Source organism: Prosopis cineraria, unplaced genomic scaffold (assembly GCF_029017545.1).
Source record: "Prosopis cineraria cultivar Desert tree isolate PC_DT_omini unplaced genomic scaffold, ASM2901754v1 PC16, whole genome shotgun sequence".
Classification (NCBI taxonomy): Eukaryota; Viridiplantae; Streptophyta; class Magnoliopsida; order Fabales; family Fabaceae; genus Prosopis; species Prosopis cineraria.
The window spans coordinates 546,922-618,381 of NW_026555347.1; the positions used below are offsets into that span (position 1 = coordinate 546,922).

The following is a 71,460-nucleotide window of genomic DNA, read 5'->3' on the forward strand; positions in this document are numbered from 1 at the left end:
GTATACTGAGACTTTATTCCATTTTTGGATCTGTTTGAGACTCCTTAGCTACTTTCCTTCTTGGCCGAGTAACTTCTCTCCTAAACTTCTCTGATTGAACAGTTGGAAGACCTCCGATGCATCCCTAAATAGGGCTGTTAGGTCGTACCTATGAAATGCAAACTCATTGCGAGACTCTTCAACCGTTCGACTTGGTCTCGTGCTTCTCTTGATAGCAGCATCCGGAGCAAACAAAGCAAAGGAATCCGAATTCACTCCACTACCTTCTAGCTGCTTTCCAGACTCGGAAAAGTAAGCAATCCAATGAGTTGCTTACTTCATTTTACGATAATCCAAGTGGAGCTCTGGTATTGGTAGAACTACTTCTTCATTAATTCCCACATTGGGCGTGGGACTTAGAAGTTATAAGACTTGAGTGGGAAGCCAGTGCCTCGGACGTGGCCCTTCCTTCAATCAAAGAAGAAGCAAAAGAAAGGGAACCCTTAGCGATCGGGAGATAGTGGCTGTATCGCCCGAACGAGAAAGAAGAGGGAAATCCACGTTTTTGTTTGTTAAATCCATGGTTTTGCAACATGGGAGTCTTAAGCATATTAAAACGACAAAACAGCCCCAATCCCTTTTGCTTTAGATGCAAGTCTTATAACCGGACGGAACTGCTTAAGCGAAGCAAACATTGACTTTTTCTCTCGGAAGGGAAGTCCTAGAGTTTAAGCGGATATGGTATACTGGACCGGAGGTACGACTAGCTATTGTTAAGCACGAGGGTTAAACCATACATGATGGATTCTTTCCAGTGCCAGGCGAGGAAGCGAAGCAGCATCATCACCTCCCCTGCCCGGGAGGCTCCCATCACTAGCTCCATATAGGCCCCATGGAATCATCCGATCTAGAGCGAGCCTCAAAGCAAGATCTTTCTCCTCCCTTTGGGATGCTTCTCACGGCCCTCGAACTATCAGGACGGACTGGCGAACTCGATCTTGAAATGTATCTGCTAAGGCGTTCTTGGTGATCTCGACTAGATAGAAGTAGGAGAGGGGATCGCTACAGTTCTATCTCTATCTCCCGGGCAACCAACTGTGTGTCATCACGTGCGTGCCACGTGGAGGCGGATTCCGGACCTATTATGAGGGAGTTCTTCCTCAGAGGCTGCAGGAGGGGCGGTCAGAGCCCTACGATTGTCATCAACAAGGGATTGGATTTTCCTTTCCCTCCATCGTTAGAAGACATCTTTGTTGGTGAGACAAGAGAGGTATTGTAAGAAAGTTTGTTGGTGGCCATAGATGAATATAAAGACTTCATACCTGAACGCACTCGAGTCCTTCAACGATCGACTTGAAAGTCAAGGACAAGTGGCAAGTTTTGCTTTGAATCCGGATGTCCGTGATCAATAGCAGTTCATTGCCATAATGTTCAGGTTGTTTAGGTCTCTGCTTCATTTCATGTGCGGGTGAGATTATTGTCTCTGTCTTTTTTTCCTTCCTAGTGGATTGTAATCGATAGACCGAGCCCGCTCTTCCTGGGTGTGAATTTCTGCCTTTAGTAAGGACACCGACCTTGTTATCCTTATCCTGATCGGGCATTCCAGGGTCTTCTGTGCATTTCGTCTAGTATCAGACGATTCTATTTATTTATTCTACGAAAAGAATATCCGGAAAGAAAGCAAGTGGTGCATCTATTCTCCTAAATGGAGTCTAAGTCCCCGTTAAGCCATTCAACGAGGTAATCCCGGCATTAGATTGAGGCAAGGGCGGCTATCCCTTTCTGTCTTTCCTGGTTCAGTATGAAAAGATTCAATCTTACTGGCAGGATTGTTCCCAGGTCATTGCTCTGAGACTAGCATCACATTGAGTGCACCAACCGGAAGGATCGAAAGGCAAAGGTGAAAGCCCAAATCCACGCTCTGGTTCCGCCCCTCTGTGAAAGGGCACCTATTGCGGTCACCCACGTCGAAAGCAAGGAGGAATTCAAAAAGCAGGCGAAAGCTAGGAGTCAGGGGCAAGCAAGGGTCAGCCCAACCGAAGGAAATTCAATTACAAATGAAGAAAGATACATTCCAACTGCTCCTAAGGTAAGGGCACGTGTCTACTGAGAAAGCCGCTCCCGGAGCTCAGAAGGTTTCATTTCTTCCGGCCGAAGTAAAATGAATGAAGTAGGAAAGTGGTCTCAGAGTCATCTGAGATAGGAGTATAATGCTTTATCCGTTTCATTCACTATTGAATAGGTGAGCGAAAGACCGTAATCCAACTAAAAGAAGGTGGGCACTTGCACCGAGTAAGAAGGATAAGTCAATCCCACAATTTGCTCACTTGCTGGCGCTCAAGCCCTTGCTTGTTCCGGTAGCTTCGAAAAGCATTTTATTTGCTTTGCTGACCAAAACAAGGGCTTGTTCCGGTACGAAAGCATAAAATCCCTTGTCAGCTTGGTTCTTCAGTCAGATCGGTGGGAATCTGGTACGAGCAAGCGTTGAGTAAAAGCTCTTAAGAAAGGAAGAGTCGGGTCTTGGGTTGGGTTTCAAGTCTTTCAAGTATACAATCTAAATGGATGAACCCTGTCCTATTATATTAATAAAAGGGAGTCACAGAAGGTCTGGTACGGACCTCCAACCGAAGATAGTTCCCGCCCCAGGAATAACTCATTTTTGGAGATCGCCTTTTTTTTGCTTTTGCTTTTTTCTCCGCTCCGGGTAATAAAAAAGTGCAGATCCGGGGACTCTCTCCGAAGGCCAACTTCTTTCGTTAGACAATCAGTTATGTACGATTCAACGGCCATTCATGGAGCCGAGGTAAGCGCTGAAATCTCTTTCTGCCTTCTTTCTTGTTCCCCCCGTAACCCAAGGGGTCAATTCGAGCCAAGCCCGGACCCCGCCGTCTTCTTTGATTTCTTCCAGAGGTCAGGACTCTTCCAAGTGCTTTTCTTCGTTGTTCTTTCTTTCTGCTATCTCCTATAGGCCGTCTCATTGGTGCATCTCCTGTGTAAGACTGCTCTTCTAGTAGCTGCATACTTCGTGCATGAAATCAATGGCTTTGACTTTTGGCACATAATAGGTTGTATTTCCTTCCCCTAATGGCTCTATCTCTGAGGGCAATAGCACTGGCCAGAGTAGCAAGCTATCTTAGAAAATCTTCTTTCAGAGAATCGATTCTTCCTCCTCTCTCCTATCTAATAGGGGAATTGAGTCCTTCATCTCGTCGGTCTAACTTCGTTACCCTACCCCGGTCAACAGCCTAGTTTCCTAGACCTCTGTCTATCCCGATATTGATATTGAGTAAACCCCGCTAACTTAACTCCGACGACAGGCAACCGCGGCTATCCCGATTGGGATGAGAAAGGGGGACTTGAAGGACAATGGGCGAAAGCCCGATCCAGCAATATCAATATCGCGTGAATAAGAGTGAAGGTCTATGGACTCTCTCTTTCCGAGGTCACTCTCACTAGAAGTAGGAGCAGTAGGACATCTTAGTGAACAACCGATTCTGTGAAACAATCAGTTGTTAACCGAGTAGGAACCTACTCTCTTCCCTCCAAATAGCGTAATAGAAGGGGTCTGTTTAATATGATATGCTCTGTACCATATTCTCTTTCTTTGCGAATATGTTAATCTGGGAAGCCAACCAAAGCCGAGGCCATTCAACCGTTATCCTATGGACCGAGCTTCCTGTAGTTAAATAAAGAGAGATAAGGCATGCTCCCTCAGAAGACTATGCTATTGAGCCTAAAAGAAAGAATAGGGCGGGAGCGAAAAAGCAAATAGAAAAGTCTTTTAACAGAAGGGAAAAAACCTGTCCTGTGACTGAGCTCCGAAGTCTTTCATTCATCCCTTCCCAGAGTCAGGGTTTTACCTACCTGATCTGGCTATCCGGTCCCAGTATGAAAAGATTCCCGATTTCCTCTATGGCGAGATTGATCCTTTCTGCTGGAGCTCGTTTAAAGGCGTGTTCGGGTTGTTAGGATATAAATTGATCACCCTTGCCTTGCCCGACTTCAATCGACGTTGAGCAAAGGCTGGGGTTGTACCAGGTTTAAATAGGTACAGTATTTGGAACAATCAAAATCGCGGCCTCTAAAAGGCGAATTTCTCGAGTAAGGTGTTCTGTTCTCTTAGAGACCTAATGGTGATCGGTATCGACCCCTTGTGTGAAGGAGGTCGTCCTACTCGCGAAAAGGTTACAACGGTCTGGCAGCACCACAAATTGTCCCACGCGCCAAATCAAAAGAGGAAGAACCACCCTTGCTTGCATCTCTGTCAGTTCCACAAGTTGGTTTGACCGAGTGAGCTCCTTTGGCCAATAAGTAGTAGACCTTCCCCTCGCTTCCAGCTCGAGAGACCTCTATCTAATAAGGGAGTCTTAGGGTTGGTTTTCAACCCCTTGGTGATCCTTTTTGTCTTGTTTCCGCTCCTCTAGTAAGGTAATGGAATCGAATTAGGTTAGCTCTTTCTAGCGATCGGCTAAGATCGAATGGAACTGTCTTGGATTGAGACGGAAAAACATATATATAGACCGTGTTCCGTGATTGAATTGTAGCTTGTCCCTATATTCATGCTTGGGCTGATGCTTTACTTAACTCGACCCAAGCGATGCCTTTCGACTCCCATGCCTTTCTTAGTTGGACCAACCCAACCGGCGATTTCAAAAAAAAGTGTTCTTGTTAGAAAGAAGCGGATAAGTTCTTAACTACACAAATCCATGGATTTTCCTAGAATTTGGATATTTGATTCGAGTGGGAGTGATACATCCTCCAGCTCTCATAATACTCACCAGTTTGATAATCAATCTACGACTACAATTCACGACTATTCTTATAATAGTCAATTGTCAAGTTCAAGTACTTTTGGTTTTGGAAGTGATTCTATTTCTCTTGGTTTAAATACTAACTATGGTTCTGCTCCCCCGGATAGGCTTGAAAAACCTTGCTTCTTTTAAGAAACTGCTTGCTTTCAAGCGGATTGCGTAAGGTTTGTAAAGGTTTTTTTTGGTTACCCTGCCAGGGTCAGCTTTCAGGAGAAGTGTGCTAACGTTGAAGTATAAGAGGGTGCGTTAGCACAAGAAAGGTGCTGACGCATTGAATACCTGCTGGATTGTACGTTAGTGCTTACACTTTCTTGAACTGAACTGGCTAAAAAGACTCTTGGCTTTATCACAAGGCCCACAAGCTTGATCACTAACTTGCTAGCTTTCCTAAAATCCCTACTAGCCTAACCTAGGACTGCAGTAAAGGTGGAAAGGGCACTCATATCAACCACTGGACTGGGGACTCATACTTTTGACTGGAAATGCATAGGCTATGTGCGAACATTGTCTATTATAAGTATAGAGCTTGTACTGGAAAGGAAACCTATACCTATAATTTAATAGTAAACTAACTCGCCTGGCACGAGATAGGAACTACCAAGGAAGAAAGAAAGAAAGCTTTACAGGGGATAAAGTAGCAGGGAGAGAGGGATGTAACAGAAGTCCTAAGAGATGGACTTAGAGAGCGAAGGACAGCAACTCCAACTACCGGAAACAGCCGTTACATTAGCTCGAACATTCGAGTTAGAGATGAAAAGGACCGCCCTTCAGCTATCAGAGTATCGCCCTCCATTAAATACAATTTTGTGGGTCAGTGACCCCGTCCCCTATTAGAGAGGAAGAGTTCCGTTGTGTCCAGTCATCGTCTATTCAACTCAAAGAACTTTACTTTCACTTCTAGTTTGATTAGCATAAAGTGCCAGCTAGGCCAGCCATTAGTTCCACTGCTTTCCCAAGAAGGATAGGAGATGGATCATACTCTTCAGCGGAAAAGAATGCGATCAAAGGACCCTATGAATACTACTAGCCGTAGCTGTGGTTGTGGCAGGCAGGGAAAGAGCTGTCCTTCTTTAAAGGAATTTAGTCAGGGGGATATAACCTCTATTCCATGAATAAATAAAGCAAACTAAAAGTCTGGCTGTGCGAGAGGCCAATATGACTATCTACTATATCAGTTCTTCGCCTTGGAACATCACAGGGACGGATTGAACAGCAGCTGTTAGGGAAGCTAAGGATCTCCATGATTGGTTCATCAGAAGCCATCAAGCACGAAAGCAGCAAGTCAGACTGAGTGCAATTAGTCCCGTCCTTCCTTCAGGGAAGTATAACATTCGATTTTTTTCTCACCTCGGGAGAGTGCAATATTCTAAGAAAAGAAAGGTTCACGTATGGCTATCTCCTTCTCAGATGAGAGTGACAACTAAGGCCCTTAAGTAAGGAGTAAGGAATTTCTTCCAACACGGGACGCGCTCCACCTTACGTTTTTGTCAAAGCAGCTTTACACTGGATAGGAAAAGCCCTTTCCTAGGAAATCCTTGTCCTGGCTTTGGGAGCTAAGTCGAAGACGAGCTGACGAGCATAATTAGGGTTGGAGTCTCGTGGAGTACCTTTCGGGACATTGGTTAACTTTCACCGAAGGCAATGAGTCAATCCGATCGATCTAGCCCGATGCAGGGAAAAACTTCCGCCCTATCAGAGCGAGGGAAGGTACCTCTACCGTTGAAGAGTCAAACTAAGCTTGCTTTCTTGCCTTGATCGGCGCACCGAAGCCCAAAACGATTTTGATCATTCATCAACGATCTCTGTCTATCGCCGAAAGGTGGATGACGATACCCATCGCTTCGACTGAGCATTTTGTGTCCTTGAAGCATCGTTGATTGGGGGAACCTGTCCCCCATCCTCTTTGAAAGCATGGCATGAGCGACGACGGCGACTTCATCGGCTCTAGGCAACCCTATCGCTATCAGGCCTTCGCTCCTACAGCCTTGACCGCCCCTATCAGATAAAGGCATCGCTCAGTCCGATACTGAGTAGTATACGCCGATAGACCTTTTTGGTGGGGCTAAGTTCCGGAAAGACGTCCTTTTTTTACACAAGCTAATTAAAGTGCCACAGCAACTTCTCTAAGACTAGCAGCATTTGTCCACTTCTCTGACTCTGAAGACGTCGAAGCGGTTGGCTCCCCCATTTGATTCATTACATTGCCTTCTGTAAGAGCTATTGATCATTTCTGCTAGTATTCTGTTTACAGGCAAGAAACTTTCAACAGGCATGGTACGAACCAGGCTCTAAGAAGGAAATCGGCATTAGCCAATCCCAGGAAAGGTAGAAAACTAGGGCTTGGGGTCGAAGATAAAGGCATCAAATTCAAAGGCATAGCCCTAAGGGTAAGGTATTTATTGTCCTTCCTCCAAGCCATTCAATGGCATCGCTTTTTCCTTCAACGGCAAGAACGCACCAGAGGAGAAGCCCACTACCGATAGAAAGGATATGCCTGGCCTTTGGTTTAGGTCTTCTCACTCCAACAACCTGTAAATGTCAAGTTTATAAGACAGGTAGTCATACCTGAACCCTTGTGCCAAACGAAGAAAGCAGAAAGAACAACGTGGGCAGTCTAACGATTGACAAATGGAAGAGGATTTAGTTCCCTCCTATCATCTAGGAAGTGGGGCCAATCGTGCAGACGCTTTGTCACGGAGGCTCATTCACAGCGTAAAGGGACTAGAAGGATCACAAAACAAGTCTCCATTCCTACTATATTAAGTATAGCATGCCTGAAGCTCCAATGTTTAGGGAACAGGTCTTTAGCTAGGTAAACCGTCAGAGTTTTGATTTGAGCGAAGGAATCCTGGGGGATAGAGCAAAGATTGAATGGGCAGACAGACCAAAACTTCTGACCCGGCTAAGGCAAATGGTTATGACACGACAAAAAAGGCTAAAACAGAGCAACAAATGGCCTAGAGAAGCGACCTTAATCCACTTGCTCGGCTCTTTTCGGGTATAACGCTTACGGAAAGCCTGGACCAAGGATTGCCCCTCTATAGAGGAAGTAGCATAACAGAGATGACTTAGACAAGGAAGACAACTCTTAATCACTCGTCCTCCTCTTGACTACAAAGCAGCTGTCAGCTCGCTTCCTTAGAATCTTTAGGACTCCCGGGTATCTAATGCTGGCCAAGTATCTGCTGATCATTTCCTTACCCTTAGCGAGTAAGGCTGTCTATTTCAGACTCCCCTTCTGACTCTGACGACGACGAGGTTCAGATGGGACTGGATGAGATAAGGATTGAAGAGCCTGTAAGGTTCTCTTTCCATTGTATGAACTTTGAACTTCCTGTGCCTCGTCCCAGAATACGTTCCTATCCTGGTCTTCCACTATAGGGAATTCGTAGACGTCTACAAATGTGGGCCCGAATGTCTATGCGACAGCAAAACTCGACGCGGGGCTGCTTTCTCTCGTCTTTCGAGGACTCAGGAAAGAATTCCTTTAAAGCGACTGGAACTCGCCCTTTTTTCACATACTCCTCGAGAACATTGAGGTATTTTTCCATTGCCGTCTTTCAGTGACCTTTTCCGGGGTTCGCCAATAACACCGTCGGCTTCCTTCTTATGATTCCTTCTCTCCTCCAAGCTGCTCTTAAGGTAGTAGTCTTGGAAGCAAAGGTAATATGGATATCTATGATTATAGTATCTTACCACGGGATAGAACCGGTGGGGTCCTTCCTGGTCCTTATCGAACCAGCTATTTCATTCCTGGACTGGAGAGATGGAAGAAGGATAGCTCTCTGAAAGCCCGCTGATAGCAAAAGAAATGCAAAGAAAGCAGAAGATGCGGCTTAGCCAGCTCGCTCTAGTCCCCTACGTACTGATATTTTAGGTCAAACCAGCAGTACATTACTGCTATCTGAATTAGAACCCCGTCGTTATATTCTATCGGTTAAGATATGAATGAGACTACCTTTTCGGGGTAAAGATAAAAAGATCAATTCTATTGGGTGAAGACATTCTCTTTCGGGTTAGACTGTGTGTGGGAACTGTAGAAATGTTACACCTAAGGGGTTTACCAAACCATTCTTGGCTTTACAACAGCAGCGCCTACGGTTGTTGATGAGCTTTCTTCCGGTAATGCGGTGATTACAGAATTCCGTTGCACTAATGTGGATCATAAGCAAGAAAGAGAATCGCTTTGATAGAGACTCCCAGGTGCGTATCTGGTCAACAACCTACAGGAATAGCCGGATGTTCTATTTCGAAATCCAGAAATTAAATGGAGAAGTCTTTCTCGCTTGAATCAATGGAATAAAGCAAAAGGGGTGCCCGTCGTCCTTTTGGCCCATTCCATACCAAAAGCAATACGAGAGCCGGGACCACTGCAAAAAAACTGGATTCTTTCTCTTCCTTCCCTTTCGACTCTATCGCCTTTAGTATTGAAGTCAAGTTGTTGTTTTCAGTCTATACGCTAGTAGCGGGACTATGAATCGATAAAGATCCGGCTTTCGCTCCTTAGTTATTGTTCTGCCGTTTGTGACCCGCCAATTCAAACTAAGATCAGAAGGACAGGCTACTGCCTTGGCTTCAAAGCTAAAAGCTTCCATTTAAATTATATACGTTACCACCTTCCTAAACTCCACTGATTCAACTCAAGCAATCACGGCTTCTTCAACGGGTAAGGAAGTAGAACTCTATTTCGCCTGGTTACGATCCGATCTGTCTATTCTATGAGATTTCGAGTTAGCGCTCCGTGTGAAAGAAAGAACAAGCGTTATCGCACAACCCTCGAGGCGAATCTATCTATCTAATAGCGGTCGATTAGCGAAATTCAATCAATGGCACAGCGTCCGATTCGATCACTCTATCGAGTAGAAGTACAGGGATGATTCAATCGATTCCTAAGACCTTGAAGTTTTCAATCGAACATCAATCACTTCACGGACGCTATTGATTGAGTAGCCAACCCCAAAACGCAAGAATCAAGGGGAGCGGAAAGAAGCTTCACCGATTCCGACTCTAATCTCAGGCTTCATTGGTAAGGTAAGGAAGCTCCGCAGCTCCAACATCGAATCGGGCAATTCCTCTTCCAGCCCTTGTGACATCAACAAACAAAGCGAGTTGAGCACGAAGACTTTTTCGGAGATGACTTCTGTCAATAGGCAAGTAGCGCCCAATCGAGCGAGAGAAGATAGGGATTTCTCCCAGCACTCGAAGACCAAGAGAAGAGGATGTGAACTGGCTTGGTCTCGTGATCTCATCTACGCAAATGTTCAGATCTTTCTTTGAAGGCCGGGCCCAAGGCAATGAAAGGGATGGGGCAGTAACCAACCCCAAAGGAAAAGAGGATACGAGTGAACCCGCTTGCCCGAGTCCGAGTTGACGAGGTGAAAGAGTTCAGACTAGGACAGTTCAGGCCGGTGGAAGCCAATGAAAGGGAGAAGCGTTCAACCACTAGAGCAGAAGCCGAGTAGAAGATCGCCCTTCTCTTCTATGATTCGGCCGTGAAAGAAGCCCACTTCACCATCTCTCTTGGGATGGGAAAGATCAAATGAAGCAAGCCCTTGTTGAAGGCTTTTTGCCTTCTACTGAAAGTAGCCCTGATTCTATATCACATTCTTCAGAGAAAAGAACTGTCCTTCCCTGACCTACTTTGAGTCTCCGTAGGGAAACCGGCCTGGCAAGGAGGCTAGAGGAAGGAAACTGCTCAAGTGAGCTTGAAGCAACAAGGCCTTATACGGGATAGGGGTTCAGTTCCCACGCGGGGAAGAACGTTCATAAGTAGACCTGCAGTTCCAGGGAGAGAATGTGTTTTCTAATCTGTTCTCAAAAGCAAGATGAGCTATGAGAAAGAGCAAGAACCCGGAGCGATTGGCTGAACTTACCCTAGCTCGAGCGACAGGGCGGTTGATCAAGGGATACCGGAAAGAGGCAAACAACAGAACCTCCGGGTTTGAAGCTTTTCATGTCGGGGCGAGGTCAATCGAGGGTTTTGGGTCAGTGAAAGCTCGAGTGCCCCCTTCCAAAGTCAGGTGTCGGGAATGCAACCAGTGAGGTGACCCGTTAGGGGCGGATGAAAGAAGTTATCCTGAAGCAGCGTCAAAGGCCTCTGTAGGCCCTTCAACAGGATTTTTTGTCGTGTAATTCGCATTCTGTTTTGGCTACTCACGAAACTCTTTATCCTTAATAGGAAGAACTCCCTTAAGAGGAAGGATACAAAGACCAAGCCTGTCTTTCTCTCTGAAAAAGGGCATATGGGGCAGAAAGACGATTTTTGGGGACTAATCTGCTAATGAATGAAGGAAGGAAGGAGAAGGCCTTAATTGTCTATCCAAAGGTCCGCCTTGGGTGGATTTAGGCGAATCAAGTGGGTGGGAATGATCCGAGCCCCTATGTCAATTTCAGTAAGGTAACTAAGGTTTACAATAATTCATTTCAGTAGTGCGTTACCTTGCAGCTCTATCTATCGGGTAGTCAGTCTCTTGGTCAAAAGCCGGTACCTAATTCCCCTGCTGGTGGGCCGATCCTCGTCTAGCGGTGGGAACCGGCTGGTATGGATCAATTGCTTGCCCTGTCTCTCTTCTGTTCAACCATCGAGAATCCGCAGTTATCTTTGCTCATTGGGTGGAAGAATAGGCGAAGGAATTACATGATCTACAGATACAGAGTTTCCTTCATCTGACCATAGACTAGAGCAACTTTTTATTCTGCAATGTTTTTTTAATTAATTACTCCAGATTCTTTCATTTCCTTGTAAAGATCATTTCCTTCACGAGTACGCTCACCCACTCCGCCGAATAGTCCGATTTTTCCTCCACGGCGATAGGGGGCTAAAAGATCTACTACTTTTATTCCTGTTTCAAAAATCGAAAATCTTGTATCTAACTGTATAAAGGCGGGCGCAGATCTATGAATGGGGGATGCTGTGCGAGTATCTACAGGGCCTAAATCATCAACAGGTTCGCCAAGCACGTTGAAAATTCGTCCTAGAGTAGCCCTGCCGACTGGAAGACTTAGAGGAGCTCCCGTGTCAACCACTTCCATTCCTCTCATTAGACCATCTGTAGCACTCATAGCTACAGCTCTAACTCGATTATTTCCTAATAATTGCTGTACTTCACAAGTCACATTAATTTCTTGACCGGTAGTCTCTACCTTTAACTACCAGAGCGTTGTAAATATTAGGCTGAATGCCCGGTCTTAGGTGTAGCCTTTCCCCCCGGCCAATGATTTGAGCGATACGTGTCCCCGGTTCTTTTTTTGCAAGTTAAACTTGAAAAATTGCTAGTCAAGCATAAGAGTAGGGATAAGCCCTGTAAGCCAATATGGATTTCTTTATCCTATAAAAAAAAGATGCTTTCCCATATATTTTTGAACGTCAGACATAGGATCAGTTATGCTAGCAAACAAAGACGGAGAAATCCGTTTTGCTAACTTAATCGCTCTAGATAAACTAAAGAACGATAAGTATTTTTTAACTAGCATATTAGCTTTGTCATCCCTTTTATAGATTTGTTGTCTATGAAAGGATGGTATGATCCTAGGGTAACCTGATCTAGTGAGTGATACGGAGATGGTTTAGTAAGAATATCATACGGGGTAATCCCACCGTACACCTGTTGAAGTGTTACTGCGCACTGCTTCTGATATAAGGCAGTGAACAGAGCGCCTGACCGGCGATTCATATAAACTACCTTTAAACTACCTGCTTGGCAAAGAGGTATGCTCCGATACAGAGCTCCTTGGTTAGGTTAGACCAAAAGTTACTACTAAAATAAACTTATTACATACACATTGACTTTAGTAGCCGAAGATCTTAGAAGATCTTCCACCATTTGATGAGTCTAACTATAGATATCCTATTAAAAAGGTATTCCAGATGGAAGCCATTTATATAAATATATAAGCTTCCTACGCAGGTTTGGTTACCTGCTGCTAGCCTTGCTTCACTATTAGTGATAGAGAAGCAAGGCTTCAATACGGTGCAAGACCCTGATAAGACATCAATAACAATAAGCAATCCATACGACGACATACAGGATAACACATCTTAAGGAATGAATACAATCAATCCCATCCAATACAATAAAGAAAGGCATCCATACGATGACATACCCATTAGCGAATCATAACATCAATAAAGTAGTCTGCCCCTTCCTATGCATGCCTCGCCTCCTTCGTCCTTGCGAGCCCCTTTTTGAGATAGAATCTGGGTCTCCAGCTATGTCATTGGCTAAGGCGCGATAGCAGCTCAAATCGAACAAGCCCCCACTTAGTTTAGTAAAGGCGTTAGCGAAAGCAACAAGCATTAGCTATTGAGTTTGGTTTTATTGCTGGAGTTTTCTTTCTAGATGGAACACGGGCGTAATAACAGTTTATTTTTTTCTACTTCCTCATGAAAAGGAACCACTTACTTCAACCGTAGAGGTCTTTTCCCCTAAAGAAAAAGAAGTCCCTCATTCTGATCCCCTTTAGAGTGAGTATATCTCGGTCTCCAGCTGAGCTCTATCTCATTGGCTGCTCATAGCTATGGAGGGAACTTCAGATCTTAAGAGTACTTCTCACTATAGGATTTATCGGGACGGGATTTTCCCATATACCCCATCTATCTTTCTCCCCAAGGTATTCAATGCTAACGCTAACGCTATCAGGTATTCACTAAAGCTCACTTCACTTGAGCTAGGACAATACAAATCTTCCCCCCCAGCAAGAGAACTCCCGCGCACCGTCAGTAACTAGAGCCCTATCCATCCCGTTTAAGTCTCTGCGGTCCCTTCCCCTATCCCATTTAAGGTCTTAGTCTTCGGTCCTTACTTAGTCACTTCAGCCGGTACTTAAGTTCATAATCATAAGAATTCATAGACTACACTACTCATGAGATTCAACCACAGAACAATATCGGCGACTATGAGAGGGAGGTTCGAGAGCATTTCGATCAAGCGCTCAATGTCGACCATTATCTGGAAATTTGGGACAAAGAGTTTCAAGAATTGAAGTTTCTTGAAAAGAAGGCCCTCTTACAAGATCAATTACAAAACCTAATGCTGAATGAGCGAAATATTGAGCGCATTATGGAGCTATCCCCCTATTCAAACATCAGGAAGGAGGCCTACTTTTTTATTCAAGACAAAGTGGAACCTGTGAGCAACCTGCACTACCCGTTTCAGCGAAATCTTATGGAGGGCAGTCTGAACTCTTTCATTCAAGACGTGAACACTCACGATAGGCAATCCGACATTTACCGAGAATTCTATCGCTATTTCACCGATGAGGAGTATAGGCGTTCTATAGGGCTGCCCCTCCCCTAAGCTATTGCCCGGAATTCGGACTGGCTTTTTCTTCTTTCTTTCTCGTCGGTTCTGTTATTTTGTAAAGCCCCCTATGCGGTTGAGGGGCAGCTGACCGAAAGGAAAGCGGGTAGCACTCGGTTCAAGCCGTTCGTTGGTTGTTTTAATGGTTTTCCGGGACACACCTCTGTGCGCCCTGGCCGGGCTGACAGGTTTTTGGCGCCAAAGAGCGAGGGAGAGAGAGAAATCTCTCGTTAGGTCCTGGTATTAACGCCGCGGGTTGTCGTCGGCCCGACGGACTTGGGGAGAAGAACCCACCCGGATGTAGTCTTCGTTAATCTGATTTTAGGTAGAGGGCGAACCGGTAAAACAAAGTCACGATCAGAATGAAAGGTAGTTCGACTGGGTATGTGTGTGCTTTTCCCAGGGGTGCTGGTTCGAATCCAGCTCGTGAGAAGGCCTTTTTGGTCATATTCTTTGGTATTGCTGTTAGGGTTGAGGGTGCTCTGACTAAGATAACTATGTTCCCCCTCCCTTTACTGGTTATCATACCAATTATCAGAGCGAGGGGAGTGGAATAACTAATGTGATGTCTTCTCCGAGATCCTTTCGATGAGTTCAGAAAGCACGCTGAGGTATTCCGAAGCACAAGCGAGAGGATACCTTCTTTCTCCGAATCGCTTCCGTCTGTCAGTCAATCAAGAAAAAAGGAAAAAATGACGATTACCAAAAAATGCGATTTCATAGACGAGGCGGTAATCAAGTAGCAATTCACTTTAAAAACTCTTCTTTATCGCGGGAAAGACGATCCTTGCCCTTGTTCGATAGAAGAATCTGGAGCAGATTTCCGATAGTTGCCAAGTCGAAACCTATAGTCTACATCCAAAAGGAGAGTTCTTTCAGAGCGGGTCAGGGAATCCAAATCTAAGTCAATCATAGAATCGATTCCCGTTGAAGTTTGACGAGAGATATCGGTAGTATATATAGGTTACGATTTCTTCACTCACGCGATATTGCTAGGGCAGAAAAGCGAGAACTCGAATGCTTCTCCTATTCTCTATAGATGAGACTGAGAAGTAGATCCAACCTAGTCTAGTAGTAAGCAATCTGCCAAAAGCAAGGTTTTTCTTCCTAATCTCGTAGTAGACAGGCTTCTTTTACATCCTCTAGACAACGTTCTACTTGTATGTGTTAAGCATCTTCTTTCTAAAGTAGCATGATTGGACCCTCCTCTTTCTCTTACTTAGATATCAGAGAGAGCACGTAAGACTTTCCGAGATTTCTGTTCTGTTCCAGGTTCCGGTCTGAGATTCCATATTCCATCACTTCACACTTTCTCAATCTCCGTTTGCATCTCATCACCATTTCTATCTCGATCGTAGCCGATCTCAGGTTGCCCTTAAGCTTGAACCTCTCCGGCTTCATTTCGAGGCACTATAGGAGAGCTCATTGGGTACTACACCTCAAGGGCGCTTTCTCAATCGCCAAATAGATACTGTCTGAGATGCGATGTTCTGATTATTTATGTCATTTTCAATGCTTGTTCTCATTCCTACTTGCTTCTTTCTTTCCTATTTGTCACTGAACTGAAGGAAGGCAACTAAGAAAATCATTCCTCTCGCTTCGCTCGAGTGATTTCATACCTCTCCTTCTCATTATCAGTCTTGTCCGTTCCTCTTCGCTTCGCTCGAGAACTTACCGTTCCTCACCACTCTCGCTCAGGAAAGGAACTAAAAAAAGGGAAGAGCTCCCTCTCTTGACAAGAATTCCACATCTCTACCAACGCCCAAAGGTGAAGCGAGTGGCCTTGAGGCGCAAGGTTCTGTTGTACCTATCCAATCCTCTCGGTCATGAGAGTAGCTATCGTAGTCCTTGCTCCGCCCGGAAGAGCGGCTAGCAGCTATCGAAGCTATGAATCCCGGGAGCGTTAAGTTTTCTATCGAGGTAAAAGGACCCGACTACTAATAAGTAATAATAAGTAGCGAGGGCACAAAAGGACTCAACTACCAAGTTACCAAGTGGCGAGGTAGTCAGCCCTTGACCACCTTCCTTGTGACATAAAATTCTCGGCCCTCCTCGCCAGGAGGAATGAATGGCCAGAGATCAAGGCACAGATCGATCCGAAGCGGATTACTAAAGAGATGCGAAAGCTAGAGGACCGGCTTCGGTACATCAATCAATCACTGGCTTCGCTCCCTGCAGCGCGCTTCTTCTCCTTTGCAGCGCTACTCTCCCCACCACAGCTCTCTTTTAGCCTCTTTGGCCCTTCCACCTTACTTTCTCTCGGCCTATCAAAATCAATATCCTTATGTTACTCCGGAACCTCATATCTCAAAGAGGTCCTTTCTGATATTGAAAGCAAGCTTTGTCTCATGAACAGCCACGAAGACTTTGCCCCAAAGCAGTCACTGAGAGATTCTTCCCCCCAATAACCAATATACTCATCAACGGGAAGTTCAAGGTCTAAAGCTCGGGCCCTGTAATGCTTAGGGTTGGGCCCATCATACTCTTTTAACATATATATGTTTTCCATGCTTGTTGAGCGATCAAACTACTTGTAACTGCGGATAGGCACAGTAAGAATGAAACTCGCTTTCTAAAGCCCCAACCAACCGAGGCCCCAATCGTAACCCAACTAATTAAACCCCTAGAAATCGAGATCTAGGGAGAAGATAAATAGAAATCGTAAAAAATATGGTTGTAGATAATGAAGGAGGGGAAGGCATCAGTGCAGGTAGTTCAAGGCTGAGGTTAAGCTCTCACGCGCGCAATAGACTCTATCAGACTAGGAGGATTTTACCGTACCCTAACCCCAAGAGGTTAATCGATGCAACTGCCCCTTAATTCAAAATAAATAGTCTTGTGTTTCCTTGAAAGAAAACTCCACTTTGTCATGACCTTTTCTTACTCTTTAGCTGGAAAGTCGTGCTTCTTTCGAGTGAGATGTCCATCCCCCTCTCTTCCTTGCCAAAAACATTTCAATCCGCTACTTCAACAACATCAATCGATGAAGCTGATACAGAACTTCAATCTCGCACATTGAAGGGGCCTGATATCGCCCATTTATCGATGTTTATACGAGCTTCGAAGCCCATTCAAGCGATTGAAGCGGGCAGGCACACTACATTAAATCGGTCTACGAGACTCAGTCCTGAACTCCAGAATCAAGAACGGACGGATGAGCGATTGGACCGCCTACAGGACAGTTACTGGACAGATGCGACCGTTACCTGTTGACAGATGACAGACATAAGAGCGGGAAGTTGCTCTATTTAAAGTTAAAGGAAGGGAATCGTGTACTGAGCCAGCCTGCCTTGAGTATAAGAGCTCGCCGAAAGTGCTGAAGCCTGCCTCACATCAAGGAATGACTTTCTTCCCTCAGTGGATGCTGGTCTAACTGGCCCTGTCCCATGAGTTAGGAATTTCTATGTCCGTGAGTGATCCCTATTGCTGGAAGAGGGGCTCTAAGCCTTCAAGTCTTCGCTCCTCCCTTTCTCTCCTTTGAGCGGTCTTGGTCATTGGCCTTGCCCCCAGTCACCTTTGTTTGTGCAACTGCAGGCTCGGCTTACCTGACTTTCGGGCTTTAGACTGGAAGAAAGAATACGTAAAATCCCGTAGAAAGAAATGTACAAGTAACATCCGAAGAAGGAGATAGTCTATTTCAAACCTTAGCCCCAGCACTAAGCTAACGCCCAGAAGATTCCAATAAAGAAAACTTTCTTCATTCTAAGGCCAACATCCTATCCCTAACGGTCGAGTAGGTTTGCTCCCAAACAAAGGGAGTTACTTTACGGACTACTAAGAGTGAGAGTGAGTACTAACAACTACTAACTGCCTACAGAATACTAAGAGTTGGGATCTTCTTTACCGGTAGGACAAAGTGACGGGAAGACAGTCTTCTCCTTGTTTCCTTAGTCAGTAGTAAGGAATGGAGTTGAGGAAGAGTTCAGTGACCAAACCTTAAAGGGAGGTGAGAAAGGGCGATTCTCTCCTTTCTAGTCAACTTCTCGTTAGCCTATCTTGCTTGAGATCAATCTGAGTTGATCTTTTTGCGACTAGAAGTGAATTCTATTCAAAAGCTGTAGCTTGCCTATAATACCTACCCTCTTCTTAGTCTTCGGCTTTCACACTAGACTCACTACTCTAAGTTCAGGAAGCTGAGAGCAACGACATAAGAGCGGGAGAGGATGGGAAATAGGATTTGTCTGGGAAAGCAAAGCCTAGGTTCAAGTCTGCAGATATTGAAAATAGGAAAGCACTATCAAGTACATATTTACAGTCTCAGACTAGAATGAAGGTATTAGAGAGCTTAAAGGATATTGGATTCGTCATCGTCAGGAGGTCTGACGAATAAGAATGAATGCTTTGAAGAGCTTAGTGTGAAACTAAATCATATTCTCATTCCATCAGTTCAGTGAGTTCAGTTCCAAATAGGGAGTTAAGACTGTATCTCTTTCCTCGTAGGAATATGATTGATTAATGAAACCCTTGCTTGTTGGCCGTTAGCTATGGTATGAAATGGCTCGGGATCAGAAAATAAGATAGCTGCTCCTTTCTTTGCCCGAGTTGACGATAGAGATAGATAGGGATTTGGAATGAAAGTCAGAGGCTGCAGTCCCGGAAGAAAAGGTTATTCGCTATTGGCTCACCCTTGTATCAGGCCTTGGTACGTCCTATACATGATTTGGCCATGACGGTTTTGGCAAGGTTAAGAATGGATGGTACCTATAACCAGACCCAACCGTTGCAGTACTTGAGAGGAAAGAAAAAATGATTCTCTTTTGATCTCAAGGCTGCTACCGATTCCTTACCTCTTATCCTGATGTCCTCTATGATTGCGGGGTTGTTCGGAAATCCCTTTGCAACTTCCTGGACGTTCATACTTTGTTCTGTAGTTTTTCAATTACCATTTTTATAATAAAGAGGTCATCGCTTGTGACGGAGGTTTTTCCTCGGATTTTCTAGTTCTTGGCCTCTATTCACACTTACACATCATATGCTTGTGTGGATAGCAGCAATTCTACTCCAGAAGTCGGGGATTGACTCCCTCCCCTCGGGCCAGACCTGTTTCAATTCCAATTCTCAGCCAAATCTGCAAGGTCAGAGTAGTCTGAAATTCTTATTGAACTGATTGAATCTGGTATTTTTAAGTGATAATTGATAGCAGGAGGCTAACTTTTATGATTCCTTTCAGATGCCGTGCCGGTCAAAATAGAAGCTAGCAGAACAATCGACACAAGAGAAGAGAGGAGTAAAGAGAGCAAACTATCTCAAAGAGAGAACCAAAAGAGAAGGGAGAGAATGAGAATAAAAGAAACAAGAACTGGATGATCAAACTGATGCTTCTAGTCCTCAAACTAGTATGCGATGAGAAAACCGATCATAGCAGGGGGGAAGTATATTTGATACTGAGCTTGCATCTAATGGCTTATAGGCCTCTTCCCTGTGGTAGAGTTTAAACTGAATGTCATTTCCCCGCTTGAAAGTGAATTGTTAATTCCTTATCCGGTGGGATAGCTTACTTCAAGACTACCCCAAGCCAGGAAAGCGAGTGCTCGTGAATGCGCTCCTCATTTAGCCCCGTGACTCGTAAAGGAAGCCTTCGGCTGAGGAGCTGGGCTTGGAAACGATAGCCTCTGCCTGAACGCTCCGTTCTCGGTCAAGCCGCGTGAAGGGCCTCTGATAATGACGTAAATAGAGCTCGTTCCGCTACTCGCGCTAATCCATGATCTAATGTTCTCGCTTGGGATGGGAAACGAGGGAATTTTGATAGCAAGGATGGGCTAGTTTCCTCCTCTCGCTGTGCTCGAGTCACTTGACGCTCCTTTCGCGGTGTTAGATGTCAGAGTGGTCCTGAGGCTTGGAACCCTCAGGTAGAGCCTGAGGCTCATCCCTCGATGTGAATTGACCTTTTGCCTTTGATTCATCATCTTAGTAGTTTTGCCTTGAACCTGCCGATGCAAACTGAGATTCGGAATCAGACCTTGCAACTAAGCGAAGGGCTGAGGTAACGAGTGAAATCGCTCGACTATCAGGATAGGATTGAAGACGCCTCGCCCCTATCGAATAAAGTAAGGAGAGGAGTGAGACTGCTTACCCAAGAACGGGAGGAGCGAAGCCTTCTGAAGAAGATAAGGGAATGAAAGAAGCAAGCTACGATTCATACTATAAGATCCTACGAGATAGATTTCTTATTGAGAAGAAGATGAGTTCCTCGCCATGCCATCATCAATGACCCATTTGAGTGATTCGGTCGGGATCACTTCTTAACCTGACGCTGAGAGAACCGAAGCAAGGGACTGATTGACCGTTGGGTTCCGGGGAGAGTAAGCAACGGAAGAGAGAGATTCTTAAACCATCTTAGATGAGTTAGAATCTGCTGAACCGGACACCTCTCTCTATCCCACGGCACTCAAAGCGGATCTGGCTGTACCAAAACAACCTTCACGCCGGCCAACTAAAAGCTTGTTGGATTGTCAAGGAATTTCTTACTTATATATATATATTATATAAGGAGAGAAAAAGGATGAATAATCTCCGCTTCTAGCCGCACTCTATAACCAAGCAGCCAGAAACACCACTCTGAAGCTAGCTTTCGTTCTAACCCGATTTATATCTCTCATCGTGAAATGGACTACCTATCTGAATGTCGAAGATGCACCAGCCACTCCATATGACATTGGGAGAGAGTGTAATGGCACCTGATCTCATTTCATTTATGAGTGTTCACCCGAGCTTGATCTTCTATTTCTATTAGACAATCACTTGACTTTGCGAAAGACATACCCGGTGGAGTTCAACTAAACCAATCGACAAGAGGGATACCTTGTTCTTAGTTCTTACCATAGATTCACCTTCTTCCCATGACACCGACCTATATCCCAACCAATCCAGCAAGCGAACTTGTAGGTCTGACTGGCTTGAAAGCAGGAAAGTCTCATCGGAGAACGAGTTCCCCCGCCTTTCATTAATCGATCGCTATCAGTGAATTTGATGTCAGAGAAAGGGGTGCGTCCTCAGCCGGCGAGGAAGACTAACTATCTGATCTTTATTTACGTGATTGAGCGGGATTTTGAAAAGCACAGCACGGAATTAGATGAGTCATCATCGGCCCTGCCATGCCTTCTGTATCCACTTCTGAACCAGACACATATAGTCTATTGAATCACAGGTCAACGGAATGCGATCAGAGGCAAGCTCAACAAGCCAGCTCAGATTCAAAAGATAGGTGCCGAGCCGGGGTTGATGAAAGATCACACTCTAATAGAAGATAAAGAGCTGGAAATACAAAAGCCACTTCTCAATACATAGTGGATTCAAGTTCAATGAAACCGTTTGACCGTTGGCTTAATGGACGAATTCGTATAGAAAGGCACCTCAGGGCCACTCGATCAAAGCGGAGAGGAACCTGCTCTGATAGACGAGACTCTATGTTCAGATATGGGCAGTCCCATGCCCAAGAACGAAAGCAAGCGCGCTACAACTAAAAGCATGAGCTCGCCCATCTTTGATCAAGGAAAGAGAGTCAAGGTATTCATTGTCCGGATAAGGCTCAATTGAATTAGCAGCGGATGGCCACAAAGCGAGAAGAATCCATTGTTGGAGTTGGAGGAATAGGCGATGCTAGACTCGAATGGCTATTTCGAAGAGGGCTAGTAGAAGGGCTTGATCCCTTTCGAGCTAACTTAACTGACAACAAGAGAAAGAAGAACAAGTATCGACACTTGAAAGCTTGAGTTTTGTTTCCAGCTAAGAGTGATTGATATCCTACCAGTAGCCCTTCTTCCAACAAAAAAGGTAATTCACTTAAGAAAGCAGCCAAGCAATGGCCTTGTTATTTATAAGGGGTGCGGCTATGCCGTGTTCTCGGTGTATGCGCGAAGTGAATCTTCTATACCGTCCAAAGTAGGCGGGCAATTCGTCGTTCATGCATTTGGGACCGTTGTCCCTGGAGATTTAACTTAGTGCTAGGCTTCCGCTGTCGGTCCGGCCCGGGTGATGAAACTGAACGTACTTTGGTTAGTCATTCAGCTTGTATCGACTTCCGTTTGTCCCTCTGTTCCTGATCCTTTACAAGCATAGAATGAATCGAGTGGGGGTTGATTCGACTCATCATGAACTTATCGACACAGCTCTTATTATCTTCCATTCCAGCCTCACTTCCTTCAGAACGCCACCTCCCTCAGCCTCCTTACTATCTGCCCATAATCTTCGGACCTATTTCAAGAGTGGTGGTCAAGTTGCGCAGCTATTCACTTCGATCAACCTCTTCGACTCCTAATGATCCCAAGAACGGAGTCATCTGCTCGTTCTCCCACTCTAAAGGTATGCTGGGACCAGCTATTCCAGTTAGGCTTCCATCCTTTTGGCTTGATCCTTTCTTTCCATCGAGCTGTCTGGTCTAGTTCCAATTTTCTTCGAAACATAGCTTAAAGTGCAAATGAGAACGCGGATAAAAAAGATAGGACAGAATCTTCCCTACAAAACCGTATACTAAGTAATCATTCGAGAACTACGTAACTCTCCCAGCAACTAAAGTAGCGTCTGTTAGCGCAACGGCTTTCGCTAACGCCTTTATTCGTCTAAGGAACAAGCACCGGACTTAGAGATAGATAGGGGCAGGATAAGGTGCTAGCGCGAAAGCCCCCACTTAGTTTAAGGCGTTAGTACGAACAAGCAACGGATGAGCGCCCTAGCGCGAAAGCCCCCACTCAGTTTAAGGCGTTAGTCACGCGCAGCCGTTTTCTTGCTGCTTTAGTTTGATTGCTGCTTTAGTTTGATTGCTGCTTTAGTTTGATTGCTCCGCCTAGTTTTCTTGCCCCGTTTTCTTGCTCCGCCTAGTTTTCTTGCCCCGTTTTCTTGCTTGATTGCTCCTTGCTTGTTGCTCCAACTTAGGACTAGGGGCTCTAGAGCCTTTTCTGCAGGCTGCTATGCTAGTTGTAGCGCGCTAGCGCTTTACTAATAGAATATCAAGTCAAGGGGACTTTATCATGATCTTACGAATCTACAACTCTCTTTACTGAGCGAGACTCTACCCAGATCTAAAGAATTCGCCAAAGAGCCTTCTTCTAACTAGGAGAGTAAGCAAGCTACCGGAAGCGAAGCTTCTGGCTCCCCCTTTGAAGCCTCCGGCTCCCTCCTTTTCGTTCTACTTAGGTGGAGCAATCCGAACTCTCGACAGAATATAAAAGAGGTTTGTTTTTATTCCTATGTAGACACCTCAACGAACTCATGTGGACACTCCTCCGCCCGAGGACAATCTCTCAAAAATACACATTAAGATGTTGACCCGTTTTTCTTTTCTTTGCTGATTCCTCAAAGATGAAATTTGCCATGTTGCACTAAGTTACTTACGGATGTATGCATGCGGTCCGGGAACACTTTGGGGTGAACACCCATCCGAACAAGTAGGGTCAATAGTTCAGCATTTAGGCCGTAACATTTAGCAACAAAAAAATCTTTAACCCAACAAGTGCTCTCCGAACCAAGCTAGATAGTCTCCTATCACTAGGCTCACCAACCAACCTGGACTTTGATTCTTTTTATTCCTACCGGATATCAAAACCATAAGGATTGTTTCCACCAGCCATGAGTTTCCCATATGACATAAGCGCTCTTGGGTGGGCTGGGCCATTCCATCAAATCTTTGAGAAGGGGCCCAATCTCGTGCTCGACAAAACAGAAAGTATCATGGTACCTAAAGTCAAAATCCCTGTTTTGAGATTTGCTTTCTATATCCGCCCAAAAATGAGTTAAATTGGTCAGAAAAAGGTCCCATTTTTTGACGTTTTGATACCCTTTATATATATCTATTTTTTAGTTCCTTTTCCAGGCTGTCTCTAACTGTTTTATAACAGTCACTCTCCAACTGACACAAACGTTCTTGCATTCGTTCCAAATCTTTGAACTTTTGGCCTAGTCCGCTAAGTTTCTCCCCCAGGGCTGAAGCGCTTTGAGGATTGCTTTCTTGTGACTGGTCAATCGCCTCGCGGAGTCGTTCAAAGTCTTGGATTGCTTGCTGAAACGCCTGTTTTAGGCGCAGTTTTTCTTCTTTAAGATAAAGGAGCTCCTCCTCGGGTGAAGGCCCAGGCTCATCACCTGGCCTGTTTAGATCGAAGGATCGGGCAGGCTCCTCCTCTTCTGGCGGCATGTTGAGGTCAAAAGGCGGTCGTGTCGAAGAGCTCGGACCACTTCCATCCCCTCGATCCACTTTTCCAGCCAGGCAAGTTCGGGAACATAACCTAGCAAGAAAAAAACACCGCAGAAAAATAAATAAGGGGATTAAGGCTTGCTGTTTTCTGGGGAGGCTATCGTTAAAAAAGAACAGTCCAAGAAGAGTCCAAAAATGCATAAAAACGAAGACAAATAACCAGTATGGGATTACCCATATAGTAGCTAAGTCACCAGGGAATGACTTAAACCCCAAAAAAATACTGAAAAAAAAGTCAAAAATAAAAGGAATAAAAAGGGCCCACCCCTCGCGCTTCTCTAAGCTTAGAAAGATGATGCAGGCCCCGGGCGGCTAGCTTAAATAAATAAGAGAAATAAAAATCTTCAAAGCGTACTAATCCAACAAATGTTTGAACGAGGAGAAGAAAGAAAAAAGAAAACATATGTTTTCTAAGGGTCGAACTGTATTTCCCCCAAAAAAATGAGAGAATAGAGTATGCTAGTTGTTGAAAGGCGAGGAAGAATCCCCACCTCGCGAGCGCCTCATCGAGACAATAAAATAAGAAAACTATTTTATGGGCATAATTAAGAGGAAAAAAAAAGATCACCAAAAGGAAGCAAAGAAGAACGAAAGAAAGGACTCCTCCATCTACGCCTTGAAGATAAAGACTAAAGAAAAGGCTGAAGAAAAAGCATAGAAGGAGTAAGTGTCTTACCCTTTCGTTTTTTTCTTTTATTTTAAAGTGAAATAAGAAACATGTCATTTGTGCCACAACCTGCAGGGGATTCACTAAATTCCCCTTTTCGATGTCCGGAAACATAAGTTTGTAGCACCAGACAAAAAGCAAAAAACCCGCTAAAATAAAGCCGATTTGCATAAAAAAAAGGAAAGTTTTCCCTTTTATGACTTTTAGCGTGAAAGAGATTATAGCAAGGGGCGGACAATAAAATAAATAAACTATTATAACAAATAAAAAGAGAAGAAGAAAGCCAGGCAAAGCAAAGGCACATGCAGCTCCCGCCAAAGCAAGAAAAGCTGAAAGAATCGATGCTCCGCCCACTCGTAATACGCCCTGAAGAATTCCTACCAGCAGACTTCCCTGTACTCAAAGTGAATTGTCTAAGTGCTCTCCCCTCTTGGCTTTTTCTCATTGTCTATCTCGCGATTCCGTCCGAATTTGAGCTCCTACTCCTGCTCCTCCTTTAGGATAGGATCGTCGTTGGTCCTTCTTTCACTAATGATCTCACCATTTTCAGACAAAGATGCCCCTCGCGCAGGCCCCTAGATTAATAAGGCGATGCCCCTATCAGATAAAGGCGAAGCGAGAGGAACAAGCAACGAGCAAGAAAACTAGGCAAGAAAACGAGGCGGGGCAAGAAAACTAGGCAATCAAACTAAAGCAGCAATCAAACTAAAGCAGCAATCAAACGGCTGCAGCAAGAAAACGGCTGCGCGTACTAACGCGCAACGGCTTTCGCTAACGGGCGCTAATTCCGTTGCTTGTTCGTACTAACGCCTTAAACTAAGTGGGGGCTTTCGCTAACGGGCGCCTTTATTCGTAGCGGGCTTGTTCGTACTAACGCCTTAAACTAAGTGGGGGCTTTCGCTAACGGGCGCCTTTATTCGTAGCGGGCTTGTTCGTACTAACGCCTTTACTAAACGTTAGCTTTCGCTAACGGGCGCTAATTCCGTTGCTTGTTCGTACTAACGCGCAGCCGTTTTCTTGCTGCTTTAGTTTGATTGCTGCAGGAGTTTTCTTGCTTGCTGAGGTAGGGTGCTGTAATAAAATTTTACATACAGCAACCACTGACTCATCCATGACCGGAGGCACGTCCATTCTAAGAACTCGAAATTCTCGGAGTGAGTGAAATACTCACTACCGGGTACTTTCAAGTCCTTCATCCAATCTCTTAACCGGGTTATCATCAAGCCGATCAAGGAATTAGATATAGGCATGCCTCGTCCCAACCACCAAGTAACAGGCAGTCGGGAGTGGTCATACAACGCCAAAATTCTCCTCATTCGTAGAAGAGGGCCACCTGGCAAGGGTATTAAAACCCACGCCACCTACCCGGTGTCGACAATCGATTGAATTTCGATTTTTTTTTGATATATCGACATCAGTCCATAAGGGTGGTGAGCTACGAGGAGGGCCCGCATCGAGATAGGAGAGACATCAATTCTCCCGTCCCGAACACGGAATCTCTTCGCAAACTCACAACATCCCTTATGAGAGATTCAACTCTTAGGTAGGGAAATGGTGACACCTATCTCTTCCAAAAGGAGTTGATAGGCTTTGGCAATCTGTGAGTCAGCTATAACTATGTCATCCCCAAGGATGGCATAGTTATAGAACTTCCTCCCTGGGTCCGCCTTTGAAAGTAGGATCAAATGTGGGAATCTCAACCAACCCGGCCCGCTTCAGACATTTGTTTCCTCCCGCCATCCATGTAATGTAGTTCAGCGCCTCTACCACCTGCCTCTCCCCGAGAAACTTACTCCTCATCTTTTGACTGACCGGGGAAGATCAAACACTTCAATCAATGTGAGATTCGTTAATGCCTCACTGAAGAATCAACCAGAATGCTTTCCATGGCCGACCCACTCCCCTCATAAAACACATTACCGATCGAGCTAAAAAATGGAATTGCACAGGATTCGTTGAAACTTAGTAGAGTGCTTTCAGAGTTCAAGGAATCGTATAAGGAAGACAAGACTCTATCCCCTGTCTTCCCTGCTCTCAGTCAGTCCGGTCAAGCAATCAAGGAAGCAAGCAACCCCTCAGTAGGGTCTGTCCTTTCCTTTCTTTTCTCTACGAGAAGAGGATGCGCACTGTAGGTATTCAAGAATCGCTTTTGGTCTATAGTGAAAGTAGGAATTGAATCTCATATTAATGAGATCGTTCTTCCGGAGAGTGAAGATAGAATTTCTTATTTATTGGTTGAGTCAGTGCGGTCTCATTCCTCGCATTCCGGGCAAGGAAGATCTCTACGTACTTGTCCAGTCCAGGACAACTGAGATCTTCCGGTCTGCGTGCGTGGGAGCAGCTCAAATAAAGAAAAGTCTGGTCTGGTCTGAATTCAGGCCCGGCCCGCCCGTCTGCTGCTAGATCCGGGAATGGCGCCAGGCGAGGGCGCCGCTATGCCCCGCTGCTCTGCTGCGGCCGGCCCCCGGACTATGCAAAAGAATCGAGGCCGGGGGGTCTCGCCCATAGTGGTTCCCCCCCGCCTTTGGTGATTGACCAAACAAATAGGCCTATATGCCCCTTAATGAATCGAATGGTCCTTCGACCCCTTCCATTTGATTCCGACGGCCGGCATAGATCTCATGAGACCCGCCCACTATTACTACGAAAAAAGCCCTGCCTTTTTCCTTCGCTACTAGGAGAGTCAGCAACTTCTATTAGCGCCGGACCTTGAGTTGAATTGATCGTGTCATGTGCAACGTCCATCAATGATGGTTCATTAATGTCCATTGATTTAGACTCCTTCTCCCTTCCCAACTACGAATAAGATCGAGAGGCTCGGAGATCTCGAACGAAGTGAAGTGAGAGGCATGAAGTTCTCGCCTAGACTAATAGGGCAAGCAAGGAGCAATCAAGCAAGCAAGCAAGCAAGAAAACGGGGCGGGGCAAGAAAACTAGGCAATCCAACTAAGTGGGGGCTTTCGCTAACGACTTTATTCGTAGCTGGAACAAGCACCGGACTTAGAGATAGATAGGGGCAGGATAAGGTGCTAGCGCGAAAGCCCTAGTCCTAAGGGCGCGTTAGCGCATCCGTTTTCTTGCTGGGTACGAAGTATCTCTCCCGTTAGGGAGAGGAATGAAAGAGCTCGAGCGAAGCGAGAGGAGCTAAAACAGCCCCCAAAAACCAAGAACGAAAACGGAAGCCTTTCGATTCACTCCCCACTCTCTCAACAATAAAGCTCGAGGGCGAGCTTTATTGTTGAGGGCAGGTCGGCCGGGTCTTTCCCTGTTGTTCTGTTCCCGCCACGAGAAAGACGCACAGAAGAGGTATGCCCAGCGCACGGAGGATCCTTTGAGAGTGTCTGTTGTCTCGGTAGGGAACTGTACGATCTTTTCCCCTATTGTATTGAATCAATAAAAAAAAGAGGTCAGTGCTACGGCCCTCTATTGTTTGATCCAATATTGACCGGGGACGAGCCCCGACTTCCATAGGTCCTTGGTTTGACCTCCCGTAGTGGTCCTTGCTTTTAATAAAGCGGAGCGGGGCCAATTTCTCGTACTTGCTCAGTGTACCCCCCTTTCGTCGAGTGCACCGCCCGGTTCACTGGGCTGTTGGCCTACCAAGCACTTGCCCGCTGCTCCTGCCGCCCGCCAAGCGGGCGGAGCGCTCGTTATCCTTACTGTTCTCTCTGCCGGGGCCCCCTCCCATTGCTCTAGCCATAAGCTATGGCAGCTCCAGCTCGAAACCACAGGGGCCCGCCCTGCGAGGCCAGAGTGGGCTCAGCGGTCAGGTCAGCCCCCATTCGAATTACGTTAGGGGGTCTTTCGCTTTTGCCAGATCTAGAGAGATACTACGAGTCCTCCGTCCCTGATTCCATCGCCGCGGCCATCTGGTTCACCGGTACTACCAAAAAGTCTCATGCTTACGTTACTGTTACTGATGGTTTTATTATCTTTTTCCACGAAGACCCCGGTCGTGCTTCTGGTTTCCATTCCCATCATCATATTGATGATAAATCTCCTCGCGCTCTGCCATAAGAACTTGGAGTCCGTATCATGGTGAAGGTAAGGTAACGCTGTGATTCTTGCTCAAAAAACAGACCGAACGCGTTCGAGTTATTGGCTCGTCCAACCCGGCAGCATTCATGAGTCGCTCGTTCAACTGTCCCTCGGAGACACGGTCGAGAAGTACCATGCATGGTTGCCCCCCGTCCTTTCTTGCTCTCGGTCCCACCCAGCAAGATACGGCTCAGCCAAAAAACGTGAGCAACAAGCAACGGATTTAGCGCACTAGCTTAACAGCCCTCGAGCTAACGCTCGAGCGACCCATTACGTTAGAAGGCCTCTCGCGTTGCCTTTATCTGATAGGGGCGGCGTAGCACGTTGCGCGTTAGACAACAAGCAACGAGCAAGAAAACGGGGCGGGGCAAGAAAACTAAAGCAGCAAGAAAACTACGCAAGAAAACGGCTGCAGCAATCAAACTAAAGCAGCAATCAAACTAAAGCAGCAATCAAACGGCTGCAGCAAGAAAACGGCTGCGCGTACTAACGCGCAACGGCTTTCGCTAACGGGCGCTAATTCCGTTGCTTGTTCGTACTAACGCCTTAAACTAAGTGGGGGCTTTCGCTAACGGGCGCCTTTATTCGTAGCGGGCTTGTTCGTACTAACGCCTTAAACTAAGTGGGGGCTTTCGCTAACGGGCGCCTTTATTCGTAGCGGGCTTGTTCGTACTAACGCCTTTACTAAACGTTAGCTTTCGCGCCAGAGCGCCTTTATTCGTAGCGGGCCGTTGCTTGTTGCGTACTAACGCCTTTAGTTTGATTGCCCCGTTTTCTTGCTTGCTAGCCGCACATACGTTTTCTTGCTCCCCTGCGCGAGCCTTATTTTCTTAGTAAAGTAAAGCTTTGGCTCCCTAAAGACTAAAGAAATGGATCAAAAAAGGGGGGACTTCTGCAACGGGCTATGCCACCCAAACCAACTGAGGGAAGTCGCATCAGCCCCATCGCAAGCACCTACAATGTCATGATCACATTGGTTTACCCTTTTTTCTTTGGTAGTTCAACGGACGGTCGCCCCTCCAACAATAAAAGGTATAAATATGGAAACTTCTCTGCCATTTGGATCGGAGAATTTATGGAGGAAATCGGGTTTTAAATTTCCAGAAACCACACGATTATATAGCCAAAGGGAATACGCCGCGCCTAAAATCATCCCAAGCGCTGCTAATGTGGCTACTAAGCTATTTCTTTGGAAAGCTCCTACTGAGATGGGAAATTCCCCGATAAAGCTGCTAGTACCAGGTGAACTCATATTGGCCAAAGTGGAAGAGAAGGAAATGGTAGAGAGATTCGGCATGGTGCTCACTAAACCTCCGTAATATCTAACAAGTCGAGTCTTATGTCGGTCATATAGAACACCAACACATAGAAAAAGGGCTGAAGGAACCAGTCCATGACTTAACATCGGTGGAATGCTACCTCCAATTCCCTGTATGTTCGATAGAGCCAAAGATTCCCCCCCCCCCACTGATCGGAGTACGTACGCCGATTACCCCCCGAACCGTACAAGATAGTTACCGCCTATCATACGGCTTTCTAACTTCACTTTTTTTTTCTGGTCGTTCCGCTCTGTCGATCGATGGTAGTATAAGAGATCTGTAACCCCCCGAAATTTTTTACATAAAGGTTCCTGCTTTCTACCCATAGTTAGCATGTATCTCCCCGGGTCATACTTGAGTATCACATCGTAGACCCCCACCCCAACTCTATCTTCCTTATCAGTGAACCGGAAATAGTGCATAGGTACTCTTCAATGCAGCGGGGACGAGACGACGTGACATACTACGATCACGTACAGAAGACCTTCGGCTCGGCAATATGGAACCTCTCAACAGCTCTCGTTCCTTTATGAGGTCCTCTCGGGATAGGTAGGCCCGGCCCAAGCCTTTCCCCTCCCCCCGACCGCTGGGATTTTGCTTTCCTTATCTACGTGCGCACTGCGTCAGCACTGGCGAAAAAGAGGTCGGCTTTACTGAAGAAGAAGGGGCGGGCCGGGTGCTTGTGGGCCCCCTCTGCAGCAAGTGCTTGTTGGACCCCCACCCCCGTTTCCCGGGAGGGGGCCGGGCTGTGTCTCCCCAGCGGCCGGCCAGTGGCGGCAGAAAACGAACTCGGGGGGGCTCCGCGCGGTTCGCGTTTTCTTGTGTTGAGAGCTTCTCATTCTCTTATAGAAGCTCGCGTCCACGCCGGGCCCTTCGGGTGTCATATTTTGGCCGAGTTTACCGTACCTCCGGCCCTTATGTTACGCGACCCGTAAGATTTTGTTACGTTCCACCGCTGTTACGCCAGAAATAAAAGGTTCCACACGAGCTCCCGTTCTGCGGCGTGGTGGCAGGACCGATAGGGGATTGGCTCCGGGTGTAGATAGGGTCAAATCCGTAGGAGTCATGCAAATACATAGGCCCCTTCCCCTCTCTTTTAGATGAATGGGGTGGTTTATTTAGAAGGCGTTTTCCGATCTACGGTCCCTCGGAGCGAGGGGTTAGGCAGGTAGTATGGGCCCTCTGACTTCCAGCTATGTGTTGTGCGGCTCCCGCGAAGCGAATGAAGGGAAGCTCGAAGAGCTTACGGGTGAGCTTACGCTTACTCTCAGCCTCTTTGATTGGTAGGCGGGCGGGCTAAGCCCCCTACTTAAGATTCCATTCATAAGGGTCATTTTCTGTTGTCGTGACGCTTTGGTTAGGCCGACTACTAGACTACTAGAGGCTACTTCTAGCTTCTATGGGGGCCTTTCCACTTTGTTGGTGTGTAGTTCTTTTTTGTATTGGTACTGAATGAACATATCAAACAAAGGCGAGCAGTATAAGCCCTTCTCCGGCCTGGGAAAAGCAGCGAACTCTAGAAGCTAGGGCGTTGTTCACCTTTTGACACGAACACTATTCCGTTCTCAGCGGAAACCCGCCTTAGAGATTGAACGTCGACTTATCTTATTGCCGTTCAATCTAAGACAGCGCTGATAGCTTGTAGTGAACAGCCCCCTTATTTATGAAACCAACCGAAAGAAAGCAGCCTTTGGTACTTAACTTAAGTGGTTAAGGGAAGCCTTGCTACTTTGTTTGAAAGCCGTTTGCTTGTTGCCAAACCCTTCGCCTTTCTTTTGAATCAAAGTAGGTCGGGGGAAGCTACCGCTTATACGACAGCTCTGCTTCCTCGTCTTGCTTCTGGCAAAGCTTCTACTTTGCTTGCTTCTCTCGCGCTTGGCTTGCTTGCGCGAAGGCTTAAAGTCCTTTTCGCTAGGTCCAAAAGCTTCCGTCAAAGCGAAAGATCTGATCCAACTGAAATCCCGCATATATATTGAGCGCAGCGGATATGCGGCTACGGCTAGGCGATCATATCGTGCCGTGCCATAAAACCATTTTATATGTATAGAGAGATCCCCTTGATATACAGATAGAATAGATGTTCATGGATAGACAGACATTCCATTGATTCTTAGTTTTGGGGCTGAAAAAAGCTCGTCGATCAAAATGAATCATTCTTATGGTCTCTCTTCGCCCCCCGCCCCGAAACTGACCCACAGCACAGCGCCCATTCGCTTCGCGCGCGGGAAGGCAACGAAGTTCAGTTCATGAGACCGCGGCGGAGTGGAGCAGCCGCGACACTTCGTGTCGCCTTACCTTAGCTGGATCTCGCTGGTGCCACCTAAACGGTAGGTAGGCGACGGATGTGTGACGTTTGGAGTTGTCGTTCGTGCACCTGTCCCCAATGGAAGAATGAGTGATCCGTTCCCCTGCGGATCATGGCCTTACCACTCGGTCCCCGATGGCCAGCGGGGGATTCGGTATAGCAGCTTACGCCCGTTTGCGCTGCGCGTTCCCGCTGGACTGGACACGTGTTAGCTGTAGGAAGTATGGTTCCGAAAGTGACTTCGGTTCGCCAGTTCAGGCTCAACTCCTCGCTTTACGTTAGCGGACCTACAGGTCGGGCCGGGGCTCTGCGCTCTTTCTTTCTGTGTGGGACGATGCCGGGGAGAGAAGGGAATGCGTCGAGGCGGCGAACAACAACAACACAACTACATTTTGTTTTCATTTTCCCTCCATCCATGAGATGAGCCCAGTGCATTGGACCGATGGATAAGAGAACTGAGCTGGCCTAAACTTGGGCGCTCTACGTACGATGTAGACTCCATCAATCAGATACATATCGATTTCTTTCTGATGGATCAAGAATAGATAGTTGTCTTATCAATAGATAGAAATAGGAGATTTCCCCTTATTATTGATGGATTCCCTCTCTATCATTCCTACTCTTTCGATCTATCAGAACGGATCAGGCTATCTATCAATCGATTTGAAAATAGCACGTTCATCTCGCTTTTCGTTCATTTCCGCCACGCCAACATAGCCACCATAATAAGAAGCAGGCGAAGCAGCTAGAAGCTGACGCTTCTAGCCCTTGAATTCTTATTCACGAATGAATTGGGAAAGCCAACAGAAAGATTCGATTCTGACTTCGTAGAGCCGGTGCTGCTGTTGCCTGCGCGTAGGGCCCACTCCCGTCCCGGGGCGATAAGGGGCTTTTGTTTTTGGAACAGACGGCAATGTTTTGCTGACGCCTTGAATCAAGCTTTTGTTGCGACATGCTATGTTTTCTCCCCCATTGCTAGTAGGTGGATGGGTCGCACGCCCGGCACACATGTTTTGGCCTTGTGTGTCCATAACTAAAAATAGGTGACCTAACGGCCGCCGCCCGACTAAACATACCAATAGTCACCAGATTCATATGGGCTACTGAGGAGTAAGCAATGATCTTCTTAAGATCGATCTGTCTTGAAGTGGTCAAGGAAGTATATATTATAGCAATCGCGCTTGGAGTATAAATGAAAGGAGTGGAACAAAGTGTCGCTTCGGGAAACATGGGTATTGAAAATCTTAAAAACCCGTGGGTTCCCAATTTTGAAGGAATTCCTGCCAAGATGACGGATCCTGCCGTAGGTGCCTCTACATGAGCTTCGGGTAACCAAATATGAACTGGTACCATAGGCACTTTGACGGCGAAAGAGGCGAAAGAAGCAATCCATAGAAAGATTTGGCGCCGCTCACTAAATTCTGTGGTTAATGATATTTGTAAATCGGTGGTCCCTGTTTGGAGAAGAATCAACAGAATAGCTAATAGCATAAAAACAGATCCAAGTAAAGTATAAAGGAAAAACTGATATGCTGCCTTGATCTTTCTTTGTCTCGAACCCCATACCCCTATAATAATGGTAGAGTAAGGGGTGGCCCCAAAGCGGAATTGACCGGTGGTGGTTGGTCGAAGCTCCAGTAGGTAGCCACTCCCTTCTCAGGGAACCGTACGTGAGACTTCCGCATCATACGGCTCCGTCCCGAGCTTCCGTCGTCGGCCCTTGTCATTAGACCACTATCTATGCATGTATTTTCAGCCTGGACTCTCGAATCTTTTGCTTCTCGGGTGGTGGCGAACAATGCAGCTTGCGTTGCGGGAGATGCCCGCCCTACGGGCCCGGCCCGCTTCTCGCCCGAAAGAACCGCTCACTAGCTAGCCGGACTAGTGGGGGGCCCTATCTGGAGACATACTGAAAACCATGCCTTTCGAACCGCCCGTCTTCCAAATCAAAAAATGGGCTCGTTGGGAAGAAAGATGGAGTGCGGCCTGTAGAGCACATGTAACGCACAGTCGGGTTGCTCACGCAGCGGATCTCTCTCTCTCTATATATCTGTAGATATATATAGAGAGAGATGTGAAAGTAATAGCCTTATGTTATGGCCGCCCCCCGACTTACGGCTTTACGCTACTACTACTGTGATGTGAGCGGTTCCAATTGGTTTTTGTTTCCCAATTATCCTGGCCGGAACTTGTATGCAGCACTTGTACGAAGGTGCATGCATAAAGGTTTGGAACTCTTTTCTTATCTGAATCTTAAAGAAAGGACCCTACCCTATTCTCGAACCCTCTACCGAGCTTAACCCTGCCCGCATTTCCGTTTGAAGGGGGCCAAAGAAATGTCTCCACCTGCTGCCAACAGTCTTTCTTCGGAATTCTACTGAACGGGTCGATCCTCCCCTCCCGTTTGTTTTAGCAACTTATCCGTTGGTCTCCTCACCAAGAGCTCCCCGGCGACGACAGAGGAACCAACCCGCCTGCTGTGGCGGGGCGGCTTTTTTGTTTCACAATAAGACCTGGACGATTATCCCTACCCTCGGTAGCTTACGAGTTTACGTCCATCCCTGGTTGGGTACAGTTTCCTTTCGATTTCTCCCTTGTAGCCGTTACCCGAATTCGCGCAAGTGTGTCCACACCCCCCAAACAGACTTGACGAGGAATCCATTCTCGCGAACAAACACAACCCCTACACACACCTAGGAGCACCCCTTCCTGCATATCCATACAAGACCCGAGTAGGCGGGTCGAGGTCCTACGAGGTACCCACTACTCGGAGTACCATCCCAAACAAAAGGAAAAAGATGTGTCTGTCAGGTTCGGTTCGTCTTAGTTGGGTTGGGCGGGTTCGACCAGAAATGCTATGCTTACGCACAAGACTACCCCTCTTCCCGAAAGCTTCGCGGGGACTACTTTACGACGACGGACGACCGCCCGTAGGGGGTTTACTGCACAAGGCCCCTGCAGAGGAAAAGCTTTATCCCAGCGAATATAAGATGCTCAGCTCCGCACAACATAGGGATTAGCACGCTTTCGGGAAGAACATAGAATAGTAGAAGATCCAGCATGCGGAACACGGCGATCATTAGAAATTCACGAATTAGAGATGCTGTAATATACTCTTTCCCATAACTTCTCATACCAGACCAACCCACTAAAATGCAAATAGGGATCAGAAATGTGGTCAATATCACGAAGAATAAAGAGATACCGTCTATACCCAAATTCAAATTTATGTTTTCATAAGGAAGCCATCGAAGGCTTTCCACAAATTGAGATTTGGCCGTAGAAGGATCGAATTGTATCCGAGGAACAGGGGAATACAAAAAAGTAATAAGAGAGGCACACAGACCAATCAATCGTATCGGTCGTATTCTTGAATTTGGAATGAAAAGAGGAATAATGCTTCCTAGCACGGGACACAGAATAGGACCACTTAGATCAGAATAGCATTCACAGAAATGTTCTAACATAGAGTATAATCGAACATTGAAGAGATTAGTTGACAACAGTCAAAATCAAAAGATGGGCGCCTAATTCCAATACAATAGGGGTCTCTCAGTGCAAGCAAGTCAGCTGAACACCGTGATTGATGAGTGAGTGGGTAGGTGGGTTAGGTGCACCTCTCGTCCAGTGGGAAGTCTTGAGGCTAGTCTCCTCCCCCCCTTTTTCTACTTTTCCTCTCTCCTTTTGTTTGTGCTTCTACCCGGGCTTTTCATTTTTATAGATTTCTAGAGACCCGAGGCAATTTTTCTAATAATTTATGTAGCCCGAAAAAAAAATCCAGGATGACGGCTTTCATTCAAAAGACGAGTAAGGGACGGGGAGGGGGAGGCTCCCGAAACCAAACGAGAAACGACTAGAAGGAACATAGGAATTAGCACCATTCCTATGAGTGCTTTTGTCTCGAAAAGCCAACCGGGCAGGCAGCCCTCTCTCTCTATCTCGGTCTCGGTTTAGCATCATATATCGATCTGGAGAAAATTTGGATTGGTTGTAATGCGGATTAAGGAGCTGCTCCTCCATGCTGTGGCTGTGGAGGTGGGGGCTGTCGCCGCCTGATAGAGGCGGAAGCCGGGGCCACCGGAGCTATCTGCGTCGAGTGTGTCGATTGAAAAAGGAGGGGAGACAACTCAAATGCCAGCGAAAAAATCGCCGTTCAAAATGCAATTTTTCTAAGATTCATTGCTCGATTTTGCATGCTCTGCTCCCAAAATGCGGAGAGACTTTCGAGGGCAGATCCGGGTTGGTTGGTCCGGAAAGTCATGGGAGAGGCGGGCTAAGTGAAAAAAGAAATAATATACTGGTGCTACTATAGAATCTTATGAATCACGCACGGCACACTTTCTATATCTCCTCCGTATACAAGGTGAACAGCTTACAGCACAGCGTGTTCGCCACCACACCGGCTGGCTAGTGCATTGGCCTTACCGTAATAGGGCCGAGAAGTATGACCCTTCGATTATAACGCCCCATATCTCGTGACACGCGGAGCGTGGCATTTCCTTTTATAAAGTCAGTATAACTTCTAACCAAAAGAATCATTCTTTATTTTATGAAAAAAGTACCATTCAAAGAGTGCATTGCCTCTTTGAGTGAAGAAGAGAAGGGCTTTGTATAGACACCCTTGAGCCATGTTCGTCGCCCTAGGCTCACCATTATTTCATTTCATTCGATTTATTGGTTCTAGCTCCAAAGAACATATACATGGAGCTATGTCGACTTATGTACGTCTCGTTGACCAAACGATCAGGTATACCACGCCACGTATCATCCCCTCTTTCTATAGAATAGAGGAGAGATAAAGAAAAAGAAAAGATATAGCGATCGTGCCGTAAGACCTTGTTCGTTTCTACTTGACGTTATTTTCCTCGGTTTTTTTACATTACATAAGGCCTTTAGGGCTTACTTAGCGCTTGCGCTAAGGATCTAATCAGAGTCAAACTTGGATTTGAAAAAAAAAACCTTTCCGCCGGAATACAAGTGTACTCCTTGATCTTTAGTAAAGGCGGATTAAGCCAAAAAAAACATTTTTTTTTTCGAAAAAAGTCTCAACGTCCTCGTTGAGAGTCGCTCTGCGAGACGTCCAGTAGTCTCTGACTTGGTCTTCGAATCGTAAGTTTCAGCCCGTTCCCAGCGCTCTCAGGTTGGCCCTTCTACTTGACTAAGTAGTATTCTACTCGTGCAGTGGGTGTATGGGCTAGCCCCTGGTGCGGTCAGCTATGATATACTATTTTTCTTTCTTCTTTAGTAAGTTCATCTACAACATCTGGTGGTGCCCTCGTGGGCACGTTCCTCTCTGGGTCGGTCTGGTCTAATCGAAGTCAACTGACTCACATGGAATACGGGGTGAGTTTTCACCGAGCTGATCGCTTGAGTCTATAGGCTACCTCTCCTATCCGCTTCTCTACAAGGTCTACTTTCTTCTTCCTTCAGACCGGGCCAAGCCTTTAGGTTGTTTAAGTAGGTGGTTTGGGCTAGGTCGTTGCGCTCCTGCCACGTCTTGGCAAAGTAGGCTGATGGGCAAGCCCCCTCCTGCCGCAATGGTGTGGGGCGTCAGAGGCTGTTGCCCCGTGGCCAACTCGAAGGGGCTGAAGTTCGACGCAGAGCTTTTTGGTTGTTAATTTATAGCAGCACTGAGCAACATCCAACAGCTCCAGTCCTTCTGGTTGGTTTGCACTAAAGTGCCTTAAGTAGCCCTCGAGGAGTCCGTTTATTCTCTCTGTCTGAGCTTTCAAAGATATACCGACCGTAGGTATCTTACTTACCATCAGATACCGACAGTCGTCTTCTAACATTACCGACCTTTAAATATCGGGTTTTCATCAATTTCCCATAACATAAAAAAAAGCTCTTTTCATCATCAGAAACAACCTTATTTCTGAGACCTCTTGCATTGCATTACCATAACGAAATAAAAAATCAAAAAAAGCTCTTGTGACTCGGAATGAACCTTTCTCGGTGGAAGAAAGGAATAGCGATGGATTCCTATGAAGCATTCAGGAACAAGAAGATTCAATCGGACGACGAATTCTTACGTGGTCCAAGGAAATCAAAGGTCCGCTTCCACGATTTCATCTATATCGAATCTTAATATCAGAATAGCTTATATAGTCATGATTCAATTCAGGTCCACTGACTTTTTCTTTCTTTCTCTTCGGATCTGATTGGAACATTGGAGAAGTAGGAAGACTTTGGCGGGCGATTCATAATGGGTATCTAGAATATCTATGTTCTAGGACATAAAATATGAATAATGAAAGATGAGGAGGAGTATACCCTGTAGTGACATAGCAGTTCTCCTAATCGACTACTTATCATCAGAATGAACATTCAACTTAAAAACTAATAAAAAAAACTACTCGCCAGGCGGTTACCTTTTTTTTCATATCTATATTCTCTGCTGAAAAAATGAAGACTAAGTAAGAAAGGAAAATATAGAAGCCCTTTTTTATCGGATTTGAATCGATGACTTACGCCTATTTCTTAGGGCGTTTAAAGAGCGTGACTCTACCGCTTAGTTAAAGGGGCCCATGTTATTTGATTCAATTCATGAATTAGCCCACTATTTACTGCATAATAATATATATATAATATATAGTATATCATCCGTGTCTCTGTTACAACACGGCGAAACTAAATGGTTCGAATGAAATCCAAAATCAAAAAAAGCATTTTTAGGCTGTACACCTAATTTTCCTGGGATTGTAGTTCAATCGGTCAGAGCACCGCCCTGTCAAGGCGGAAGCTGCGGGTTCGAGCCCCGTCAGTCCCGATGGATAGAAATCCAATAAAAAAATACATCAAGGAGTCAAAAAAAATCAAAAAAAGAGAGGACGAGATTAACTACCCAGGACTGCCTGCTTCTTCATGACAAGGAAGAATTGGACAAAAAGGTTTTTGCACTTGAATCAGCTGTTCGGGAGGTATCGCCTGCAGTCTCTTTCCGGAACTAATTCCTTCTAGGTTGCATACATATATAATCAGGGCTTCTTTGAAAGAAAATGCCTTGTTAGCCATTGAATCATCATCGCTTGGGAAAGAAGGGATTGTTGGATGCCCATAGGATAGAGAATAGGAAGATAAAGATCTTAACGCCCGGTTCACTTGAAGAGGCCCCTCTATTCTTTTATTTACTTTACCTGCTCCTCGATGCGGAAAATAGGCTTCGGGATACTGTTTGCGCACGAATGCATTTTTATATCGTAACAATCACTTCAAGCAGTGCTATCTCCGGATGCAAGTCCATTCTTGGACTATATTTTCGCCTTTTGATATAATGCGGAGTGGGATAGCATTTTCTATTCTTTCTTCTTGGCGGATTTGAGAGCCTTCAAAAGCTTTTTACTATCGAAAAGAGGCCTTATAGCCCGAGTCCTGGACCACCGGAATGGACAGACCGCAAGTCAACAAGCAAGAGATCCTTTCCACTTTCCAGATGCAAGAGTTGCGACCGACTAAATAAATTCGAAATAGAGGCCTATATAAGCTTACTAATAAAGGGACCACTTGGAACGACTGACAGAAGAAAGAAAAGGGGGGAGGGCACAACTAGTAGTTCCCACACCCATTCCCATTCCATTATGGATTCGAATAGCTAAGCGAAGGCTGAATTGAATGGACGAGTAAGGACGGGAATACGAGCTCAGCTCCTTCATCTCCTTCTTTATATACGTCGCCATGTTCCGATCTGTCGTTGACGGCCGATTTCAGACAAGAAGAAATGGTAGCGGGGGTCAAGGGAACGAATTCACCCGCACTTCATTCAGCTTCCGGCGATTGAGTGGACGAAGGGATCACGGTAGATTGATATATTCATAGTACCGCTCCCGCTACTCATAGAAGTGCCTAGCTCAATGGATAAGGGAGAACATCAGCGGAGGACATAGAGTGTCTTGCCGTCAGGTACGAAACTGAAAGGGCTTAGCCAACGAGTTCAAATGCTGAAAAAATAAGTGAATGAGCATTGGGCCGCTCAAAGACCATAGGTACTATGAGTTCCGGGGTCGGACAGCGAAAGAAAGAATTTTAAGCTTTAACTTAATTCCATCCTCTCCCTAGCAATCTTCACTGCTCGAGCAGCTTCGCACGTTGCTTGTTGTGCTAACGAGCGCGAAAGCTAACGTTTAGTAAAGGCGTTAGTCACGAACAAGCCAGCTACGAATAAAGTCGCCCGTTAGCGAAAGCCCCCACTCAGTTTAAGGCGTTAGTACGAACAAGCAACGGAATTAGCGCCCTAGCGCGAAAGCCCCCACTTAGTTTAAGGCGTTAGTCACGAACAAGCCAGCTACGAATAAAGTCGCTCTAGCGCGAAAGCTAACGTTTAGTAAAGGCGTTAGTACGAACAAGCCCGCTACGAATAAAGGCGCCCGTTAGCGAAAGCCCCCACTTAGTTTAAGGCGTTAGTACGAACAAGCAACGGATGAGCGCTCTAGCGCGAAAGCCCCCACTTAGTTTAAGGCGTTAGTACGAACAAGCAACGGATGAGCGCCCTAGCGCGAAAGCCCCCACTCAGTTTAAGGCGTTAGTCACGCGCAGCCGTTTTCTTGCTGCTTTAGTTTTCTTGCTGCTTTAGTTTTCTTGCTGCTTTAGTTTGATTGCTGCAGGAGTTTTCTTGCGTAGTTTGATTGCTGCATCCGTTTTCTTGCCCGCCTAGTTTTCTTGCCCCGTTTTCTTGCTGGAGAAGGAGACAAAGAAAACATTCTTCCAAAGCATACGGCTTTCTGGTCTTTGAAAGGGGCGTAATCGGAGTGAAGTCAACATGCAGAGAATTGTCCGTATGAGAAGATTCGGCTTAAGCCGGTTACGGTAAGCAAGTCGATTAGCATAGAAAAGTAGGAGAATAAAGAGAAAGAGCTCTGATAAAAAGAGAACTAGTTTCAGGGTAAGATCAAAGCTCCCGGGGCAAAATCTCCTAGGTAGGGTGTGGCTAAGCATCCTGAAGGTTCCCGTCGGCCAACCGCGGAACAGGAGCATGCTTTTCTTCGTCGTCAGCTAGCGGACGCAAGCAGAGTGGGACCTTCTCCGATAGTCTCTTTCATCATAATATGTGAAAGCTTGCCAGGAATGAAGTAGGACCCTGCGAATCGGGACTTGGTCTAGGAACACATCCTGGCCCCAATCCGTATGACTTAGAGCTCTTCTGGGGCATTCAGATTAAGTAGCCCGGACGGGCCAAGTAAGGATTGAAACTTTCCCCACCGGGGAAAAAGAAGGACGAATGAATAATAAACAAACCTTGGGGGCGAACCTTCCCTACCAACCAAGACCGACTAAAAGTAATAAAGGAAGATGACCCCTTAGACTAGGGGCACCGCCGGCTTGTTTCTATCGTAGTATATCTAGACTGGGACAACCACGGCTCCCCAGAACCGAGGCGGGGGAACCTCATTCATTCTTACGCATGCACCTGTACTCTTTATAGCATTTGCTTCCATTCCAGCCTTATCTGGACCAAGGAGGAGGCACCGGAACTAACAGACACTTCGTCCTCTATCATAGTATAGATACCGCCTGCAAACGAAATCCTCTAACGGGCGAATGTAACACCTAGCCCCCCTTTCGCATTCATCTTACTGCCACCTCCTTTTCATTAAGCGAAAGGGAGGAAGGCAGATGCCGAGTACCACAGCCACTAGGAAGCAGCAATAGACCACAGCATAGTAGATGCGAAGCTTACAAACTAATCCCCTATCCGGGAAAAGAAGCGGGTCAGCATTCACCCAAGGGGCTTACTTATTCATTTGAACGCATACAACAATTAGAGACTGAGCTAACAACTGATTACACAAACGGGGAAATACAGAATTGTTTGTACATAGGGCGCTGCTCCGGTGAGTTGAAGAGAGTAAGACACCGAGGCTTTTGTGCCTACCTAATTAGGCTTCCTTCCTAAAGTGTGGTCTAAACCGGTACTGAAGTTCCATAGACTAAAGTAAAAGACGAGCTCGGTTCCTCATTAAGAATCCGCACACAGGTGGTAAATAAGTTGGCGATTCTTACATTAAGTAGCCGACCAAACCGCGAGTCTGAGCGCCCTACCTTCCCTTCATCTGCCGGCTTGGATCTTGTATTGAGATACCTACACGACTTTCTTTCCTCTCTCTCTGCAATGGGACCTTTCACACCTTAGACTCCATTGCATCTATAAATATAGAACTATAACCTTGGTTGGCATCGACGGACTCGACTCACTAGCGAAGCGACTAACCCGAAGGGCAGCGAAGTAGCACTCATAGGTCAGCATCAGGGAAAGTACCTAACCTTACACGCTTCCCGACAGAACTGCTATTCAAGGTAAGAGTTATAATCGAAGGGAACAGTTACAAGTAGCTTTGCCCGAACTGGTCTTCTTTCTTTGACTACTGCAGTGCTCTCTTCTTCACTCTTCACACAGCAAAGGAGAATTTCCTACTCGTATAAGGATAAGGGTTCTTAGACTGACTTTCGAAAGGAAAAAAGACAAGGTCTGAGATTCTTTCTGTTGTAGTTGAGAGAAAAGCTAGCGCGGGAAACTCTTAGCTTAGCATAAAGCTTATCGAGCTGGTCTGGTAAATAAAGAAGCCCCTTTCATTGCTGCGGGTGGACAGAAGAAGTACGATATGGATTGCCAGAATTCCTTCCTATTGAAGGAAAGGGGCCCCATCTATCCTCTTTCAAAACAAGTTGCCATCTAGGCGACTTGGGAAAAGAAATTCCTTCCACCTCGTGGTTGACAGTAAAAAGATGAAAACGGAATGCCCGTCTGAAATACTTCTTTATTCTTCCTTTTTTTGTCTTGCTGAACTCTGGCTATAGATCGGATAAGTTGGCTGCTGTGGGAGCGAGTCCTTCCTTTTCTATTAATTACTCCAAGATCGAAAGGTATGAAGGATCTCGTAACTGATCCCTGGAATGTTCATCTTTGTTGCCTAAAGGAAATCCAGTTTCCATGCCAACCAGGAGCTCAAATACAAATATCGAAGGTAGGTGGTAAGATGCCTGTGGGCAAGCCCTTGAGCTACTGAAAGAAGGAGTGCCTATCAAGTTATTATGCCGAGAAGTGTCGTATTGGTATCCGGATGCGTCCCCCTGAGCTATTCTTCTTTTAAAGCATCCCGAGAGCATCCTGCTTATCGAACTTTTTTGCTTTTTTGACCCAAGAAAATCAAGTTTCTTCTCGCTCCTCTCACATCATATTTTGGTGTGGTGGTACGCCTCTGTAGTAGTGCTGGAAGTGATCTTTGTTGGTGGGTAATAGGTACGCATCCCAGTCTGTGAATACATCTTCTGGCATTATACTTTTTAGGTCTAGTCTTCCATTACCGGCAGCGGTAGTAACATAACGTGTGTAGCTTTTCGGTGGCTAGCATTGGTTAGGATGTTAAGCGGATCATAAGAGAAGTGAATGCTATAAAGAGTACAGGTGCATGCGTGCGAATAATAGTAGAGGTGGAAGGGGTGGTAGGAGCTAGTTGGCAACCAAAAGCAGGGGAACAAGTAGGGCAGTTGACCACCCCGAAAGCAGGGCAAGTAACCCAAAGCATCGGCTTGGAAATAGATTGGTAGGAGGTTTCATCTCTATTGTTCTTTTCCCTCCGGCTTTGAACTAGTTGTTGACTCAGTCTGGTAGTGTCCCCTTGTGTGGTATAAGGGGCTTGTAGCTTTCAATGTCTTCCTTTCAACAAGACTTTTCCGTCTTCTTTAGCCGACATCGCGTAGCTCTCTCTTTCATATAGGGTACCATCCCTCACATCCGATTCTCGAACTCAGACAGACGATTCTATCTTATTGGCTTATGAAAGTGCCCAAGAACTAAGAGCGCATTCTCTTACTTTCCTTCGAGAAGGCAGGGTTTGAAGGCAAGGCGATCTTGAAGATTTTGTCGCAGTCCCACTACGCGTAAATAGATGGGAATAGCTCCAAGCCCAGCTTTCGAAGCACGTGCCCCCTCTTCCGATTAACGCACCAAAGAATCTGTTTTGCTTCGTGAGAAAGGGAGTATGTTAGATAGAAAGAGCTACAAAAGGTGTATCGGATATATTATTCCATATAGGAATGAAGAAAGGCCATGATAGGAAAGTGAAGTGACTTCCGGGGCGAACGATACGGTTCGGTTTAAGGTAAACTAACCCCTTAACTCTTGGAGCTAAAGGTAATTGCCTTATCTTATAGAATTGATCTTGTTATCCTTTGCTTTCTAGAGGAAAGCAGTGAAAATTCCTTTTGGAATTCCATTTCTAAGTCTTTGACTGTAAGAAGCCAGGTTAGTATAGAGTACTAAAACTAAAACCTGGGAAGCAGATAGGACCTGATATAACCTGAAGACAGGAAAGGTTGTAAATGGATGTTACCTCACCCTCCTATTTTATCTTTTGTACTTTCCTTGACTATTAACTACAGATTGGTTTCAATTGAAAGCTATAGTCCTGATACTACGTTAAATCATAGGATATAAAAAGAATCCCAGTAAACCAGCATTTCACAGCTTTCTTCAATCCTCGCTTCGCCTTTATCTGATAGGGGCATAAGGACAGTCTTCCTGCCTATGTCCATACCTTCCACACTTGAAACAAATAAGATTGAATCCCTCATATTCAACTTGAAACAAATCATTAAACACCAAGGACCAATTTCCTCCTCAGATCCACTTCCACGCACACTCTGGCATATCTCCCTCTCTCTGTCTTCGCATTATCATCTTCCATCTGTGACAGAGTGTTCTCGTCGATTTTCAAAGCTCTTCCGATCTTGTTACCCAGCCGCCATAGAAAATGTCTGTTATAATAATGCAAGGGAATGTTACGGACTCTAACCCAAATAGGAGTCTTACCAAGTGAGTTATAGCACGGGTTGAAACTAGGGTGCCATCGCAGAACGACCAGATAATGTCCTAGTTCGACCCATGGGCCTTTCGTCAACACACGTATGTAGTCGTTGTCATCATCAAACCGAGCTATGAAGTAGTTGTTTTTCCACATCTATTAACTCTAAGTTCTGGATACCCCATAGACGTTGGACCCTCGTCTTCAGCATTCTGAGGGATATATATACTCCTCCCCAACAACGTGAGAACAAGGGCTTTTTTCCAAGGCTGGCAATATTCGACTAGTTCCTCATGGGTTATATCCACATACGGATATATTTCCCTGAGCTTCATGCTTTCTTCCGTTATAGCTATTTCCTTCACTTCAAGATCATCGAGCAGAACTTCATCCGCTTCCTCATACAAAACATTATCAGTCCCATTAAATCCCACCACAGAGTCCCTATAAGACAAAAAATTGCCTTTTAATAGGAACATTGTGATTCCCCGGTAGATTCTCCTTCGAAGCCCCTGGTCCCTCCATCTTATTCAGACTAGGGCAGAGTCTTTTCTCTACGGAGAGAATGTCTCACATTCGGCATATCCGTTTTTCATATCGATCGATAAAGAGGAGAGTGGTCTTACCGCTTTTATCAAATAACCTTAGCTTGCTTGATTTGCTTTTTTCTTTCTATTTCTAAACAACTCATGTTGAAAAGTGTAAGTATGAAATGTTGTGTTGTATGTGGAGATCTTGTTTTCAAGTTCTGTTAGGTTCTTAGTAGCAGTCGGCGACCTTCTTGATTCTTTCTTTTACTTCACATAGCTTTTCGTCTCCTTGATAGCTGGCAGTTCTCCAAAAGTATGAAAAGCTGGAGGACTTTGTACCAGCCATTCCAGTGTGGTTGAATTTTGTTCAACAGCCCAAGGAATGTTCGCCCTTTTTGTTTTGTTATTTCCACTGCTTGAAGTGATTGTTACGACCACGAAGAAACGACGAATCCCAACTACGGATATATAAGAGCCAAAACTGCTAAGGGCATTCCATCCAGCGTAAGCATCTGGATAATCTGGAATGCGACGTGGCATACCCGAAAGCCCTAAGAAATGCATGGGAAAGAGGGTCGGATTAACCCCGAAAAAAGTGATCCAAAAATGGATTTGACCTAAAGTTTCAGGGTATGTCCGACCAAAGATTTTACCCACCCAATAGTGAAATCCTGCAAATAAAGCAAAAACGGCTCCCATAGAAAGTACATAATGGAAATGTGCAACCGCATAATAAGTATCATGTAGAGCAATGTCTAGCCCAGAATTTGCCGGGACTATTCCAGTGAGTCCTCCTATGGTGAACAAAAAGATGAACCCTACAGCAAATAACATGGGTGTTTTGTATTGTATCGAACCCCCCCACATGGTAGCGATCCAACTAAATATTTTAATTCCAGTGGGGACAGCTATGATCATGGTAGCTGCGGTGAAGTAGGCACGGGTATCAACGTCTAAGCCCACAGTAAACATATGATGAGCCCAAACAAGAAATCCAAGAACACCTATACTGATCATGGCATAAACCATGCCTAGATACCCGAAGACCGGTTTTCCCGAAAAAGTCGAAACGATATGACTTATGATACCGGATCCAGGCAGAATGGGAATATACACCTCTGGATGACCGAAGAACCGAAAGAGATGCTGGTATAATATTGGGTCTCCCCCTCCTGCGGGATCAGAAAAGGTTGTATTAAAGTTTCGATCGGTTAATAACATGGTAATTGCCCCTGCCAGTACCGGAAGTGATAATAAAAGTGGGAATGCTGTTACTGGAACGGACCACACAAATAGGGGTGATCTATGCATAGTCATTCCAGGTCCACGCATGTTGGAGATAGTTGTTATAAAATTGATAGAACCTAAAATGGATGAAACACCAGATAGATGAAGACTAGAAATTGCTGAATCAACTGCTCCTCCAGAATGGCTGGTAATACCACTTAAGGGCGGATAGACCGTCCACCCAGTGCCGCTACCCACTTCTACTAAGGCTGAGCTTAATAGGAGCAAGAGACTTGGTGGCAACAACCAGAATGAAATATTATTTAATCGTGGAAATGCCATGTCAGGTGCACCTATCAGAATCGGAACAGACCAATTACCAGATCCACCTATCATCGCCGGCATAACCATAAAAAAGATCATTAAAAAAGCGTGAGCCGTTATTAAAACATTATAAAGTTGATGATTCCCACCAAGAATTTGATCGCCGGGTCGTGCTAATTCCATACGAATCAATACTGAGAAGCATGTGCCCATCACTCCAGCAATGGCACCGAAGATGAAATATAGAGTCCCTATATCCTTGTGGTTAGTGGAGAACAGCCATCGGACCGGATTTGTCATCAATTTGTTTTGATTTCGTTTCCTTCCTTATCAGAGAGGGGCCCCTTAGGGAGCGGGGCTTATTTCTTGAAAAAGGGGGAGTGAGAGGGGAAGGAAGAATGGAAAGGGGGGTGGGGAAGGTCCGGAAAGCCCTCACTTTATTGATGGGACATTTTGATCCCCTTTTCTTTCCTCCCCCCCCCCCCGGTTCTGGTTCAGGAAAGGGTCAACGCAAGGATCTTACTTCGAAGCAATCTCTGGAGTTTTCCCTTATCCGAACGGGTCTTGCAAGAAAATAGGATTTCATATTGAGCTCCAAATATACGCTATTGGGATAGGATGGTTCCTACTAGCTCTCCCCCCTAAGAACCGCACGTGCGAGTTCCCCCGCATACGGCTCAAGTGGCGAAGGCCCTTTCCTTCGCGCTTGGTAAGCGCTTCGCTGTAGCCAAGCTTACTGCTAGCCTATCGCCTAGAGCCAAGCTTCGACCGCGACTGCTCGTCGCTTCTGGGCGCCTTATTCCGTCACCCGAGATCCAAGTCAGCACCGGCAAAGATCTCTTGATTCCTCGCGGCCGGGCCGGCTTGGAAGCAAGCTACCTGTCGCCTATCTCACCCCCTTTCTTATTATTAGTAAGATAGGTTGCCCCTTTCCCCTTTCTCTAATAATAAGGCTCGTAAGACCTCACTGCCGATCGCCTTCAGCTGGGTGAGCCTTCGCTTTTTGGATCGTCTTCTGCCCAATGTCAATGTGGTACCCTCCCGTTTGTTTTTGGTTCCCATTGGGTTTACCTTGTTTACAGGTCGACCCCATGGCAGCAAGAAAAAAAAGGCGATCTTGTGCTATACTCCGGTGATCTCTTTCCTACCGAGGCACGCAAACCCCCATCGTGTCCCAGATCACATTCCGTGAATCGAAAGGGGAAGCCTACTCATCCATCAGCTCCTCTCGTAGATCGGTGCGGTTTTACGAAGCGTCTAAGCACAGTTCACTCGCGTTGATCAATCAAGAGCTTTGCCGCCACTCCTTAAGGTTACCTGTTGTATCATACACTTCTTGCATTCTTTCCCACGCTTCATACCCCCCATTTCTTCTTAAGGTAAGGTAAAGGGCCAGGCATGGTGGGGTAGGAGCATTCTGCCGGCAATCTTTTTGGCTTGACCAATCAGTCTTATGTCCTCCGAGTCGCACGGCGTTTTAACCGAAAGAACTTCTTGCGCAATTCATGCGTTTCTGTTTTTATGACCAGAAATTGTTTCTTGATTTCCATTTCAAATTGTTCTCTGGACTTTTTATCAATATGAGGTGATCGTAACACAGTATATAAGACTCGTGATTCAGGCAATCCAATCTTCCGTGTGTAAGGCGGAAGCCCCCCAAAATGGTTTTCCAAAAATGGGTGATCAAAAGATCGAATCACTATGCGTATCTTGGTGGTCGTTACTTTTGGTGGTCTTTCTTTTTGGCTGACTCCTTTTCCTGTTCTATTGATCAGAAGCATCCAGCAGCGCCACGCCAGTAGAAAGAGTTAAGCTACTAAGCGAATTTTAAGGCTACCCGGCTAATGGGAATCGAAAAGCTATTTCTTATACTTCGCGTCAGCAAATTTCCGATTTCCCAGGGAAACCAGTGAATCGATAAACGTATTCCAAATAGAACAGTTCTTGGTTCCTAAGAAGCGTCGGATCCTACGGAACTGCTCTAAACGCGTATCGATGTCTGTTTCCCAGGCATCGTAGAGAGCCATGTTCATGGCACGTGCGATATCTTTCTTATCATTCTCATCGAGAAAAATGCCTTTAGAGAGAAGTAAAGCACGTGCTCTTTCCACCATCCTAGCCTCCTCATTTTCGCAGGTCGTATTGATCGCATTTACTGCTCTATAAATGCGGTCCTCTGTCCCCGGGTCGAGCGGATTAGGAAGGGGGCGGGCAACCTCATCTTCCTCTTCCGCTAAAACCTCGAGGTCGAAAGAGGTCCAACCCGAGCTCGAACCTTCGTGTGAACCCACACCCACTATGGAGTTGGATCCACCGGATGAATGGCTAGCTGTTGGCAGCACCTGGCACACGGAAAGATCCCACAATATAGAATCAAAGTTATGGTAAAGAGTTAAGCTACACCTAACAAAAAGAAAAAGCAAAATGGAGAATCTCACTATATAACGAGCCCTTTTAAAGTAGGGGCTCGTTATATAGAAGCAAAAGATACGAACTTGGAGACTAAAAGGAACGTAGTGGAAGAAAATCGAAAGCAAGAAGAGGAAAAGGCAGAACCAGAAGAATGGTGTTCAATAAGTGAATTTATCCAGTTGAGGCATTATTGATTGAGAACAAATTCTGACCTACAGACTGAACTCCGAAAAGCCTGTAGGACTAGTGTTTTGACGAGTGGTTGGTTGTTGACCAACGAACTACGTGGGAGAAAGAAAGATGCACTGAGTTACTTACGAATCAGAAAGATTGAGGCTGACTACGGCCTCAAATGATTAGGCGGGGACAGGATTCGAACCTGCAATCTTCAGGTCATGAGCCTGATGAGTTGACCAATTCCTCTACCCCGCTTCTTCCCTCTTGAAACTGAAAACATATAGAAAAGCAAATAAGACTGCCCACACTGAACACCAACATGAGATAGGTTGCGGCTATAGTCAGAACTCAAACTGAGCCAATTGGGTAATTATGACCTGAGGTACCGAAGCCGGACGGGCAGACCTCTAATCGTTGGATCCGGTAAACAGGGTAGCCCCAGGTACGCTTGGGACTGGATGGAATCCTTTTTTCCTAGTAGCGAACCTTTTTTTCGTTCCCACAATCATCTTTCTTGTACCTCGAGAACCAAATCCCACATGTACGAACTGGCTTTCACAATAACAATAAATAAAGGGAAGTGCGCCGGGAAGTGAGGAGCCAGAAAGCATAGATTAGATTTCCAGGTCTATCTATTATACGTTATTTCACCGATGCGAGTGCCGAGTTGTTTCGAGTCTCAGAAAATCCGATCCTCGCTCAGCTCCAGCTTCAAAGGTATGATATGTAGGCAGATTTTCCGGTAGGTTGAGTCGGTCAACTGTCATGTAAAGAACAGAAAGGAGAGACTTTCCAGCCCATGTGTGTAGCATCTTACTTTTCCAGCACTATCACTGAACTAGTACCGTACTTTCCATTAAAAAAATGACTAAAACTCTCAAGGTCCGTCCAGAGTTTCACCTCACTAACTTGAAAGAGACTACTCCTCTGGAAGGAACGACTCTATATAAAGAGACGCGCTACGACGCTGGATACTCGATTAAAGTAAATTGATCCCGCGGCGCGGGGACGGAAAGCAAAATAGGGCAGGATTCGCTCAATCAAAGACAGTTCCATTCGATCTTAGCCGATCTCAGGTTACCGGCTCTCCCGCCTCATTTCAAGGCACGATTGGAGAGCTCATTGGGTACTACACCTCAAGGGCGCTTTCTCAATCGCAAAAACGATACTGTCTGAGATGCGATGTTCTGATTATTTATGTCATTTTCAATGCTTGTTCTCATTCCTACTTGCTTCTTTCCCTACTATATGGGGTTCACTGAACTCAATCACTTCCTTTCTCAGCAAGAAAACGGGGCAATCAAACTAAAGGCGTTAGTACGAACAAGCCAGCTACGAATAAAGTCGCTCTAGCGCGAAAGCCCCCACTTAGTTTAAGGCGTTAGTACGAACAAGCCCGCTACGAATAAAGGCGCCCTAGCGCGAAAGCCCCCACTTAGTTTAAGGCGTTAGTCACGAACAAGCAACGGATGAGCGCTCTAGCGCGAAAGCCCCCACTTAGTTTAAGGCGTTAGTACGCGCAGCCGTTTGATTGCTGCTTTAGTTTTCTTGCTGCTTTAGTTTGATTGCTGCTTTAGTTGGATTGCTGCTTTAGTTGGATTGCTGCTTTAGTTGGATTGCTGCTTTAGTTGGATTGCTGCAGGAGTTTTCTTGCCCCGCCCCGTTTTCTTGCTCGTTGCTTGTTGCGCTAACGAGCAGACGAAGGTTTAGTGATCACTTACGCAATTCGACTTATGCTCTTTTGCGAGATGAGATCACTCTCTCTTTCCACTAGGCTAGTGAATGCACGATCAGGTTAGACTTAATTGACTGAGTTCAGTTTCAAGTTCAGTTACACTTATTAACACGAGGGCTAGTTGAGATCAGGGACGGACTCTAACTGCCCCGCTGGCCGGAGGGAAAAAGCACTCCATAGATTGAGGCAACTTACACTGAATAGTAAGCTATAAGTCTCACTTCCTCTCCTAGAGAAGTCAGGTAGCGAAAGAGTTGAACTCATTCTCTCCATTCAGAGAGAGTAGAGCCCAGAGACAGGTAAAGGCATACAACTGAGCAATCGAGCCTACATTGGAACTCACGAGTGAAAAAGCGATTCGGCTTACGGGAGTGAAACCGAGGGACAACCCTTTCCTTTCTTGCTGTTCTTTCATCAGCAAATGTGGCAAACAGGTGGGCTGGTGGTCTTTTCGTATTAATTATAAGTAGAAGATCTCCGCTCGCGAGGAAATCAAAGGCTCAAGGTAATAAGGGAAATCTCTTTAGGAAAGCAAGTCCCTTAGCTCTTGGATTCATCGAGAAGGCATGAAGTAGCGGTTGATAGTGAAAAGTGACCTGACCTACCGCGCTTTCAGCACAAGCTAGTCAATCAGTGAGGCCACCATGCCCACAACTTAAGCCCTCAACCTACGATTGATGAACCGTGCGTGAGGGCAGGGCTAGGGCTATAGTAGAATATCTGAGGAATCCATTACTGAACCGTAGGATTCAACGAAGAAGAGATTCACCCTTCTTAAATTAAAGGGATGAAACCCGCGATTGAGTTGCTCCCGTCCCTAAACAAAGCACCAGTAAGCCTTTGCTCCGATTGACATTTCGAAATGACAAAGTTGAGACGTCCATGTCTATTAACATCAAGGTGTGCTACCGTGCCCTTATGACGCATGGTCTATCTTATGATATAGAAACCCGAAACACGAACCTTCACTCCGATCGCCCTCACAGCCCTTGGTCTCATTGAAGACGCTCCTTCGTGTCCGCCCTTCTCTTTTGGCATCCTCCCTTCAATCACTTGATTCCTACTATCAATGAGTTATTAATAACCTCGTTAGAGGAAGGGATATGATTAACTAGTAACTAGTCTCTAACGGAAGGGCTAAGCCCAGCAAACTACGGCTTTCGAGCCTCTCTTTGTATACTATACGCAACGTGGGTACCCGAAGAAAGTTTTGGGTTCCTGTTCATGCACTGGAGCCCTTACCAACCCTTCTTCAAGTATATAGTAAAGCATCTCTCTGTCGATCACTTTTGGGGCATCTTGTCTTAAAGGACTTGGCCCTAAGTTTAGAGCGATTCAAAGCCAAAAACCTCACTTTCTTCTCTTACGATATTTCGAGTTAGAAGAAGGAGAAAGAATTCAAAGCATGATTTTCGATTCGATATCTGACTCGGGGGCGAACACCCCATTTATTTATGCCCGTCGCCTGTGTTGAACGGGATAGATTACAAATGGAGCCCTTGAGTAGGAACCACGTGTTGACACCCTTGTTGGGGTATGAAGTATTAGTTAGCGAGATTTGGGCGTTAGGCCCAATTAGACCCAGGGGCAAGCAAGGCCTAGCCAATTTCCATAATGTAGAAACAACAGACTTTGGCATTGCCCTAGAGACGTTTAGCTCTCAATGCACTAGTGGAATGCCATAAGAAGGGAGAGTTTACTTCCGTAGTTCTAGACAGTCTAAGTGGAATCTCCAAGGCGCTAGATTGTAATTGCCTCGTGCCTTATGGACACTCAGGGCTACTCAGTTGTTGAGGAAAGGATGACAAGGATTTCTAACTTCAGTGCGCGATCTTACGGTGGAAACTCGAGCACTGGAAGATGCTTATATCACTCAGGATTCCCAGATATGTTCCCGGAGGAATTACCGATGCCTCTTGATTGAGTAGTTGAGTTTACGCTTTTGAGTTCCATCTAGTGAAACAAAGAAGTGAAGAAGAGAAGGTCAGAGGGAAAGGGGGTAAGCAGCAGACGCGGAGGATGAAGCTTTTAAGTTATTCCAGTCTAATAGCATTTATCTATGCCCTTTCCATTGTAAGCTAAGAAAGTAGACATGCCGGAAAGAAACCTAATCGCTACAGGTGAGCATTTCCAGCCAGCTATGCTGCAGTTCTGGTGGAAGGTTTTTTCAGTATTGTAGTTCAGAATAGACCTTTTTAGATTATGTACCCGGGGGTGGTAATGAGAAATTGGAACACCTACTACGGACGGCTTTGAATAGTAACTATATATAAGTGTTGGCGGGGTATTCATGCCATAGCGTATCGGTTCGTCTTGCCGGCCTTACGAACCTTTTATTCTTTCCAACCGACACTTCTCTTCTGGCTTTATTTCAGGCTTCAAGCCGGGCCTTATAGCCTGGCCCATGCTATGTCAAGTGTAATTAGGTCCTCTCACTAGCTAAACTCTCAAACCGATACGGAAACATCGGATTATTCATGAATGTCATCTATCCCTCTCGGTGTCGTCGGGTCTTGCTTTCTGGTTGGTATCAATCCCTCCTGGTGGCGGGAAGTAAGATGAGGGGGAAGCTCACATCTGCGCTAAACACTTAAGTTTACTACAGTTTGGGAACTCATGCCTTATCGATCGCCTTCTTGATTGTTGCATTGGTTTAGTCAATCCGACCGGCAGAATGCACTTGCTTTGTTGTAGTTTGTTAGTCTCCTTTGATTGATTCGTAAACCGACCGGAACAACAACTGAACAGAGGCAAGGACACGTCTATGAGGCTTCCTTTTGAAAGCAGACTAGCGCACTAATCACAGACTAAAAGAGCAGCTTATTTTATTGATCAGGCAACTCAATTGCATCTTTCCTTGCTTTTGCAGCTACAAGGGCAAAGTCAGGAAATTTTGGTTGAAGGATGGTCTGTTAAGAACCAAGAGGAAGAGACTTTATGTGCCGCGATGGGATAACTTAAGGAGAGACGTGCTAAGGGAGTGACATGACTCGAAGTGGTCGGGACACCCAGGTATGCACCGAACCATGGCAATGGCACAACTTACTAACTTATATTATTGGCCACGAATGCGGGAGGATGTGGAGCACTACCTTCGAACTTCTCTTGTGTGTCAACAAGACAAGGTTGAGCATAAGCATCCCGCAGGGTTGTTGGAACCCTGACCTATTCCTCAATACCCATTCGATCGAGAGTGTCTCAATGGACTTTATCAGTCCTTTGCCTAAGTCGGACGGGTGGGTACGGAACCATTATTGTGGTGGTAGACAGATTCTCTAAGTATGCCACTTTTCTCCCGGGAAATCAATGCCGAAGTGCTCAGCTTTTCGTCAAACATCTTCTTAAGCTTTGGGGGATACCAAAGAACATAGTAAGTGACCGCGACCCTCGCTCCTAGAACAACCGAGACTCTTCGATCTATCGAAAGTCACGGAAAACAAACTATCTTTAGCTCGGTGACCCTCTCCTCTCTGCACAAGCGCCACACGTAATTGGCACACATGAAACAGGCCAAATCTTGTCAACTTATGAAGCGACTACGACTTGCTGACTTTCATGGTTTACATAGGAGAGGTTAGCATCGCACGAACAAACCTTCCTTTTAACTTTGAACGAGATGCGCTAATTCACCGATTGTATTGCTTTTGAACGTCTTGCTTTTTCTTTTCTGTTTTGAAAATGCTGATAGATTCGTTTTCATGTCTCTTTCCCGTACATTACTTTCTGAGCTATCTAACTAGATTACTATCTCGCTTGACCCACTCCTTCACTTCATACTGAGATGAGGAGATTCGAATCCTATCAATCTAACAGCCGGAACGGAAGATCCTGTGCCCACCGGGCTTGGACTGCTACTGTTGACTGAAAAGAGAAAGCATTTGCCCAACGACTCGCTGATTGGCTCGAGCGAGCGGCCCTGCGCACCGACCGCCACCTCTCTTTATCTTGAGTGATATTGTAAGCAACTGGGTCTATTTTAATTCATGCTTAGAAACCGCGTCTTTCATACGCCCTTCACCTCTAAGTTCCAATGCCGCCTATCACCTATCCTTATAGTTCAAATGTCGTGGTTCGCTATCCTAGATCAACTCCCTCGATCCTCAAGCCCTCTCAGCCAAAGGCTAGAAATAAGCTCAATCGAGTACTAAATAAAAACAGGATCTCTATCCATGCCTCTATGAAGGATAAACGAGAAACTGAGAATAGAACGAATGTTAGGTAGCGCACTTCTGCCTTAACCGGAGGAGAATCTCACCGTTCAAGAGTATCTGCGATCAAAAGTAAAGAAACCTTTCGAGCTGTAGCTTTACAACGGTAGGTAGGGCTTATATAGAGCCCTTTATTCTTATTAGTTTTTAGTATCGACCGGTGGATTGCCTGAGTACATAACAAGCACAGATGCTCTTTGCTCAAAAGAAAGATTGAATAGGTATTTGATACATATAATGATGCCTCGCCATTTTGACGGGAAAAGGCACTGAGTATTGTATACTACCTGCTGGACAGAGACAGGACTGAGTCGAGCCTCTTTCAGACCCTTGTTCGCAGTATGGTCTTTTCACTGAAGTCCAGGGCTTCTGAGATTCCCCTCCGAAATGCATGATCAAATCAAAGAAAAGGATGACCATTACATTAATTGCGAGAAGAGGTCTTGCAGCAGCGGTTGCATATGTAGGAGGTTTGGAAGAAAGTATGAACGGGGCCCCCCTATTGGGGACTCTTCTAATCCCGATTCTGCCTTTGGAGCTATAGCTATCTGAAAATGTCATTTTCAAGTTTCGTTTTCTTACTGATTTCGGCTCGCTACCTATAGAGCCTGGTGTGTACCTACTTGATAGAGCAGCATCGTTACCAGATCGTTTTATTTTATATAAGGGGAATTGGCTTGAAGAGAAAAGAAAGAAAGGAAAGGAGCGAGAAGAAACTTCCTTCGCTTACTCTGATCCTACTGCGTAGACGTCGTCTAATAGGCTACAGCACCTGATTATCATCAGCAAGAAAACGTGTATGCGCTAACGCTATATGGCTGCTGGGGGTTCACGCTCGGACATTACTTGTTGGGTACGCTAGACCGGTGAATTTGGACCGGAACTTTTCAACAGCAAGAGAAAGTTGAACTGATACCAAATCAGAGTCTCGTCTGCGGCAATCATCAAACTCCATAGCTAATTCGAGCCTTTTAGGACTAGTTGGATCCGCTGACCAATAGCCAGACGGAACTAAAACAGCAACAGAGAGTACAATGGAGCAAGAAAACGGCATAGCTGCTACTTACAGCAACAATCTTTGGACAAAGAACGACAGGCCTTCTAACGTAATGGGTCGCTCGCCCCTATCGAATAAAGTAAGGAGAGGAGCGAAGAGCGATAGCGAGAGGGTTGAAACGAGCACTGAAATAGGCTTGAGCTTTACAGTAGGTTTGAAAACGCTCGACGTCAGGAGAGTAATGACCAGCTTCACTATTTATCCGGCCGGATGGAAGACTTAGAACGGAATAGCGTCCTAACGCGCTAAGCTTTATAGGTGCTTCTTCCTATTGGTCACTAGAGGGTATAGTTTTCTTTATTATATTCTCCAGCACCTGCACTACGAGTCTTTCTATCTTACCTGCACGTAAACGTATTTCTATTTCTTCCTTCTCTAAGGCAAAGCACAGAACTGGCTTCGTGTACAAAGTGTACCGCTGACATGGTAAGGTTCAAAGTTAGCTCAGGTTAGCATGAATCCGGAGAAGGCAATTCATTATACAGTCGAGAGGAACCTTTTCGTACACGGTGCGTGTGTAAAAGCATGTAAGGAGTTAGCCCTTCCTAAAAAGGGCTTTATTCAGCTTGAATGCAAGGTTACTGGTTAGATCCAGATCTGATTTCATATCAGATCTTTCCGGGACGTTTATGCCATTACTGGAACCAATCCCCGGATTAGGATTATCTAAAGCAATTGCCTTCCATGCAAGCAGTTTAGTGCGGTACTTCTTCATACAATTCATAGTTGATCTATCTGTATAGATATTGATTACTATTAAAAAATAGAATCTTAACCTCTTTCATATATACGAGGTATTACTATCGTCCTCGTTCGGCTTACAGTAAGCTGGCAGCTATATAAATAGAATGACGACCCCTCGATTTAGGGCGGTGGTAGGTGCCTAAGACCTTCGCCGTACCTTACCGGATCCGGGCTATCTATTTTTCTATTTATCTGTTTGCCAAGACTTTTAGTGGGAAGGACTCAATTGTCTTTCTATTTCCGAGGCATTCCATAAGCATAAGCCAAGTCGTTCTCTTCTTAGCGGACTCTGGTACCCCTACCCTAGGCTTGACTCTTATTTGTAGATCTTCCTCTGCTCAACCCGGGGGAAAAAGACTTCACCCCAAGGGATGCTTGTCTAAATGGAAGGAACTTAACCAAGGTTAACCTCAAGTCAAGGAAGGCCAGGGGCAGCCGATGCTTGCAGGATAAATCATATTATTCTGCGACAGAAGTTTGATCAAAGACTGCAGAAAAGAGGATGCTACATCATAGGATCACGTGAAAAGCCTATTTATGCAAAGCCTTAAACTGAAAGGTGGTCCCTCCATAGACAAAGTCTAAGAGATATATTTTGATTAGTAAATAGGCAGTATTCTAGGCAAATATCTCTGATCTGTCTTCTTTCAGCAACATCGTACTCTCTTTTGTATTGAGAGAGACTCGGATCCTGAAGGTCTTCTTCGTGCTCAGCCTTTATCTCCTTGGTGGATAATAACAGCCTTATAAGGAAAGGCACATCTTTATGCCTTAATTCTCCATAGTCTGGATGGAAGAACTTTGTACTCGGCTTATAGGAACATTGCTTAGTCCTGGCCCCATAATCCACCACGCTACGCGCGCACAGCATCCCTATAGAGGGTTGCGTTGAGGGATACGGCCCCGGATTGGCTTCGAAGGAGTCTCTCTCATGGCATGGATTTATTAGGATTGTCGAGGAAGCTGAGGTGTACTTTGGTGGGGAATTCACCATTATAGATGGAGAATCGAGGCTTGTTGCCTTCTTCCTCTTTGAAGGGCCTATGTACGGTATTCAAATTCCCATGAAGTGGGATATCAAATATTCTCCGGCTGTATCTTCTTAGGAGTGATGTGATACCCCTTGAAGCTGCACTGGAGGTAGGTGGAGTCGAACTTTTAAGTATGCAGGGTTACATTTTTACCAGTTCTTCCTATGCAACGGACCTCACGTGGCTTTTGACCCTACCCTCCTTTTTCTTGTCCTGATGGGGCTTATGGGTGGAATACTGACCTATAAAGGAATGGAATACTCATGAGGTAAAAAAACCTGACTGCGAAGATGTCAAGGCAAAGGAAATGGGCACTTACACTATATAGATAGACAGCTAGAACAATTTCAAGACTCGGCAATGATACCACAGGAAAGAAGAAAAAAGCCGCTTACCACCTAAGGGTAAGGGAATGGGTGGACTACTAGCTAGGATGAATGGTATTCGGCCCTTACTCAAGGGATTACAGATATTGGAAGATCGGGAAATCCTTAGCTAGTTATCCCAGAAAATACGATATGCTTAAGAGTCTAAATGCAATAGGATAGTTTTATGGCTTAAACTTAAAAAGAGGATTTCCTCCATTGGAAGAAATAGATAAAGCCCTAATAAAAGCAATCTCGAGACGAAGAAAAGCCTTAGAGCGAGGCGAGTTCAGTGAGACTGATTAGTAAGGAAAGGACACAAACGGAAGCAATATGGTTTCTTAATGAATCCCTAGGGAGAATGAAGTTCAAAATAGGAAACAAAACAAGCAAGGGACTTAGAGATAGAAAGTGGCGCACTAGCGCGAAATCCATCATTGGCAAAACAATTATTTGGTTATGCCATTTTGGGCTTTGCTTGGTTTCCTCTAGTGAATAAAGCTAAAGCTTCCTTGCTCATGCTACTGGGTTGATTATACAACTCAGTTGTGCCTACAATTTCTGGTAGGGAGCCATTGATCTATAAGATTTACAGAACCATATTGCAGATCTGACATTAGCTATTCGAGTAAAATCATAGGATTGAAAGCCGATCGCTACTTTCTTGCCTTGGGGCATCGCATTCTGGATAACGTAATAAAAAGTGTTTCTCAGCTTCTTTCTTAAGTGCTTCAGTCTGGTTTGCTTTAGAAGTAGAAGTAAGCAAGCCAAGAGAGAAAGGAAAGGTTACTTGTAGCTCGACCAAACAAGCAACGAGCAAGAAAACGGGGCGGGGCAAGAAAACTACGCAAGAAAACGGCTGCAGCAAGAAAACGGAGCAATCAAACTAAAGCAGCAATCAAACTAAAGCAGCAATCAAACTAAAGCAGCAATCAAACTAAAGCAGCAATCAAACTAAAGCAGCAAGAAAACGGCTGCGCGTGACTAACGCCTTAAACTGAGTGGGGGCTTTCGCGCTAGGGCGCTCATCCGTTGCTTGTTCGTACTAACGCCTTAAACTAAGTGGGGGCTTTCGCTAACGGGCGCCTTTATTCGTAGCGGGCTTGTTCGTACTAACGCCTTAAACTAAGTGGGGGCTTTCGCGCTAGAGCGACTTTATTCGTAGCTGGCTTGTTCGTGACTAACGCCTTAAACTAAGTGGGGGCTTTCGCGCTAGCACCTTATCCTGCCCCTATCTATCTCTAAGTCCGTTGCTTGTTCACTTCACTCACCGTAGGAAAATAATCCGGATTGATAGGATCGTAATTCATGCTTTCAGCACATTTCCCGATAGGGTCGAGCGATAAGAAGACTGACTTTCTCGCTTTCTCCGTTCAAGCTTAAAGCGGCTAGCAACTAGAGTCTCCATTCTACCTATGCCCTCGCGCTCTTTCTTTACAGAGTTCGATGGAAGCGCTTACTGCTTTGGCCCGTTTCACCCCTCTCCCGCAGGCCTACTTTCCTCCCCCTAAGCTACTATTGGTCTGCTCTCGCAAAGCTCGAGATCTACGTCTTGAAGAGCCAAAGCCTTTCCTTTCTCTTTATATACTCAATTACGTAATCTGGGCTAAAGCACAGCAGTCCCAGAGCCTATTCCCTTTGTATTTGTATTAATAGAAAAAAGAATTACCACTACCACGGCCCTCTATTCCCCGGGTCCTCAATCAATCATTAGTACTACTCACGGCCCGAGAGGGGAGGCGCAGCCGAAGCTTCGAGCCCCTCCGCTGAGCAGCCTAGTTTGAATAGGAGCTATTATCACTATCTTCTTTCATAACTTCATCTCTGTTATGTCACTTCCTAACTGTTATGTCCTAACGGTTTCAACCTTTCGAGTCTCGGTTTGCTCCGTAAACTAGTTGCTTATTTGCTATAATAAGGAGTGCGAACCTAAACAAATTAGGCTTGTTCCGGAAGAACTGACCATAGAGGGGGAAGTTGATTCCTTAGAGTACACTTTCGCAACTGGACGCAGCTCAAATGGCTCTATTGGTATTGCACTGTCCCTCTCGGTTCCGTCTCTTGAGGACCTTCCTACCAAAGGCGGTGAGTCACCATTGGTGATCGTGGCCTCTGACAAGGTTCCGATTTAACAGTCGGATAGGAGTAGTATGAATTCATCACCCATACTGGGGTTATTTGTAGCTCTCTCAGCAGAGAAATCTGCATCCTTTCTACAGAAAATGGTGGTGTAAATGGTGAGGATATCTTAGCCCTGTCATTACTACAGAGGGACACTCATGCGTGCATATCATGGGCTTGACTTCCACGTTCTTTCTTTTACTTCCCCCGCCTCGGATCACGACTCCCTGATCCCCCGGTCATCTTTCTTCTAGCTTTTAGTTCTGTCTGGCGATTCCTTTAAATAACTTTATAGTTATATGTTCTACGTCCCCTGTTAGTGTTGGTCCTGTCCCGTACTCTATCTATAGATCTTATCTTAACTGGATCAATCGCTTTGTCGGAACTCTTCCCTTGCTTGCTAGTAATTGAGTTCTCCTCTGCCGGGCAGCTCTATCGACCCGCCCTTTATAGTTATAGTCGCGACTGTTGTCATGGAAAAAGAGTTTGTTTTCTGTCAAAGAAGCATGCTTAACACAGCCTATAGCGTAAAGGCATTCGAGCCTCGGCGCTCGTTACACAGTCTCCTTCGACTTACAACTTTGAAACATAAAACCCTATACATCGACACCTTTAGTGCTGCTACGCTACTTAAGAATGCCGACTACAAAGTTGACATCAGCCGCCTTCAGTCCAGGAGAGAAGGGCCTCCCCGGTTTCAGAAACTGTCACCGGAACTATGCGCCGTCTTATTCCCTGCTGCGATACCGACTACGGCAGGTTTGGCATCAAGACTAATTAATGCTAAAAACTGATTAATCGCAGACACACTATGGCTATTGCAGTTAATCCATATCTGGAATTAGGTAAGACGAAGGGAGGAGTTCAAAGAGTAAGCTAGTTGAAGAAATGGTAGGAATACCCGGAGCCTAGCTCTCTCGGAACTTACCTCAGCGACTTGAAGCATTGCTTCCTATCGGCTTCGGGCCGAAAGAGAGTGAGCTGGAACCCTGAAGAGATCTAGCCTTACGCAATCTTTCTAAGAAAGTCATTTCAGTCATCGATTGCCTGCTATTACCACTTCCTGACTTGAGGAGTAAAAAGCTGGAAAGCAGTTCTTTTCCTAGGTTGACTCATGAGTTAGTGTGCAAGACCGATTGCTAGGCTCTCATCTTTCTTAGATGTTCTAACAGTGGGATTTGAGCTTTGCTGGATTTCCCACCAAATAAATAACCTTCCTTAGATCCCTAGTCTTAGAGCTAAAGGAAGTCCTCTAACTAATATAATACCCCGAAGGAGAAGGCGGAGTTCTCTTTCCTGTGCTATCAATAAAAAGAAAAAGGAAGGTACCTTTTTTTAGGAATAATGAAAGTGAAGACGTTCAGCTACCATAGAATCAACAGACTCCTTCTTTCTCTCCTGCATGAGATCTTGACGATTGGGGATATCCTGGAAAGAAAGAATTTCTGTACTAAAGCTTGAACGTGGCGAAAAGAATTAGTCCAATGCCTTAGTTTCGACGCAGCAAGGAGAACAGGAGGAAGCAAGTCACGCGCATCCAACCTCGCTTGGCTTACTCTTCTTTGCCTTCTATATCCTGGAACGTGCCATTTGATGAAGGAAAATGAAAGTTTATATTTCACATTTAACTTATCACCTCAAATGTCATTGCGTGGAACTATTTATATGCTCCCAGAATCGGATTCATGGCTAGAGCTAAAGGAATGCTTGCTGCCTAGCACTCTCTCTTAGACGTCTATCTCACTCTTTCTTTCACAGTGCCTATCTCGAGTGGAAACAAAGCTCCTTTCAATACATCTTCAACAGCTCATGCCAACCGCTTCAAGTCTTCTTTTGCTTCCTTCCTATGGATACGCGAGAGAAGGGCCCATTATATCTGGACTACATGAGAGCCTGCTTGACAAAACAGGCGCCACCCAACACTAGGTCTTAACCTAGGGTCAAGGTGAGTTGAGTAATGTTCGCCGATAATCTCTTTCTCAAAAAAAAAAGACAGGAAAGACATGCTGTCATATTCGAAATAATAATAAACGTTCGTTCCCATCCTGATGCATTCTACGCCTGATCTCTCGATCATTGCTACCAATAGATGATCTAGTAAGACAAAGCCTTGAAACGGCCGTCATGGGAAAGCACCTTGGTAGCTTTGCCCTCTCACAGAGCCATCGGTATCCCTGATAGAAAGAATGGTCCGAATGAATGCTACATCAGGAGCCGAGTTGACTTCACTCCCAGCCGTCGTAACAGCACTGTGGGCGGAAGTGACTTTGTGATCACGGCTTCGGACACTGCATTCATCCAGACAAGCCCATTGGCTTTTCGAGTAGAGAATAAGGTCTAGGGGAGACCGCCCATTTATCACATGTGAGGGGAAGACTAGTAAAAGATTCGAGCTGTAAACTCGCGAATGAAAGATTAAGACGGAATATGAATGAAGGATTGAAGCATCTGACCGGGCTCTGGATATGAATACCGAAAGAGCTTACCGGATGCACCATCGACCTCAGTCTTGTTTTTTGCTAGCTTGAGTTTAAAACTTTACTATCTCATTAAACGCCGAATATCCATATATATATTCTAGATACTAACTCTTTGGTTGGATCGGACAGGGACTTCTATAAAGATCTTTCCACTCATTCATCATACTCAAAGTCGAAGTCACGGCATGGGGGGCTCGGAAAAATAACAAGAATCGGTGTCGTAGTGGTGCTACGAGATGGCGATTTATCGTATAGAAGAATAGATCTAGCAATACAATCACCAAACTATTAACACTTCCAATACCCATACCTGCACCCATACCATCAACTCAAAGGAAAACCATTTCGTCACCACGGAGCAACTAAAATACCAGAAAGACAACTATACTGGCACGCCACCTATACAGGCACGCGTACTCTTTCCAAAGCTAAAAGCACCTCCTACACTTGAGAACTACTACGCATTGGAAACGAAGCAGATAGTCACCATTACCATAAGACCTACTAATGGTTCTTTTCTTACAGGAAGAAGAGTCAAAACTCTATATCTTCCTTCAGCCCTTCTTTCTCTAGCAGTAGAGGGTTGCAGGTGGAGAACCGGCCTATGGCTTGCTTATTAGGCTAAGTTCCCACTATTACAGAATTTAAAGTAGTTTACTTGCTTGCTTAGCTTCCCCCCTGGAGATAGGTTTGTTCTGGGATTGACTTGCTTCCTCCATGAGATTGGCTAAGTGTGCCTCGAGGTACACTCTATTCCATGTCTCACGATCTGGGCTGGAACAGGAGATCAGGTTCAAACCCTGTCCCTGCTTTTTCTTTTGGAGTTATGTGCGCCCCTTTACTTTATATTAGTAAAGCGCTAGCGCCCCTTTGTCAAACAGGAAACTTCCGATCGGTTGCTCGCTTCCAAAGCCCTAAGCAGCAGGTCCCATACTGTCCTGAACTAGAACGCGAACAGCTAACTCGGACTCACAGGGGACACTTCTAACTTGTTAGCTGCAGGTACGAACGTAGAGAGTTTGTTAGGTCCCATCCGGTCTACAAATTTAGAACTAATGGCTTGACGCTACAGGGAAAGTTTGACCGACCTAACAGCCAATAAACTACAGCTGGAATAAGGTTATCCTATTTCCACTTCCTTATAGGAACCTCTAGAAAGCTTTTGAACGGCAGTTTCACTTACTTCGCATGTCTGCCTTTGATCTTTAGCAAATAGTCTTATTGGATAGAACGGAGAGAGCTCGTAGGCAATATGAGATAGAGCTGGTGCTCAGAAGGAGGGTTTGTTTCCGGGGGGTGGGTCGGATTGTTGCCTGTGGAGGATTCAGATGGGGTCCCTTCTTTATCAGAAGATAGAGGTACTGGCGCCAATTACCCGAATCTGATGATTCAGGTGCACCCGGGGGTGATCCAATAAAGAAAGAAAGGACTGGTACTGAACTAGTAGATAGGGTTGAGTCAGTTGTTGATCCAGAAGCGGTAGAAGTGGTAGCATACCTTCCATATCAAGAGACAAGTGAGGGCTTTCCCTGTACAATAGATCCAGTTGATTATGCCCGCGCTCATGATAGGGATTCAGTTTATGGCGTGAGGTTCAGTTCCTTATCTAGAAGCATACCTGGATATATACTCATAGTGGCTTCCATACCTATCTCCGGTAGAGTTAACAGCATATCAACCTATGACTAGTAGACCCATACCGAGTTCCTCCTTATGATCGTAGTAGAGATTCATACCTCACGCGTGATCGAGACTGATAGCTTTCCTATGCTGGTTTGAGTTCTCTTCATTCTCATCAACAATGGCAACCTCCTCAAGTAATTTCTTTTATTTCGTATCGTATAGTGAATGATGGTCTTCATTCTATCCGGTACTGATCATTTATATCGGATCCTTGGTCTAGTCCATGATCTGAACGAGTCGCACATACACCCTAGTACACGTTCCTCGTCGCTGAGGACATCCCCCAAAAGAAAAGCGCATAATCACGAAAAAAGGGCTATTCTCTCCTTAGGAAGGCTCAATCAACCACACAAGGCCTCAATCAACCGGTAAGGCATGGAACGGAGTTACTACTAGGAACGGAGATCATTTATTTTGTTTGATGTTAGAATAGTTCGGTAGAACGGAAATGAAACTTTGCGTGAGAGGCCTACTCTCACTAACAATATCATGCGTTTGGTGGTCATCTCGATATCTTCTGCGAGGTACCAATTCTGGAGTGGGGAATTGGAAGACCGAATCAACCCTATTGGCTCAATTTCATCTCGGACATAAACATTCTCAAAGAGAGATGCATCCATGTTCTCTTCCCAATCCTTTTCCATCAGCTGCACCGGCTCACAGTCTTCTAGCTTGAAGCTGGTATCGAAGAAGATTTCAAACCCGGGCATTATCTTTTTAGTAGTAGGGCAATACCAAGGCTCAGGAAAGCCACAAAAAGGAAATCTGCCCCTTCTTTGACAAAGTAACCGTTAAGGGTTTTGAAGTAGGGGCTCATTTTCCAATCAAAAGTCTCGCCATTCTTTTTGGCCAAGACCCAACTTTGGATTCTTTCCTCTCGCTCCCTTTGATCTTCCTTCGAAGGAGCGTATCCTTGCCCGTATAGAGGTATGGAGGTTGGGTATTCTGGTATTTCTGTTATGCCTTGCTGATTCTTCCCTAACCCCAAGCATGGGAAGTAATCAATCTTCCTCATGATGTTAGCCACTGCGTGATTTGCATATGGGTCAAAGTAAAGACCAATGAGCTCCTTACTATCCACATGGTAAAAAACCTGAACTGTGTCGAAATCAAACCCGGATAAAGCGGCAAAAGAAGCCTCGGGTTGGATTTCTAGTACTGGTGCATTATTGACCTTGCCATGTTTTCCATGCAAATCCCTTGGATGGTTACCACCGAAGTTCCGAGGGGGAATTTCAGTTTCTGGTGCACAGAGGATGGCACCGCTTTGGTTTGGTGCAACCACAGTCTGCCAAGTAAAAGATTAAAACATGCAGGCTCGATGAAATTGAGTACTGTAAAGTGGAGGAACTAATATTACTTGGAAAGGAATTTTCATGCTCTCCCGATCATGCGGTCCAATGCTCACATCCAAGGTGGCTACACCTAATACCTCTCTTTTGGTATTCTCATATGCCCTAACAATCAGGTCTGAAGGAGTGAAATCTGATGCCTCAGACAGCTTGCAACCTTTAATGGACAGACATTCAAAGCTGAGCCATTGTCTATGAGTACCATTGGGCTTACTTTGTAGGGCTTTCCACAAGCCATTACTGTAATGTACAGTGCCTTGAAGTGATCACTTCCACCTTCAGGTAGGTCTTTGTCAGTGAAGGTAATGGCGGCTGTCTTGGTAGCATTCATCAATGTTGCCACCAATGTTTCTGGCGAAGTATCACTAGGTACTTGGCACTGATTGTGTGCTTTACTCAAGGCTTGGCGATGGTGGTATGAGGACTGTATAAGACTCCAGATCGAGATATTAGCTTGAGTCTTTTTTAGTTGTTTGAGGATAAGATCCTCTTCTGGCGTTGGATCAAGCTTTATTTTCTCGATTGGTGGAGGAAGAGGACTGTCAGGGACAGGTCCTTGGTACTGCCTTCCACTCCTAGTGATGGCATTGATGCAGTATTCCTCAAGAAAGTCGTTGAGGTCAAGCACCATACAATCATTGTCACTAGGTGCTGGTAAGTCATCTAAGTCCATTTCGTCTATGAAGAAATCCCAGTCTATGGTCATGGCGTCAGTAAACTCATCCCAGTCCATGTCTATGTCCATATCTTCCTTCTGACGGTCTTGTTCTTCAAAATCTGGACCCCATCCCGTTGGAATGATGGATTCCAATGGTATGCTCGCATGAGGTGGTGCAGTGTAGAACACCTTATAGTTAAATTTGCCCGAGGGCTGTCCCAGTAGATCCTCTACCCTTTCAGCTTCCTTTTCTTCAGGATTGATTAGGTAGGTATAGTCCATCTCATCATCATCCTCGAGGTAGTTGATGGTAGCCTCGTGCTTAGGAAGTGGATTCGCAGTAACACTTGACTTAGGTGATGGTGGAATTATTGATCCATTATCTATGAGATCCTGGACCACTCTTCTGAGAGTTCGACACACATCAGTCTTCCCGGATCACCTTTGATGGACATTCAAAAGGATCTGCTAGGCTGTCTTACATGTCCCCAAAAGCAAAAGGGCTCCTTTCCTTCCCCATGTGGCAGAAGTTTACACACAGGGGGGCCAACAACCTCGACCTCAGTATGAAAAGCATCTAGGAATCGACGGTGGTCAATCTTCCTTCTTCTTTATTTACCGGGAAGAGAGTGAAGTGAGTTGCTTCCTGGCCGGGCTGCCTTCTTTCTCTTTCTCAGGTCTGAATGTGTATGATTTGGTTTGCGGATTCTTGCTAGTTACTGTAGGGGGAATGAAATCTTTCTTCCCTAGCTTCCAACACTATTCTTTATCTTCTTACAGAAATAGTGAAATAAAGGAATCGTAACTCTTCTTTCTCTGATTCTATTCTCCTTCCTGTCTTGTCTTCCCGTCAAAGAACTGAAACATCAGTCATTCTTTATCTTAGGTTGAGGACGCTCTCCCTTTCTTCTTATTATGATGATGAAATGTGACTTGATGGCTTAGCCCTTGCTTCTTTGCTCACTGAACTAATAGGTATTGGTCACATCACTCAATCTATAGTCAGCTAGACTAAAGAGGAACGAGACTAACAACCAGAATTAGCTTAGCCAATATTCCTCTTCTTTCTTAGCTCAGTCAAGCTTCCCCAAAATCTTCTTCCCTCTATCTGAGTACCTTGCTTGTTCACTTCTCTTGAAGAGAGGGAAAAGGTACGTAGTTAACCGATAGGGATAGGATTGAGCTATAGGCTTTATAGCTGCTCGTTGCTTGTTGGGTAACTTCTCTCTCTGTAAGATGTATAAGACTTTCTTATTTCTTCATAAAACTACTTTTATTTCATAGTGTGAGTATGAAATGTTGTATGTGGTGATGTGATGGTATTCTTTTGTTTTTTTCAAAGTTCTGTTAGGTTATTAGTAGCAGTTTCGCTAACGAACAAGCAAGGAGCAAGCAAGAAAACTCCTGCAGCAATCAAACTAAAGCAGCAAGAAAACTAAAGCAGCAAGAAAACTAAAGCAGCAAGAAAACGGCTGCGCGTGACTAACGCCTTAAACTGAGTGGGGGCTTTCGCGCTAGGGCGCTCATCCGTTGCTTGTTCGTACTAACGCCTTAAACTAAGTGGGGGCTTTCGCGCTAGAGCGCTCATCCGTTGCTTGTTCGTGACTAACGCCTTAAACTAAGTGGGGGCTTTCGCTAACGGGCGCCTTTATTCGTAGCGGGCTTGTTCGTGACTAACGCCTTAAACTAAGTGGGGGCTTTCGCTAACGGGCGCCTTTATTCGTAGCGGGCTTGTTCGTACTAACGCCTTAAACTAAGTGGGGGCTTTCGCGCTAGAGCGACTTTATTCGTAGCTGGCTTGTTCGTGACTAACGCCTTAAACTAAGTGGGGGCTTTCTTGCCCCGTTTTCTTGCTCGTTGCTTGTTGCGTACTAACGCCTTTACTTGATAGGGTAAGATCGACTGGTAACTGTTACTTAGACCTTCCCGCGGGTCAAGTTCTAAAATATGGTTACAACCAATAGGGACATCATCAAACATATGAACTCCAGTTGGCAAACTGTGAGCGCCCTCCAATCTGCAGCTTTTAGAGCTTCTCTGTTAACATGAAAGATCCTAACCTCCCAATCCCTGAGTAGGAGCCTTCAGACCTCACTTATCACTTCAAAGAACGGGTGATCCGAATTGCCATCCTTCAATATCAAATTGTCGGCATCATATGAGTCAGTATATACATCTACCTGTCTGAAGCCTTTGTTGAGGCAGGTTTGAAGAGCTTAGCGCTTGAGCTAAGGAAGAATTCAATTGAAATCAATTTACTTTCTAGTAAGCTAGGACTTAGTAAGCAAATCAAAGGAGTCGTCAAGCTGGGGCAAGTCAAATTACTTTTTAGCAGTCTCGATTATAAGGAAAGAAGGGGATAGCCAGCCAAGTCTTTCCAGTTGGAAAGAACACACACAACAAAAGCTGTACTTATAGAATGCTGATGTCTGGAAGGCATCAATCATCCCAGAACTAACCGATCCAGCTGTAACCTAGTCAAAACAGTAGGTCATCCAGATTCGAAACTGACTTGAGAGAGCAGGACAGTCACAGGCGAGCTTAAGGCGGAAAGCCAATGCTTCACACTGACCCAATCGGAAGCTAAATCAGTGACACGCGAAAGCCAAGAGCATCGGTGACGGGGTCAACATCCTTCCGAGAGAACCGCTCTAGTTGTTGAATGGTAGACCCTACGCTTCGTGACATACAGCTAAATAAAGCCCCCCCCAAAAAAGCATCTCCATCCGAATCTAAAGAATCATCTGTTAAGACAGAGTTTGTAGTAGTTTCATTTCCACCAGGAGTTGTAAAGCTGGTTTGATAGAACCAGGGAAAAGAGCTAAATTCAAAGGAAGAAAGGGCAGCTATCTGCTCCTCTTTCTCTTTCGCATCGTTGGGCAAGCAACTCTTGTCCTGCTATCTATTCATCCCTCTTGGGCACTTTATTTTGTATATTCAATTAAATAAGGCCCGCAAGGGCATTCTCAATCCCTTTATTCAGTATATAAGAGAGCGGATCGCCCATCTCTTCTTTTCTTAAAAAAGAGGTTAAATGAAATTCATTCGTTGCGCGTAGCGCCCAATGGTGAACTCATTCATTTCAGCTCGTAAACTCCCTCCTTGGATAAATAGCAGATGGCCCGGTCTTAGCACTTTCAGTGCCTTCGGCTGTACATTCATGGCTTATATAAGATAATATGGTGAATGTACGAGCAACCAGAGGGTTGAAGCCTTTCCAGTTCAACTGATCTATCTGTTTATGAGTGGAGTCGATTGGATGCCCGTTTACGATGCTTATATCGAAAGTTTTGACCAGCATTCTTTCAAAAGCATAGCTAAAAGCCCTTTCTCCAGGAGAAAGGAAGGAGAAAGCACTATATGTAGGTTACACGAGAAGTTTTTGTATACCATACTTGTGTCGCCTCACAAACTCTCTGTCAGGGTCAATACCAAGAGAATAAGAAGAGTAGGAATGATAGGTCAGTGCCCCAGTTCTTCCATTCCCAAGTCAGCTAATGAAGGTTCGGCTCGCCTGTCTTTGAGTGTGCTTTTGCGGAACTATTCTTTTCATCTATCCCGTTCTCCTCCGTTCCGTTCTGGCCCTGTCGTCACCTATTGAGAAAGAAGCTTCACTTCCATCCTCGCTAACGCTCCTCCCGCTGGACCATCTTAATTCTCTCTCTTTAAGCCTAAAATAAAAAGAAAGTTGCCAGTTAGTTAGGAGTCTATCATACTGGAGTTCTGATCCGTGCTGATCTTACAATCACCGACTCGAAGTCTAGTTTCGTGGCAATGCGAAAGCTAGAATGTAGATCTCCTTTTGGACTTATCAACGAACGTTCATGTTAGAATTCCATGGTTGGAGTCATAATGCATCTTCCGAATCGTCTTCCAGCAAGAGCTAGTCTAACCTCCCCCCTTTTCTCTTCTTTTCTTCAGCCCAGTAACCAATGTCCATAGGGCGTAGCCTTAA

General features: G+C 45.5%; 2 protein-coding genes, 2 non-coding genes and 2 pseudogenes across 4 annotated transcripts; 1 reads left to right on the forward strand and 5 right to left on the reverse strand.

Annotated features, from left to right (window-relative positions):
- Positions 1-11,432: 11,432 nt before the first annotated feature.
- LOC129294869 (ATP synthase subunit beta, chloroplastic-like) lies at positions 11,433-12,897 on the reverse strand (annotated as a pseudogene).
- Positions 12,898-23,347: 10,450 nt separating this feature from the next.
- LOC129294853 (NADH-ubiquinone oxidoreductase chain 4-like) lies at positions 23,348-37,458 on the reverse strand. Its single transcript, XM_054933343.1, is given in 5 exon segments — positions 23,348-23,472; positions 29,998-30,420; positions 33,584-33,627; positions 33,629-34,183; positions 35,611-37,458. Coding segments are annotated over 5 exon segments (1,575 nt in total). The 5' UTR covers positions 36,072-37,458; the 3' UTR covers positions 23,348-23,380.
- Positions 37,459-39,299: 1,841 nt separating this feature from the next.
- TRNAD-GUC (transfer RNA aspartic acid (anticodon GUC)) lies at positions 39,300-39,373 on the forward strand. Its single transcript has one exon. It is a non-coding gene; the product is annotated as a tRNA-Asp (tRNA).
- Positions 39,374-44,829: 5,456 nt separating this feature from the next.
- LOC129294851 (cytochrome c oxidase subunit 1) lies at positions 44,830-47,782 on the reverse strand. The gene has a single exon (XM_054933342.1). The coding sequence runs from the start codon at positions 47,780-47,782 to the stop codon at positions 46,196-46,198; it is 1,587 nt and encodes a 528-aa protein (XP_054789317.1). The 3' UTR covers positions 44,830-46,195.
- A 194-nt stretch (positions 47,783-47,976) lies between these two features.
- Positions 47,977-48,575, reverse strand: LOC129294854 (uncharacterized; annotated as a pseudogene).
- Positions 48,576-50,252: 1,677 nt separating this feature from the next.
- TRNAM-CAU (transfer RNA methionine (anticodon CAU)) lies at positions 50,253-50,326 on the reverse strand. Its single transcript has one exon. It is a non-coding gene; the product is annotated as a tRNA-Met (tRNA).
- Between the last annotated feature and the right edge of the window lie 21,134 nt (positions 50,327-71,460).

Coding starts and splice junctions, on each gene's coding strand:
- LOC129294851 (XM_054933342.1), bottom strand. CDS start 47,782: ATGACAAATCCGGTCCGATGGCTGTTCTCCACTAACCACAAGGATATA.